This window comes from Nannobrachium achirus, assembly GCF_963921795.1.
Source record: "Nannobrachium achirus genome assembly, contig: SCAFFOLD_304, whole genome shotgun sequence".
In the NCBI taxonomy this organism is placed as follows: Eukaryota; Metazoa; Chordata; class Actinopteri; order Myctophiformes; family Myctophidae; genus Nannobrachium; species Nannobrachium achirus.
This window is the reverse complement of record NW_027665148.1, coordinates 10648-82736: the sequence shown is the minus strand read 5'-3', so window position 1 is coordinate 82736 and position 72089 is coordinate 10648. Positions and strand designations below refer to the sequence as shown.

General features: G+C 42.4%; 1 long non-coding RNA gene across 1 annotated transcript; it reads right to left on the bottom strand.

Moving 5' to 3' along the window:
* Positions 1 to 20766: 20766 nt before the first annotated feature.
* Positions 20767 to 37192, bottom strand: LOC308280605. The gene is made up of 3 exons (XR_013961761.1): positions 37055 to 37192; positions 35586 to 35644; positions 20767 to 20868 (listed from the first exon to the last, which is right to left on the bottom strand). It is a non-coding gene; the product is annotated as an uncharacterized lncRNA (long non-coding RNA).
* Between the last annotated feature and the right edge of the window lie 34897 nt (positions 37193 to 72089).

Here is a 72089-nt window from a genome sequence, read left to right as displayed (position 1 = left end):
ACCAAACTATCAGAAAATTACGGGGGTCACATTTCCAGACCCCTCCCTCATTTCCTGGGGGCGGGTCACTTCAGTTTTGGCCATATTCGGCTATGCATTCCCAATTTCCCATAGGATGTTTTTGCTAAAATTGTTTTGTTTGCTGTTTTGGCTTCCATAGGGAACAAACTATCAGAAAATAACAGGGTTGACATTTTCAGACCCCTCCCTCATTTCCTGGGGGCGGGTCACTTCAGTTTTGGCCCTCGGCTATGCATTCCAATTTCCCATAGGATTTTCTTTCTTCTTTTTGCTAAAATTATTTTGTTTGCTGTTTAGGCTTCTATCAGAAAATGACAGGGTTCAAATTTTCATACCCCTCCCCCATTTCCTGAGGCGGGGAGGGGGGGTTCAGTTTTGGCCCTATTCTCTATATACTCTATATTCACATAGATTTTTTTTTCTTCTTTTCTGTTTTGGCTTCTTTAGGGACCAAACTGTCAGAAAATGAGGGTGTTCAGATTTTGCATGCAATTGAAGATGCCAGGGCAGAGCCCCTGCAGGAAGATCTTCCATGTGTCCCATAGCATGACGGAGGACGATTATTCTGTCAAAGTTCTTATTGTTAATGCAGTGTGCTTCAGAACATGAAAAAGACAAAGCTGTCAGATCTTCAGGATGCATTCAACAAACGCATCATAACGATGATGGCTGGCTATGTTGAGGGTCAAGTTGTCTTTGATAAGTAATATTAGGTATATGGATCAGTCATTAAAAAAATCAAACCTCGGTTCGAAGTGGAGCGGTGAATCTGAGCAGCTATACCCTTTGTGTGTTGCTAAATGCCTAAACTGTAAACTGTAAACTGTGCCTGTGAGTGAGTGGTGAGTGTGCCTGGCCTGCACAAAACAGCGCCCCTCCTTTAACTAGTGTGTTGTGTGTGGCCACTCAAGGTATTGCCAGGCTACGGACACGGCCAGCCACCCAGCCACCCACACACCCAGGGACATACCCACGGACATACCTGTCTATTGGGAGCGCTTTCACCGCTCCAAAAATACAAAGTCTTCATCCAGAGATGAAGCTCACTATGTCCATCAAGGAACTCCTGACTGTGTGATCAACCAAGGAGAAGTTGACATGTGTTAGGCCAGGGACTGCTTGAGTATTTCTCAAAGGACAGTTCTTTCATGCTCTTTGTCATATATGATACCTTCATCAAGGGATTTTGAGGAGGTGCACACATTCTCCATTCAAGTGGATGGCAAGACACAGATAAAAAATATCTGTGACATATATTTTCTTTTATCTGTATCTTACCATCCACTTGAATGGAGAAAGATATGTTTTTATCTGTTTATCTGGCCCAGTGGGAATGAGCCTTATCGGGAGGATATAACAGTGATGATGAATAGATCCTGTATTTGACAAGAATAATAACAGGTCAGAAGTATAAATGCTACCCCATCTTCCTCACTTGAACTGTTCCCTAAACTATTGAATAGCCTCAGAATAATTTTAGCAAAATACTCCAATGGGAATACAGAGGTGAATAGGGCCAAAACTGAAGTGACCCACCCCCAGGAAATGAGGGAGGGGTCTGAAAATGTGAAACCCATAATTTTCTGATGTTTGGTCCCTATAGAAGCCAAAACAGCAAACAAATCAATTTTAGCAAAATACTCCAATGGGAATACATAGCCGAATAAGGCCAAAACTGAAGTGACCCGCTCCCAGGAAATGAGGGAGGGGTCTGAAAATTTGACCCCCATAATTTTCTAATAGTTTGGTCCCTATAGAAGCCAAAACAGCAAACAAATCATTTTTTGCAAAAAGAATCCTCTGGGAAATTGGGAAAACATATAGCTGAATAGGGCCAAAACTGAAGTGACCCGCCCCAAGGAAATGAGGGAGGGGTCTGAAAATTGAACCCCCATCATTTTCTGATAGTTTGGTCCCTATAGAAGCCAAAACAGCAAAAAAATCAATTTGGGCAAAAAAATCCTATGGGAAATTGGGAAAACATGGCCGAATAGGGCCAAAACTGAAGTGACCCGCCCCCAGGAAATGAGGGAGGGGTCTGAAAATTTGACCCCCGTCATTTTCTGATAGTTTGGTCCCTATAGAAGCCAAAACAGCAAAAAAATCAATTTTGTCAGAAAAATCCTACAGGAATACATAGCACACCGCACAATATGGTGCAGGTCCAACTTCACTCTGTCTTCCTGTGGTCCTGAATATAGTCCAGTAGCCAGCCCATAGAGCCCCATTGTGAACCCGGACATTTTGAGTACCCTAAAGTTTTATGTTAGAAATGTTGAGTATGGGTCCCCAGCATGTAGAAACTGCCGGATGCTAACTTGCATATGTTGAGCAATTTTCACAATTAGCATAATTCGCTTTAATTAGCATAATCACCTATAATAATGGATAATATCTCAAAAACTGATTGGCTGACATTTTCTATTCAAAATGGCTGTTTTAAACCGGAAATGGCCATATACCAACTTAAATTGGGATGATTTTGATACTTTTTTGTTGATTTTCCAAATGATGAAGTGACTATTTTTGCTAGGCTATTGTGGCAGTCATTGTTCTAATCATTTTCTGTGGATTGTCTATATTTGGCTTTTGAAATGCAGATAATGTATAAGCATATAAATAACCACATTTATAATTTAATTCATAATCAAAATCAACAAAAAACTATCAAAATCATCCCAATTTAAGTTGGTATATGGCCATTTCCGGTTTAAAACAGCCATTTTGAATTCAGAAAATGTCAAAAATGGATACAGCATCCTCAATAACCCCCAAAACCACTCCAATATTGTTCAAAACAGCCAATCAGTTTTTGACATATTATCCATTATTATACGATGATTATGCCAATTAAAGCGAATTATGCTAATTGTGAAAATTGCTCAACATAATATGCAAGTTAGCATCCGGCAGTTTCTACATGCTGGGGACCCATACTCAACATTTCTTTTTTCTTTTTTAATTTTTATCCCACGATTTTGCAACCCATTTTTTCACCCAGTGCCAATTGCCTATGTAATCCTGGGCTTTGCACTCCCTCTGCTGCGCCTGGGGAGACAACGGACTAACCTCATGCTTCCTTCATGCATGGGTAGTCCAAGTTGTTTCTTTTCACCTGACAGGAGGGATTTCCCCAGGATGGACTTAGCGCGTTATTCCAACCAGTTCCTTTCCCCTCCATCAGGCGCCCCGGCTGGCCAGGGGGAGGCATTATTGAGACCAGGATTACTGCATGTTTTTGTGAGGGTATCAACCCTAGGAGACACGGGGAGAACATGCAAACTCCACACAGAAAGGCCCTATCGCCAACCCCACCTAGGGTGTGGGCACTGATGACGCGGAGGGAGAAACACGCCCCCAGCACCCACAGCGTCCCCCGGCGGGAATCGAACCCAGGACCTTCTAGCTGTGAGGCGAAGCGCTAACCACTGCGCCACCGTGCCCCCTTATACTCAACATTTCTAACATAAAACTTTAGGGTACTCAAAATGTCCGGGTTCACATTTTGGCTACTAGACTAATATAGCAAATACAATACAAAAAAAAAAAAAATCAAATTACAATAAAAGAAAAAATGAATAACATTTAAAATGAATACAAAAAACGAATTAACGTTCTAAAATCATTGTTATGATATGTTGATATGTTGTTTTGTTTTTGTTTTTTTACGTTATTTTCTCTGGATTATAGATAGGATGTTTATCAGCAGAGCATTCCAAACCTATAGGCCGGGGGTCAGCAACCTTTTTGAAATGCTGTGCCATGTCTTTATTTTCTAGAGAGTCAGTGTGCCATGTTAACATACATTTGAATGGCAGAATTCTTACATATTTTAATTGTCAGGACATTGATATAACGACCATTAGAACAATAATCCACCTGTACAGTATCTCCCAGACTCCCTCCCCAGTCAAAGTTTTTTGAAAGAATGTAGAATTATGTGCAGGATGTAATTAGAATTAGTAATTAAACTATAGATCCACAACAAATATCTGCACCAGAGCCTATCACAATGTTGTTACGCCACTGAGTTCTGTTCAGAATTTGTCATCTCACATCTTTCTACAAAAAATACTGGAAAACACTAAATAGTTGGCTCGATAAAAGCCCGGCTCAATAAACAGGATCGATAAGGTGCTCATTATCAATAAAAGTTTACAAGCTCCATCCTGAAGAAGTACTTTATCAGTCGTGTTAAAATCTACTTCTACTTAAAGGAGTAGATTTGTTTTCTTCTTCTATTGATTACTCCTGCCATGGAGTAATTGTTTTTGTTGCATTACTAAGACAATAATTTGATTACATAAAATGTACCCCCATTGATTCCGGATGGCATGCATTTGGGTCCCCATCCGGAATCAATGGGCGTAAATCTACTATAATACATTATTACCTACCCTATATTTTCTAAATCTCCATAGTTAAAAGGCTGTATTGATGTCAGTCTTGCTCATTGTGTTGGAGATACTATTAAGTCAGTTTCATGTGTTAGAAAGATTTAAACCGTTTCCATTGAAGGAAGTCAAGATGAGCAAAAACAAACAAAAGCACATGAGAACAACTTGTCTTGATTCAACAGCAGCACCACTGATGATGTACTATTTAAGTCAAACATCCAGGATAGTTTATTAAACGAAAGCAGTATGTCAGGTGCATAAAGGTGAAACAGGTTCAGTGTCCCGGGCATAAATAATTTACAAACCTGAGTGAAATACATTTCCCTTTATCCACGTATATATACACATGTATATAGGATATAATATACATCACACAGGTGTCATCCACATTACATTATATGTATTTCAAACAAAATGTGAAAATAGCAGATCTACATGCTCACAACGCCTTGCGTTGCGAGGCGTTGTGAACATGTAGATCGGCTATTTTCACAATTTCTGCCTCTAATATTTGACAATTTGGCCAATATTTAACCTGTCATTTTAGAGGTATTAAAAAGTCCTTAAATTGTCACTTTAGAAATGTGCAGATACCCTCTACCCAGTGGTTCTCAAACCTGTGAAATGGAGGACCTCACATTAATATGTATTCAGCTGAGGACCACCATCAGAAAATAGTTTGTATCAGAGACCCCCATACAAGACGTGTTGTAAAACTAATCACACCCAGTGTGAAGTGAGCGGTGCCTTTGGTGGCCACTTGCTATATTATTGTGTTCAGTGTGAATGACCCTTACTTACTCATACAGTACTTACACCCAGCGGTAGCCGCAAATTGCAACACTAGATTTTTTTTATAATCGGATGAATCTAGGGTTGCAATACCTCCCATAGGGATCCAATGCATCAAAACAGTTTTTTGCTATCTGATTGTATTAAACGACTTCAAACACACCAATATTGTGGCTCTATGGAAAGCTTGGAATTTACTCTAGCTATCTGCAAAGTGTTTGTTTCAGAAAAATCCACAGTAGACATGTTAGGAGCTACTTTCTATCCAAGAAATTTGGTTCAGGTGATAATTTTTTCTAAGTCCTGGAGTTTGGAAGCGCTCGTGGAAAATCCCTCAACGGTCCTGTGACCACTTGGTTCTAAATGTCACATTATGCAGGAGGCAGCGGGACATGGCGTTATGGAAGACGAGCGCTTCCGAAGTTCAACACTTAGAAAATAAACCATGTCTGCTCGGATTTCTTGACAGAAAATAAATCATAACAATTCTACGGTGGATTTTTCAGAAACAAACACTTTGCAGATAGCTAGAATAAATTCCAAGCTTTCCATAGAGCCACAATATTGGTGTGTTTGAAGTCGTTTAATACAATCAGATAGCAAAAAACTGTTTTGATGCATTGGATCCCTATGGGAGGGAGGTATTGCAACCCTAGATTCATCCGATTATAAAAAAAAATCTAGTGTTGCAATTTGCGGCTAACCCAGCGGTAGGCTATAACAGCTGTTGAGGCCGTACTGCAAACATGAGAGGGACAGAGACATAGAGACATACCGTGCACACTCAGGTCCACACAATGCCTGAGACAAACCTTTGGGGCTTCAGCAACCCTTTTCCTGATCATATGAAACCAAGTATGCCCTTTAATGCACAACAACATTTTGACTAGAAAATACTGACATCAAAAGTCCAGTTTTTATGTCAATATGTTGAAAATAAAAGTAAATAGCCTGTTTTCTATTTCGTAACACTAGAATATCTTACTTAACTTCAGCTTTACAGAGCAGCAAATTCAGTTACATGTGTCAATGTTTTATCATTAAACATACTGTTTCTATTTTCCATTTTCTCTCAAGTACCCCCTGTAGTACCAGGGGTACACGTACCCCCATTTGAGAAGCAGCTCTAGTTTTACTAGTGCCCAGCTCTAGTTACTAGTGTGTTAAAACAGCCACATTAAAGCTGTGTTCAACACAGGCTATATTCACAGCCCAGTTCAAAACAAAAGGAGACACGATTCATCTCACTGACAACAAGAGTCTCTTCCCACTTTCATTCTGCTCTTTCAACTTGAGATGATCTTGTTCTGACGTCTTTTAACGTTTCTATAGTCTATGGTTTGAAGCGTCCAGTCCAGTAGAAAGTATTGTTTATGTCCATAGTTAGTAGCTGCTGTCTACAGCCAAGAGACAACAGTTCTGCCAACCGGGCTCAGGGGGAAAACTTAACTTCGCATAGCGCAGCTCATCTTGCAAAGCCAAGTGGAAGACTGAGGATGGCTGTCTCTCTGCCAAGTGGCAACAGGCTGAGCAGTGGAGCTCTGCTCCTGATGCAGTGTGGAAAAAGTAGCCTACTCAAATGTTTTACCTGGTAAAGTATTGTTTATGTCCATAGTTTATGATAGTTAGTAGCTGCTACAGCCGAGCTCAGTTAAGCCAAGACACAACAGACTTCTGCCAACCGGGCTCAGTACTCCAGTACCTGGCTTAAAGTCCTGCTCGCAATTTGGTGTTAGGGGAGTTTCTCACCTGAACTGAGTCAGTGGGTCCCTAGACATGAAAAATCACCGAGGTGCTCGTCCGCCATAGTGGCACGAATGGCGCAATGGCCATATCAAATATGGCTGCCATCGGCTATGATGAAAATCCAACTTTTCTGTTTCTGGGTGTATATGCACATGTAATACCTCTATTTGGACTAATTGTGGTGTGGGGAATTCATTTCTGATATTGTTTTGACCATTTTGGGTGATTTGGACCTCAAAAGGTCATGGTCAAGGTCATTTTGCTATTCCGAAGACCGTGGGCCATAACTTGGCCATTGTTAGGAGTAAAAACAGGTGCAGTAGGTCTAAATCAACTAATGCTGACATGTATAATTCATTTCTGACATTGTTTTGACCATTAAGGATCATCTTGTCTTTGAAATATCAATGTCAATGCCATTTTACAAAAACGATTTTGTTCATTACTTGCACTTTTATAGTATTTTTTGTAAGTTTGTTACTATTTTATAATACGTTTGTTTTGTTTATAACAAAAGACATACTAGTGAGAAATACAACAAGTAAACATCAACATTTAACTTTAAAGGGGGTTTTAAATGGGTGTTTAAATGAGCAAATAAGACTATTTACGAATAAAAGTAACAAATACAATTACACAACAAAATCACTCACAAAATTAAATAACAATTTCCCTCAAAGTGCACCATATTGTGATTGTGTGCATGCAAGTATAGTATGAGGTGTTTTTACAGGATGGATTTGTCATTGTTCCATGGCAAAATATGATGCACAGAACTCCATCAGTGTCGAGTGTCTTGCTTCAGACATGGCAGGAGTGACATTGACTTTTTGAGGCAGTTGTCCTTTGGACAAGTATATTTCCCATTCACTTGTCTGAGGACAAAAGTCACTTGTCCGGATAAAAATGTCATACATTGAAATAATATCAAAAGGACGGCTAATGACCCCCCTTGCTCCCTCCACTCCATAGTATGGGCACTTGTCCCAGACAACAGGACAAGCCTTTATGGCATGTCCCGTTCCATGTTCCATTGGTTCTAGTGTTTCCTCAGGTTCCTTGGCTGTTGCAAGCAGGTGGCAAGAAATGCGCTAGAAAGGTGCCTTGTTGGTCTCAGCAGTTGTTCTTCTCTGCTACCAATACTGTGTCTTGTTCTGTCAAGGTCTTTGCCTCTCCAAAGTTTGTTAGATATTGTACTCGGTCAGAAGCCATAACTACATGTTTAATCCTCACCTGGCCCATGCAGTCATCTCCTGTCTCCAAGGCATACAGTATGTACCTTGATCACTGTCTTGGCTAGTGGTGCTCCAAGATGAGACTGCTTGATGCAGTGGAAGTGAGTCTCACCAGTGCCATACTGCTGCCAGATCTCCTTCATCCCCAGTGCTTGGAAATATGGGGTGTAGTATAGCAGTAATGTGAAGGAGACTGGGGTCCGCTCATAGTTCCGACATCCCATTATTCTGACCATTAGGTTAGTGAAGGTTAGGGATAGGCTTAGTTATAATGGAGGCTGTACATGCACCAGGTGTCAGCCTCCTCAATCCTATTCAAGATGTCTGGGATCTCTTCTCCACTAGCGACATCATCAACAGAGACAACAGAGCTGATAATGGTAAATGGACTGCATTTACAGTATATAGCACTCTTCTCCAAAGCGCTGTACAATGTATTTCACATTCGCCCATTAACACACACATTCACACATACATTCACACCATGAAACCATGCAAGGTGCTCATCGGGAGCAGTTAGGGGTTCAGTGTCTTGCTTAAAGTTATACTATGTAACTTTTTTTATAAAATTGTCCTAACTATTAAATCGCTAAAGTTTTAGAACCCCCACTCCGTTCATTTCAGCCCCAAAAGCCTTTTCTTTATATGTTTTCTACTTAGCCTTGACAGGGGCGGGATTTCCCGGCAAAATGACGTCATCTGCATCATCCGCCAATCACATTGCAGATCATACACACATGATACACTACCGGCCAATCACAGCGCACTGCCGGGCTCTCTGGTGGGTTTAGGAAACACGCCTTCAGGAAGTACACTGCAGTGTTTACACTGGAGGAGTCTAGCATGTAACTCCCCAACCGCTGCTCGTAGAAGGACACGGGAGACCTCATTGAAAGCGTCTCGGCGAGGCGAGGCGGACGCGGTGGTCTAACGGCCCGGTCCGCGGCGAAAAACGGACGAAAAAAGCAGACGCGACCGGCCGACCGCGGTTTGCTATACTGCTACAGACCACCAGTTGAGCAACTTACACAGTATAGCTTTAAGGACACTTCGACAAATAAGCAGGAGGCAGCCGTTCTACCTACATCGCCACAAGCTTGAATGGACACCATATTCCGAACACACAGCTGGAGAGCTGTTTGTTCTCCTCAGACACCCAGAATTTGTAAAGTTGATGAGGGATGGGTCTGTCGACTCTGTTATCTCTGATGATGAGTGGCTCCCTGCAAAAGGGGCTGGAGGTGAAGAGATCCCAAAGATTGAACTAGATTGAGGAGGCTGTCACCAAGCTGCTGGTACATGTGGAGTCAACTATTATAACTAAACCTATACCCATAACCCTAACCTAATGAAGGGAATAATGGGTCGCCAGGATTATGAGTGGAGAGTTGTCGTAGTGATACTTCCAAGCACTGGGGATTAAGTAGATCTGGTAGCAGTATGGCACTAGGTGTGCAGCGGCACATGCTTCTACAGCATCAAGCAGTCTCTCATCTTGGAGCACCACTAGCCAAGACAGTGATCAGGGGACATATGCCTTGGAAACTGGAGATGACTGCATGGGCCAGGTGGGGACTAAGCATGCAGCTATGACTTCTGACCGAATACAATATCTAACAAACTTTGGAGAGGCAAAGACCTTGACAGAACAAGACACAGCATTGGTAGCAGAGAAGTACAACTGCTGAGACCAACAAGGCACCTTTCTAGTGCATGTCTTGCTACCTGCTTGCAACAGCCAAGGAACCTGAGGAAAGACTAGAACCAATGGAACATGGATGGATGCAAGGAACACTTCGACTCTCGAGGATATGGCTGCCTTGCTGATGGATAAATGGTAAATGGTAAATGGTGCATTTATATAGCGCTTTTATCCAAAGCGCTTTACAGAAATTGTGCATTACATTCACCCACACATTCATACACCGGTGGCGGAGGAAACCATGCAAGGCACCAACCAGCTCACCGGGAGCAATGTGGGGTTCAGAGTCTTGCCCAAGGACCCTTCGACATTAACTCAGGGGGAGCCCGGATGCGAACTGGGAACCCTTCGGGAACCATTCGTGCTCTAATAACGGTTTCTCTACCCCTGAGCTATGCCGCCCCAATATCGGTGCATCATATTTTGCCATGGAACAATGGCAAATACATCCTGTAAAAACACATCATACTAACTTGGATGCACACAATCACAATATGGTGCACTTTGAGGGAAATTGTTATTTAATTTTGTGTGTGCTTTTGTGTGTGATTTTTATTTGTCACTTTTATTCGTAAATAGTCTTATTTGCTCATTTAAACACCCATTTTAAACCCCCCTTTAAAGTTAAATGTGGATGTTCACTTGTTGTATTTCTCACTAGTATGTCTTTTGTTATAAACAAAACAAACTTACTATAAATTAGTAACAAACTTACAAAAAATACTATAAAAGTGCAAGTAATGAACAAAATCGTTTTTGAAAAATGGCATTGACATTGATATTTCAAAGACAAGATGATCCTTAATGGTCAAAACAATGTCAGAAATGAATTTTACATGTCAGCATTAGTTGATTTAGACCTACTGCACCTGTTTTTACTCCTAACAATGGCCAAGTTATGGCCCACGGTCTTCGGAATAGCAAAATGACCTTGACCATGACCTTTTGAGGTCCAAATCACCCAAAATGGTCGAAACAATATCAGAAATGAATTCCCCACACCACAATTAGTCCAAATAGAGGTGTTACATGTGCATATACACCCAGAAACAGAAAAGTTGGATTTTTATCATAGCCGATGGCAGCCATATTTGATATGGCCATTGCGCCATTCGTGCCACTATGGCGGATGAGCACCTCGTGATTTTTCATGTCTAGGGACCCACTGACTCAGTTCAGGTGAGAAACTCCCCTAACACCAAATTGCGAACAGGACTTTAAGCCAGATACTGTATTACAGGGGGAAAACTTAACTTCGCATAGCGCTATCTTGCAGAGAAAGGGGATGAGGATGGCTTTGCTCTGCCAAGTGGCACAACATGACGGCCATATGACCGTCATGTTTCCACCTCAACCTTGCTTCTAGCGAGGTAAACAAAGAGCCCCGGCAGGCTAAACAAACGTTCAGATTTTAAAAATAAAGTGCTTAACCAAGGCTAATTTGTGTCAGAATAGATGCCGCTCAACCAGAATTACATGCCGCTCCTGTATTGTTGAATAAAAAGCATATCTCTGTTTTCCCTTGTATTTCCTGTTTTTTCCCCAAGCGCACCAACCCCATCTATGGACACTGAGATGTGGGCGTAGCCTCGCAAAACCCGGTCCGAAAATACATGGGGGAAACAGACAACGATCTGATAAAAATGCTTTTTATTAAACAATACGGGAGCGGCATGTAATTCTGGTCAAGCGGCATATATTTTGACACAAATGAGCCTAGGGTAAGCACTTTATTTTTGAAATTTGAACGTTTGTTTAGGCTGCCGGGGCTCTTTTGCCTAGCTCGCTAGAAACACGGTTAAGGTGGAAACATGACGGTCATGTTAATGGCGGTCATGTTTCAGGGCTGCGCTTTCATTCTGCTCTCAAAGTTGAGATGGGATCTGTTCTGACTTCTGACTTCTTTTAACGTTTCTATAGTCTATGGTTTGAAGCGTGTGTAAATGAACAGACCAGTCCAGGAGAAAGTATTGTTTATTTCCATAGTTAGTAGCTGCTGTGTGACTGTGTCTACAGCCAAGAGCCAACAGTTCTGCCAACCGGGCTCAGTGGAAAAACCTAACCTCGCATAGCGCGGCTCATCTTCTAACAGCAAAGAGCTGCGTCTGAAAAGAGATGAGTCTGTCAGCATGTGCCTGTGCCTGTGTTGGTCTGGCGAGGGGAGCCTCGGGTTCAAGTCCATATTATAGTCAGTAGCTGCTGTCTACAGCCAAGAGCCAGCACACAACAGTCTGCCAACCTCAGGCTAACCTGGCATAGCCTCATCTTGCAGAGAAAGGGATGAGGATAGATTTCTGCTGCCTGCAGTGGTGGAAAAGGTACTCACGTTTTACCCAGTAAAGTATTGTGGAACTGGAAGTATTGTTTATGTCCATAGTTAGCCTAGGCTACTACAGCCAAGATGCAGAGCACAACAGTCTGGCAACCGGGCTCGGGGGGAAAACCTCGCGACAAAGAGATGAGGATGAGTCAGTCTGGCTGCGGCTCTGCCAAGTCAGTGGCACAACTGGCTGTGCGTTGGTCTGTCGAGGGGAGCCTCGGGTTAAAGTCCCGCTTCCAGCCTTCCACGCATCATTACATGCAGATGAACTGGATCAATTCAATTCTATTCAAAGGAGCTTTATTGGCATGAGAAAACATAACGTTTACATTGCCAAAGCACGTTTCAAATCATAGTAAAAACAGTTGAAAATGGGGAAAGTTGGGGAAGGGGATAGCCTATACACTCACAACGTGTCGCAGTCTGCTATTTTCGACATTTCCACCAAACCAAAAGGCTTTATTGAAGACTTTATTAGAAGTTTGCATAGGAAAAGGTACAGTTTCATGACGGTACAGTTCACTGGTACAAGGTGTACTAAAAGGAGATCCTAGAAAAGACTAAGCTTATTTCTATAGGAAACCATTGAAGTATCTCATATAACATTGAATGACAGACAAATAGAACACAGTACTATGCAGTAGATATAGTCAGGGAAAAAAAGGGGAAAACATTTAAAAAAGAAATACAGTAGGTAAATACAAAGAGGGGTCAGGGTAGGGTAGGGCTGGGCTATGTTTGTTTTTACCAGTTGCGAAAGGCTGCTGCCTGTAAGTGGTTTTTCAGGGCGATTTTAAAGGATGCTAGTTATTAATAAAGGATAAAATAAAATAAATCCATATATGGTCAATTGGTCATTCCCAGAAAAAAGGAAAAAAAAACTTTTATGCCCATATATGGAGATTTCTGATGTCATAAATCCCAGGCCGAAAATGAGAATGTTAGGATACCCCCTTATGCCCATATATGGAGATCCACAGGCATCAAACCAAGGCCCTAACTCACCAAAGCCCTGCTTGGCATACTTACGTACGTTTTGTGCCCTATATTGTCAATATTAAGGACATTATATCATTATTAAGGACATATATGGGCGGTGTGTTCCTCCATCCGCGTCATCAGCGCCCACACCCTAGGTGGGGTTGGCGATAGGGCCTTTCTGTGTGGAGTTTGCATGTTCTCCCCGTGTGTCTGAGGGTTGATACCCTAAAAAAACATGAACAAACTCCCCCCCCCCCCCCCCCAGAATGACAATAACTAGAATCATCAGAGAAACGCTGTGGTTGGCCAGATGGCCAAGAATTGGCGCCCTTTAGGGCGAGGTCGCATGTCACCCTGAGGTCGCAAGTCACCCTGAGGTGTCTAAAGCCCGGATCATAGTCGGGTCCGCGGTGGAAGGCTATCCACCGCGGTGTAGTCTTTTCGAGTCTTTTTGAGTCATGAAACTACAACGTTACATCATTCCTCGCGGTGGAGAGCTTTCCACTGCGAGTCCCTACACATCTCCTTTTTTTACTATCAGACAGACAGGCTCTACACCCCGTTCACTGATTGGTCGACCTGAACCGGTCTAGACGGGGTAAAGGACTTCACCGTGGGCCGTGACTATGATGGCCTGCACATATTTTCTGACCTCAAATTTGCGGTGGATAGCTCTCCACCGTAGACTCTGATACGGGCTTTACTAGTATTTCATACAACACTCACACAGCGCATTCCACACTGCATACATGTCTGATTATTGACATGTTCACACCTTTTACATTATTTTTCTTAAATCATTTTATTATTACTATTTCCTATCATTCTAAGTTAAATAAACATATCGATGTTTACTTATGTGTGGACTCCCTTTTTGCCATGTATTCGCCCAGTACATGACACTACACACACGACACTGGGCCCGATTCATCAATCTGGTCGTAAATATACTGTAAATATAGTGACTAAATCTGACTTATATTTCTGTCTTACCTTCAAAATCCCTTCAAACTCCCAGACAAAAGAATTGCTGAATTTGACCCCTAACTTGTCCTAAATGCCGGTAAGATCAAAATATGGCTGTAGTGTAATTTGGCCGTAAAGTGCTTGATGAATCGGGCCCACTATATCACAAATGTGTTACTTCTGGGGGGGGGAAGGGGGAACTAGAGTGTGACAATTAAGTTATCTTTTCAATCCCTATTTTTAAGATACTAGAGCGTCTAGTCGGCGACCTGGCCAACTCGGAACAACGTAAATAGGGAATGAATGCCCCGCCCTTTAATGCAAACCCCATTATACCTGTTGTCATAGGACCTGTTTTGACCATCTGTTTGCCTGTGTCCATTTATGCCCATATATGGAGATATCTGTTATCTGTCTGTCTGTCAGCGTCCATTTTATGTCCATATATGGAGATCACTGCAGATATAGTTCTGGGTCCATTTTATGCCCATATATGCCCATATATGGAGATATCTGTCTATTTGCGTCCATTTCACGCCCATATATGGAGATCTCTGAATCTGTCTGTCTGTGTCCCTTTATGCCCGTATATGGAGATCTTTGTGATTCTGCGTAAATTTTATGCCCATATATGCCATTTGCGTCCATTTTATGCCCATTTATGGAGATCTCTGTATCCGTCTGTCTGTGTGTCTGTCTGTGTCCCTTTATGCCGTATGAGATCTCTGAATCTGTCTGTCTGTGTCCCTTTATCCATTTTATGCCCATATATGGGGGCATTCATTTTATGCCCATATATGGAGAACGTGCGTGCCCGTGGGACGAACGGTTCTCATATGGGGGCATTCATTTTATGCCCATATATGGAGAACGCGCGTGCCCGTGGGACGAACGGTTCTCGAGATACGCGGATTACCTACATACATACACACTCACAGAGATTTTTTGTTGACTCATGTGGCGTACGTCTGCCCATATATGCCCATATATGGAGATATCTGTCTATTTGCGTCCATTTCACGCCCATATATGGAGATCTCTGAATCTGTCTGTCTGTGTCCCTTTATCCATTTTATGCCCATATATGGGGGCATTCATTTTATGCCCATATATGGAGAACGCGCGTGCCCGTGGGACGGAACGCGCGTGCCCGTGGGACGAACGGTTCTCGGAGATCTCTGAATCTGTCTGTCTGTGTCCCTTTATCCATTTTATGCCCATATATGGGGGCATTCATTTTATGCCCATATATGGAGAACGCGCGTGCCCGTGGGACGGAACGCGCGTGCCCGTGGGACGAACGGTTCTCATATGGGGGCATTCATTTTATGCCCATATGGAGAACGCGCGTGCCCGTGGGACGAACGGTTCTCGAGATACGTGGATTACCTACATACATACACACTCACAGAGATTTTTTGTTGACTCATGTGGCGTACGTGATGTCAGAGCCTTTTATGAAGTGATGTCACAATGAGTCAGAGCTTTCGCCGATTTCCTCAGAAACAGCCTGATGTCAACAATCAACCCCGCATAAGGAGATTCCGAACGTTTCGCGCCGGTTTGGGAAAACCGCGCGTCGGGTCGGGTCGAGACCCGGCACTGCACTCCGTGCCGTGGCCATATATGGGGGCATTCATTTTATGCCCATATATGGAGAACGCGCGTGCCCGTGGGACGGAACGCGCGTGCCCGTGGGACGAACGGTTCTCGGAGATCTCTGAATCTGTCTGTCTGTGTCCCTTTATCCATTTTATGCCCATATATGGGGGCATTCATTTTATGCCCATATATGGAGAACGCGCGTGCCCGTGGGACGGAACGCGCGTGCCCGTGGGACGAACGGTTCTCATATGGGGGCATTCATTTTATGCCCATATGGAGAACGTGCGTGCCCGTGGGACGAACGGTTCTCGAGATACGTGGATTACCTACATACATACACACTCACAGAGATTTTTTGTTGACTCATGTGGCGTACGTGATGTCAGAGCCTTTTATGAAGTGATGTCACAATGAGTCAGAGCTTTCGCCGATTTCCTCAGAATTTTATGCCCATATGGAGAACGCGCGTGCCCGTGGGACGAACGGTTCTCGAGATACGTGGATTACCTACATACATACACACTCACAGAGATTTTTTGTTGACTCATGTGGCGTACGTGATGTCAGAGCCTTTTATGAAGTGCAGAAACAGCCTGATGTCAACAATCAACCCCGCATAAGGAGATTCCGAACGTTTCGCGCCGGTTTGGGAAAACCGCGCGTCGGGTCGGGTCGAGACCCGGCACTGCACTCCGTGCCGCGGCGGGGAACGCGCCGAATCTGAAGCCGGTGGGACGAACGGTTCTCGAGATACGCGGATTACAAACACACACACACACACACGCAGAGACTTCTCGCATTTATAGATAGATTAAGTGACACAAAGTTGAAAGTGATTAATGAATGTATGGCTGCTAGACAAGAAAACACATGTCTATAACGTTAAGTCATGTGCAGATACTGTAGATGGCCGTGCATTGAGATGCCCTCAGCGTCAAATTAAAATCTGATATGGCTAATCTGCAAACAGAACAGAGGTTCAGAGGAGGAGAAAATATGCATAAAACAACAGAATTTGAACGCTCCCGTCTGAAAGTTGAACTGTGTCCAGCTAGAGAGCACCCAGGGTGCTTCGCCAAACAACGCTGGACTCTGAGAGTGTTAAAACCTGAGGCGTGGTGCTTGGAAGAAGACCTCTGGACTCTGAGAGTGTTAAAACCTGAGGCGTGGTGCTTGGAAGAAGAGCTCCATCGTGTCTTCACCACAGAGAAGCACTGCTGTCTTAAGAACAAGCTTTCTGTGGAAACATCCCTGCAATCATTCACTCACTCCATGTCTCCTGTGCAAGCTTGTCTGTTATGTTTCTTTGACACCTTTTTCCCTCGGACGGCCCACTCTGAGCCGAGCAAATATTCATCCTGTGCTCGACTGGGGTCCGGGTCGACCAGGACACGGATCCCTGAGTAGACCTCCCCCTCCCCCGTCTCCTGTCCCAGCCTGTGGAGCCTCTCCCAGGCCCCCAGGGGGTCCCTCCTGGCCCCCAGGGGGTCCCTGGCCGCCTCTGCGCTTCCGGACGCAGAGCAACGTCTGTGGCGCTGTGTGCTGGCGGTCAGCTGGGCCTGGGAGGAGGCCTCCTCCTCCACCGCCATGGAGCGAGGAGGATGGGCTCCGTGCCGTGAGAGGTTCTGGGTCTGGCCAGTAGGGGCGCTGTGGCGGTGCAGCCGCGGCCGCTTGGAGGACATGGTCCTGTGGGAAGGTCCATCTCCATAGCAGACCTTCTGCTCCCTGTGAGAAGGTCCATCTCCATAGCAGACCTTCTGCTCCCTGTGAGAAGGTCCATCTCCATAGCAGACCTTCTGCTCCCTGTGAGAAGGTCCATCTCCATAGCAGACCTTCTGCTCCCTGTTCTGCTCCCTGTGAGAAGGTCCATCTCCATAGCAGACCTTCTGCCTCTGCTCCTCCAAGCTCTCCTCCAGCACTGAGGGACGGAAACACTTGTAAATAGTAACAAAGAAATTGCCGGCTTATTGTGTTTAAAACGACATATTTATCCACTTTTATGCATGCCCCCCACCCACTGAAATTAACATAATGAAATTGCTAAAACAACTGAAAGCAGCAAATGAAAACATGTTAACACTCATCTCTACTCTACTCTAATTACAATCTAAAATATGAACCCTTGTTGTAAAAAAAACAAAGTTGTCCTTTGATTAATGTTTAATTAATGAGGAGCACAAAGGAAATACTGTGGGTCCTGGACATGTCCTTGAATTGTTTTTAACTTGTGTTAGGACTTTTCAACTCAACTAAACTAAACTAATGATGATCTCATACATTCATTTATCATGACCCCATCATTCATTCCTGGTCCTCACCATTGACCATGTGATGAAGTCACTATAAGAGTAATCATTATTTAAGGAGGTTATTCCTCAGTTCCACTTCTATGCCCAGGATGAGTGCTCATAGGCGGGTAGGAGAGGAGAGGAGGGTGGGTCTGTGGTGGTCTATGCCCAGGATGAGTGCTCATAGGCGGGGAGGAGAGGAGAGGAGGGTGGGTCTGTGGTGGTCTATGCCCAGGATGAGTGCTCATAGGCGGGTTGGAGAGAGGAGAGGAGGGTGGGTCTGTGGTGGTCTATGCCCAGGATGAGTGCTCATAGGCGGAGAGGAGAGGAGAGGAGGGTGGGTCTGTGGTGGTCTATGCCCAGGATGATTTGATAAGTTTAACAAATGATGAATTTCTCACAATCTCATACTGAACCTTATTGATTGTCTTGGAAGGTGTGTACAGTGAGAAACAATTTATGTGTGGCGTCACAGTGCCCTCTACTGGAATAATTGGCACACTGCTGCTACTGTGTTTTTACCCACACTTCAGTGGATGTGCCCATAGATATAAATAGCTTTAGCTTTAGAAACGGTCAGATACACTAACACTCCAGCAGAAAGCCGTTTCTGTACACAGTGGTTCTCAACCTGTGGGCCGGGACCCCCAGAGGGGTCCCCAAATTATTTTGGGGGGTCCCCAGATGTTTAGCTAAATTTTAACATTGTTTTCTCACTCAACAGACCAACATACAGTATACGTGTATACAGGGTATCTGCACATTTATAAAGTGACAATTTAAGGTCTTTAAAGACCATTTTAGTACCTCTGGTCAAACATTGGTCAAATTGTCAAATATCAGAGGCAGACATTTTCTAAATAGCAGATCTACATGCTCACAACGCCTCGCAACATCTACATGCTCACAACATGTAGATCTGCTATTTTCACAATGGAATAGATTGAGTCAAACCAAATGTAATGCCTCAACTCCTACAATTCCAAGTGCCTGTAGGGTGGGGGTTCCCCGGTTAAAATATGATTATTTTGGGGGTCGCGGCCTGAAAAGGTTGAGAACCACTGCACTATGCAACAGCGGTTCTATTGAATCTGAGGCCCATGTCATACAAACTGTGATCTTTACAAGGACATCCGCTCTGAACTATTCCTTTCAATATCACAACAGGTAGAACTTTTTAATGATCTTGATGACCATAATAAACTGAATGTAATTTTATCTGGTAAACAACACTGTACAATCGAATGTGCCAAAGCCTGCCATCTCATCTTAAAAAGAAGATTAGCTTTTCTAAGTACCGGTCCAAAAACTACTCTGTGTATTTGTATTTTTATTTTGATTACTTTTTAAATGTGTAACTGTGTTTAAATGCTACTACTTTAATGTACTTTCTTTTTGTCAACTAAAAGGTGTCTCACAACAAGTGAGTGCTGCTCAAACTGTGATAAATTAAATATGGTGTGTTTTTAAATGTATTGTCTGAGGAGTGACACTATAATAAGGTTTTAGACAGATACCTCATTCTGCAGTTCATTGGAGTGACCGGTAAGGCAAGGTGGAAGTGTTAGGCATGCTGCCACTCAAAGTGACTACTGGCCAATCACAGCATGTCTTTTCTGGGACTTATTCATTCAATTCAAAAGAGCTTTATTGGAATATTTGCATTGCCAAAGCAAGCGTCGCTGATCATGCGTGGCTCAGCTGTTCTATGAGAGCTGCGTTCGAGATGACCCGCCCCCACCTGCCTCTGATTGGCCTAGCAAACTTCAGTTTCTGTGACGCACATGGAAGCGTGCTTCTGGAAGCTCACCTTAAAAATTGCCTGGACTTTTTTACAGAAGCCATAGAGCGAAGGAGGCGTCTACTTTTCTATGTCTATGGATGCGTCCCATCGGCTCTGGGGCATTACTGTATGCATGTGTAACGGAGGTGATCCGAACCTCCCCACCCGGTTTCGAACCCGGGTCTCCCGTGTGAAAGTCCAATATCTTAACCATCACTCCAAAGGGACATCCCTATGGAACGAGAGCAGATACTAGACTTTTGAGGCTTCAGGCTGGGGCTGCGACTCTCTCCGCCACACTCACCCCCCTTTGACCTCCTCCTATGGGGAAGCCCGGATCCGGGTCACGGCACCATTGTAACGAAGGTGATCCGAACCTCCCCACCTAGTTTCGAACCCGGGTCTCCCACGTGAAAGTCCAATATCTTAACCATCACTCCAAAGGGACATCCCTATGGGATGAGGGCAGATACTAGAGGCTGGGGCTGCGACTCTCTCCGCCACACATGTAGGGAATCTGCATCGCTTCCGTTTGAATCGCTTCCACACGTGTCACAGAAACGGTAGTTGGTAGGCCAATCAGAGGCAGGAGGGGGCGGGTCTTTACGTACGCAGCCTAAGAACAGCTGAGCCATCAGGACAGAAACTGGATGGAAACATGCCAATAAAGTCCCGGAAAAGACGGGCTGTGATTGGCCAGTAGTCACTTTGACTGGCATGGTTCGTTCAGTTCTTCCGGGGGTCCGGCCTCCAGTTGTTACATGCAGTCGCTACAATCAACTGCAGCGGCGGATGAGGTATTTTATATCTATGGATGTGCCAGCCCTGTGTTCTTATATTGTAGTTCTACAGCAGTGTTCAGTGTGGGTAGTGTAGTTCTTACCACAGCAGTGTGCAGTGTGGGTAGTGTAGTTCTTACCACAGCAGTGTGGGTTGTTGTCTCTTCACAGTGAGTGTGTCTCCGCTCCAGAGCTCTCTTCACAGAGTCCAACAGTCCAAACGTCTCACATAGAGAGTTCAGAATGAACGCATCTGACAAGACAACACACACACACACACACACACACACACACACACACACACACACACACACACACAACAACAACACACACGCATGTGCGCACACGCGCGCACGCACACATGCACGCACGCAGAGAGACAGACAGAGAGAGGGAGTAGAGAGAGTTGAGTATGAACACATCTGACAAACCGAAATGGAGATGTGGACAGAACCAGCATCTTTTTCAAAGAGCATTCTTACTAATTGTCGTCGCAGAAAGCAGCCAAATAGACCGCGAATTACAATTTACAGTTCAGGCATAAAGCAGATGCTCTTATCCAGAGAGACTTACAATAAACCGCTCCAAACCGCACGGAGAGCAGTGTAGTGCCTCACCAAACTACAACACCAGGTCAACCACCAACCCAGCATCTGCCTGAACAACATGTTATCTAAATAACATTCTGTACATTGAAACTATAGGATACCAGGTTAGACTCCGGGTTAATTTCATCCAGTTGCTGTTTGCCTTCATGAATGAAGGCAAACAGCAACTCTCTGCTGCTGCCAGCAGTAACGCGAGGTCTCATCTGTATGGTGTAGACTGGACTGGTCAGTATCATGTCAGTGTGTGGTCTATTTAGACTGGTCAGTATCATGTCAGTGTGTGGTCTATTTAGACTGGTCAGTATCATGTCAGTGTGTGGTCTATTTATACTGGACTGGTCAGTATCATGTCAGTGTGTGGTCTAGGGTGGGTTGCAACGGTATGACATTTTTAACACCGAAAATATAGTCTGTGTCAACACCGCGGTTATCGGTAACACCGTTTCAACCACCATTGCGTGTCTTGTCGTCTTGTGATGTGAGCACTCAGTAGCAGCCAATGCTACCTCAAGCTACAAAAACAACAACCATCCGACCATATGAAGAATTCAGCTTTGTAAAAAAGCAACAACACTGTTAGTGTTACAACAGCCCCGCGTTTTCTTGTTTGGCTAATTGTTGTTTTTCCGCCTACTGCGTGCTGTGACATTATAAAGCCACAATTAGTCTCCTGGAACGTGCCCTGCGAGTGGGGACGAGACAACATGCAGTCTGATGGGCTGTGCCTCGCCCCGTGGATGATCCGTTGATTCTGAAATCAACGGATGAGAAAATAGCAGTGAGCATGTAGATCGGCTATTTTCACAATGTCTGAAAAAAAAACTAATTTTGGCCGTTTCTACGGTTTCTTGGTCTGGATATGGCAGCCTGGAACGGTTGTTCAAGTGTAGCTAAACTTGGCATGTTAGTAAATGTGCCACAATTAACAATAATGCATTGCACCTGTGCAGCTGACCTGCGGAACCTGGGAATATACCATTCTGTCAAGATGGGGAGAATATAATTATAATACCTTGTTAAAGTGACCATTTTGTTCAATTTTGCATTTGTAGTTGTTTTACTGTAATTTAACAACATAATAACCAGTGCAGATAGACAAAGAGACATTCATGGATTTATATTTAAAAGTAACTTTTATTTTCACCCCTGGTATGGCAGCTGCATACCCCTGCCATACCCAATTGACGCCCCTGATTGTCATCTAATGTTTATAATATGAGACAAGAAGAAAGTCACTGTCAGCTGCAATTAGAGCTCGACTGGTCAGTATCAGTCTGTTTATTGTGGGCTCGCCTATAGGCGAGCACACTTTAGTTATTGTGGGCTCGCCTGTAAACAGGCGAGCACACTTTAGATATTGTCATTGTGGGCTCGCCTAAAGGCGAGCACACTTTAGATATTGTCATTATTTATTTATTTATACACTATATCAAGTTTTCCTCAAAACTTTGGCACCTTTCAACTCCTACATACTTAATGAGAAAATGAAAATAAAAACATCAATGTGTTCAGCTTACTGTGGCGACGTGTGCTATTACTTTATACAGCAATCGGCCAAATGGTGGCGCTGTAGGAAGCCTTCGTAAGTGCGATCTTTGAACAGGTATAGCTCATGCTGTGTTATACGTACAGCCATGAAACCTGTATACACTTATGCGTCTCCTCATGGCGAACAACTTTTACCCTCTAACTTTTGACCTCTGACCTTTAGGTCTCCCACAATTCGGAAATATATGAAAAACAGTAAAAATCTATCTCCTCCTGGGATTTTCGCGTCAAGTGCACAAAACTTTTTTCACATGAACTTTGGACCAATACGGTCAGATTGATCAACCAGATTTTTTTTAAAGTGAAATATAATTTTTTAATAATTCAATTAATATTGCGGTTTTATGCAAATTATTCTTCGGCCTCTAAATCATACATGCAAAGTTACACGTTCATGGCATTTGGCAAAGATGTGGAGGGTTAGTCAAAGTATCACTGAAACCAATTTTATTCCAATCGGCCAAAGGGGGGCGCTATACGAAGCGTCTGAAAATTCAAACTTCAAACGGGCATAAGTCATGACTCGTTTCGTTTGAAGACATGCAACTTGTTACACGCGTGCTTTGACTCAAGTGGAAGACATCTGTGTCGTTGTTAAGTAAGCTCCGCCCTTTGATTTTCCGCCACTTTGAGCAGTTTGTAAAACGCGTAAACCCGCTTTTATTCTGGAATTTTCGCGTCACGTGCACAAAACTTTTTTTACGTGAACTTTGGACCGATATCTAAAGATCTGTCAGATCGGATTTCTTTAAAATTGAAACATGCTTTTTTAAATAAATTCAATGAATATTGCAGTTTTATGCAAATTATTCTTCTGCCTCTAAATCATACATGCAAAGTAACATGTTCATGGCATTTGGCAAAGATGTAGAGTGTTAGTCCAAATATCACTAAAACCAATCTTACTCCAATTGGCCAAAGGGGAGCGCTATATCATTTTGAGCAGTTTGTGAAACGCTTAAACCCGTTAGGATTTATTTTTGCAATTTGCATGAAACATTCTACACACAATCTAAGGACCTTTATCTAAAATGCCTATGAAGTGCACACACAAAAAATAATAATAATAATGAATATAGCTGCAAGCAGCGATAAAGTGGCCAAAGCCAAAAACACCTCAAATCATGAACACAGCCTGCAATGTGCGTGAAATCTTGCAAGCACATTCCCAATAGGTCAAGGAACAGATACCACCCTTCTTACATTGGCCTGTTATAGCGCCACCAGCGGGTCAACTTTTGCACAACACATTTTTGGAACAAAATGGACCAATCTTTGACGTCAGTAACGTCAAAGAGAGCACTGCCTGCGATCTTGACATTTTGTACTTTTATAGCCATTGTTTTCTGGCTTGAAGCGAGCCCACAATTGTTTCGAAGGAACAATATTTTTCTAGTTATTTCTATACTAGTCATACTAGTCAGTGCAAGTATCAAAAACTTCGGTTCCGTTCTACTCCTACATACTTAGTGATAAAATGAAAATAAAAACATCAATGTGTTCAGTTTACAGTGGCGAAGTGTGCTATTATTTTTTATAGCAATCGGCCAAATGGTGGCGCTGTAGGAAGCCTTCGAAAGTGCGATCTTTGAACAGGTATAGCTCATGCTGTGTTATACATACAGCCATGAAACCTGTATACACTTATGCGTCTCCTCATGCCGAACAACTTTTACCCTCTAACTTTTGACCTCTGACCTTTAGGTCTCCCACAATTCGGAATTATATGAAAAACAGTAAAAATCTATCTCCTCCTGGGATTTTCGCGTCAAGTGCACAAAACATTTTTCACATGAACTTTGGACCAATACGGTCAGATTGATCAACCAGATTTTTTTTAAAGTGAAACATCATTTTTTAATAATTCCATAAATATTGCGGTTTTATGCAAATAATTCTTCGGCCTCTAAATCATACATGCAAAGTTACACGTTCATGGCATTTGGCAAAGATGTGGAGGGTTAGTCAAAGTATCACTGAAACCAATTTTATTCCAATCGGCCAAAGGGGGGCGCTATACGAAGCGTCTGAAAATTCAAACTTCAAACGGGCATAAGTCATGACTCGTTTCGTTTGAAGACATGCAACTTGTTACACGCGTGCTTTGACTCAAGCGGAAGACATCTGTGTCGTTGTTAAGTAAGCTCCGCCCTTCGATTTTCCGCCATTTTGAGCAGTTTGTAAAACGCGTAAACCCGCTTTTATTCTGGAATTTTCGCGTCACGTGCACAAAACTTTTTTTTACGTGAACTTTGGACCGATATCTAAAGATCTGTCAGATCGGATTTCTTTAACATTGAAACATGCTTTTTTAAATAATTCAAACAATATTGCATTTTTATGCAAATTATTCTTCTGCCTCTAAAACATACATGCAAAGTCACATTTTCATGACAAAATAGTGTAGAGGGTTAGTTCAAATATCACTGAAACCAATCTTACCCCAAATGGCCAAAGGGGGGCGCTATATAATTTTGAGCAGTTTGTAAAACGCTTAAACCTGTTTTTATTCTAGGATTTTTTTTGCAATTTGCATGAAACATTCTACACGCAATCTAAGGACCTTTATCTAACATGCCTATGAAGTGCACACAAAAAAATTATAAAATAATAATAATAAATATAGCTGCAAGCAGCGATAAAGTGTCCAAAGCCAAAAACACCTCAAATCATGAACACAGCCTGGGATGTGCGTGAAATCTTGCAAGCACATTCCCGATAGGTCAAGGAACAGATACCAACCTTCTCACATTGGCCTGTTATAGCGCCACCAGCGGGTCAACTTTTGCATAACACATTTTTGGAACAAAATGGACCAATCTTTGACGTCAGTAACGTCAAAGAGAGCACTGCCTGCGATCTTGACATTTTGTGCTTTTATAGCCATTGTTTTCTGGCTTGAAGCGAGCCCACAATTGTTTCGAAGGAACAATATTTTTCTAGTTGTCATTATTGTGGGCTCGCCAGTACCTGGCGAGCACACTTTAGATATTGTCATTATTTATTTATTTATTTATTTGTTTATCTAGTAAGTAGACGGGATTTTCGGTTCCTTTCTACTCCTACATACTTAGTGAGAAAATGAAAATAAAAACATCAATGTGTTCAGTTTACAGTGGCGAAGTGTGCTATTACTTTTTACAGCAATAGGCCAAATGGTGGCGCTGTAGGAAGCCTTCGAAAGTGCGAACTTTGAACAGGTATAGCTCATGCTGTGTTTGAGGTACAGGCATGAAACCTGTATACACGTATGCGTCTCCTCATGCCGAACAACTTTTAGCCTCTGACTTTTGACCTCTGACCTTTAGATCTCCCACAATTCGGAATTATATGAAAAACAGTAAAAATCTATCTCCTCCTGGGTTTTTTTCGATACGCGCACAAAACTTTTTTCACATGAACTTTGGACCAATACGGTCAAACTAATCTCGGCGGATTTCTTTTAAAGTGAAATATAATTTTTTAATAATTCAATAAATATTGCAGTTTTATGCAAATTATTCTTCGGCCTCTAAATCATACATGCAAAGTTACACGTTCATGGCATTTGGCAAAGATGTGGAGGGTTAGTCAAAGTATCACTGAAACCAATTTTATTCCAATCGGCCAAAGGGGGGCGCTATACGAAGCGTCTGAAAATTCAAACTTCAAACGGGCATAAGTCATGACTCGTTTCGTTCGAAGACATGCAACTTGTTACACGCGTGCTTTGACTCAAGCGGAAGACATCTGTGTCGTTGTAAAGTAAGCTCCGCCCTCCGATTTTCCGCCATTTTGAGCAGTTTGTAAAACGCGTAAACCCGCTTTTATTCTGGAATTTTTGCGTCACGTGCACAAAACTTTTTCTACGTGAACTTTGGACCGATATCTAAAGATCTGTCAGATCGGATTTCTTTAACATTGAAACGTGCTTTTTTAAATAATTCAAACAATATTGCATTTTTATGCAAATTATTCTTCTGCCTCTAAAACATACATGCAAAGTCACATTTTCATGACAAAATAGTGTAGAGGGTTAGTTCAAATAGCACTGAAACCAATCTTACCCCAAATGGCCAAAGGGGGGCGCTATATAATTTTGAGCAGTTTGTAAAACGCTTAAACCCGTTTTTATTCTAGGATTTTTTTTGCAATTTGCATGAAACATTCTACACGCAATCTAAGGACCTTTATCTAACATGCCTATGAAGTGCACACAAAAAAATTATAAAATAATAATAATAAATATAGCTGCAAGCAGCGATAAAGTGGCCAAAGCCAAAAACACCTCAAATCATGAACACAGCCTGGGATGTGCGTGAAATCTTGCAAGCACATTCCCAATAGGTCAAGGAACAGATACCAACCTTCTCACATTGGCCTGTTATAGCGCCACCAGCGGGTCAACTTTTGCACAACACATTTTTGGAACAAAATGGACCGATCTTTGACGTCAGTAACGTCAAAGAGAGCACTGCCTGCGATCTTGACATTTTGTGCTTTTATAGCCATTGTTTTCTGGCTTGAAGCGAGCCCACAATTGTTTCGAAGGAACAATATTTTTCTAGTTGTGGGCTCGCCTATAAGGCGAGCACACTTTAGATATTGTCATTATTTCTATACTAGGCAGGCAGTCAGTGCAAGTATCAAAAAACTTTGGTTCCTTTCTACTCCTACATACTTAGTGAGAAAATGAAAATAAAAACATCAATGTGTTCAGCTTACTGTGGCGACGTGTGCTATTACTTTTTACAGCAATCGGCCAAATGGTGGCGCTGTAGGAAGCCTTCGAAAGTGCGAACTTTGAACAGGTATAGCTCATGCTGTGTTTGAGGTAAAGCCATGAAACCTGTATACACGTATGCGTCTCCTCATGCCGAACAACTTTTACGCTCTGACTTTTGACCTTTGACCTTTAGATCTCCCACAATTTGGAATTATATGAAAAACAGTAAAAATCTATCTCCTCCTGGGTTTTTTTCGTTACGCGCACGAAACTTTTTTCACATGAACTTTGGACCAATACGGTCAGATTGATCAACCAGATTTCTTTTAAAGTGAAATATAATTTTTTTATAATTCAATCAATATTGCGGTTTTATGCAAATTATTCTTCGGCCTCTAAATCATACATGCAAAGTTACACGTTCATGGCATTTGGCAAAGATGTAGAGGGTTAGTCAAAGTATTACTGAAACCAATTTTAGTCCAATCGGCCAAAGGGGGGCGCTATACGAAGCGTTTGAAAATTCAAACTTCAAACGGGCATAAGTCATGACTCGTTTCGTTTTAAGACATGCAACTTGCTTACACGCGTGCTTTGACTCGAGCGGAAGACATCTGTGTCTTTGTTAAGTAAGCTCCGCCCTTTGATTTTCCGCCATTTTGAGCAGTTTGTAAAACGCGTAAACCCGCTTTTATTCTGGAATTTTTGCTCCACGTGCACAAAACTTTTTTTACGTGAACTTTGGACCGATATCTAAAGATCTGTCAGATCGGATTTCTTTAAAATTGAAACATGCTTTTTTAAATAAATTCAATGAATATTGCAGTTTTATGCAAATTATTCTTCTGCCTCTAAATCATACATGCAAAGTAACATGTTCATGGCATTTGGCAAAGATGTAGAGTGTTAGTCCAAATATCACTAAAACCAATCTTACCCCAATTGGCCAAAGGGGGGCGCTATATCATTTTGAGCAGTTTGTGAAACGCTTAAACCCGTTAGGATTTTTTTTTGCAATTTGCATGAAACATTCTACACACAATCTAAGGACCTTTATCTAATATGCCTATGAAGTGCACACACACACAAAAAAATTATAATAATGAATATAGCTGCAAGCAGCGATAAAGTGGCCAAAGCCAAAAACACCTCAAATCATGAACACAGCCTGCAATGTGCGTGAAATCTTGCAAGCACATTCCCAATAGGTCAAGGAACAGATACCACCCTTCTTACATTGGCCTGTTATAGCGCCACCAGCGGGTCAACTTTTGCACAACACATTTTTGGAACAAAATGGACCAATCTTTGACGTCAGTAACGTCAAAGAGAGCACTGCCTGCGATCTTGACATTTTGTACTTTTATAGCCATTGTTTTCCGGCTTGAAGCGAGCCCACAATTGTTTCGAAGGAACAATATTTTTCTAGTTGTGGGCTCGCCTAAAGGCGAGCACACTTTAGATATTGTCATTATTTATTTATTTATTTATTTATATACTATATCAAGTTCTCCTCAATACTTTGGCACCTTTCTACTCCTACATACTTAATGAGAAAATGAAAATAAAAACATCAATGTGTTCAGCTTACAGTGGCGACGTGTGCTATTACTTTATACAGCAATCGGCCAAATGGTGGCGCTGTAGGAAGCCTTCGAAAGTGCGATCTTTGAACAGGTATAGCTCATGCTGTGTTATACATACAGCCATGAAACCTGTATACACGTATGCGTCTCCTCATGCCGAACAACTTTTAGCCTCTGACTTTTGACCTCTGACCTTTAGGTCTCCCACAATTCGGAATTATATGAAAAACAGTAAAAATCTATCTCCTCCTGGGTTTTTTTCGATACGCGCACGAAACTTTTTTCACATGAACTTTGGACCAATACGGTCAGATTTATCTCGGCGGATTTCTTTTAAAGTGAAATATCATTTTTTAATAATTCAATAAATATTGCGGTTTTATGCAAATTATTCTTCTGCCTCTAAATCATGCATGCAAAGTTACACGTTCATGGCATTTGGCAAAGATGTGGAGGGTTAGTCAAAGTATCACTGAAACCAATTTTATTCCAATCGGCCAAAGGGGGGCGCTATACGAAGCGTTTGAAAATTCAAACTTCAAACGGGCATAAGTCATGACTCGTTTCGTTTGAAGACATGCAACTTGTTACACGCGTGCTTTGACTCAAGCGGAAGACATCTGTGTCGTTGTTAAGTAAGCTCCGCCCTTCGATTTTCCGCCACTTTGAGCAGTTTGTAAAATGCGTAAACCCGCTTTTATTCTGGAATTTTCGCGTCACGTGCACAAAACATTTTTTTACATGAACTTTGGACCGATATCTAAAGATCTGTCAGATCGGATTTCTTTAACATTGAAACATGCTTTTTTAAATAATTCAAACAATATTGCATTTTTATGCAAATTATTCTTCTGCCTCTAAAACATACAAGCAAAGTCACATTTTCATGACAAAATAGTGTAGAGGGTTAGTTCAAATATCACTGAAACCAATCTTACCCCAAATGGCCAAAGGGGGGCGCTATATAATTTTGAGCAGTTTGTAAAACGCTTAAACCCGTTTTTATTCTAGGATTTTTTTTGCAATTTGCATGAAACATTCTACACGCAATCTAAGGACCTTTATCTAACATGCCTATGAAGTGCACACAAAAAATTATAAAATAATAATAATAAATATAGCTGCAAGCAGCGATAAAGTGTCCAAAGCCAAAAACACCTCAAATCATGAACACAGCCTGGGATGTGCGTGAAATCTTGCAAGCACATTCCCAATAGGTCAAGGAACAGATACCAACCTTCTCACATTGGCCTGTTATAGCGCCACCAGCGGGTCAACTTTTGCACAACACATTTTTGGAACAAAATGGACCAATCTTTGACGTCAGTAACGTCAAAGAGAGCACTGCCTGCGATCTTGACATTTTGTGCTTTTATAGCCATTGTTTTCCGGCTTGAAGCGAGCCCACAATTGTTTCGAAGGAACAATATTTTTCTAGTGACAATATCTAACCGTCATATCAAGTTCTCCTCAAAACTTCGGTTCCTTTCTACTCCTACATACTTAGTGAGAAAATGAAAATAAAAACATCAATGTGTTCAGCTTACTGTGGCGACGTGTGCTATTACTTTTTACAGCAATCGGCCAAATGGTGGCGCTGTAGGAAGCCTTCGAAAGTGCGAACTTTGAACAGGTATAGCTCATGCTCTGTTATACGTACAGCCATGAAACCTGTATACACGTATGCGTCTCCTCATGCCGAACAATTTTTACGCTCTGACTTTTGACCTCTGATCTTTAGATCCCTCAGAATTTGGAATTATATGAAAAACAGTAAAAATCTATCTCCTCCTGGGATCTTTGCGATACGCGCATGAAACTTTTTTCACATGAACTTTGGACCAATACGGTCAAACTAGTCTCGGCGGATTTCTTTTAAAGTGAAATATATTTTATTAATAATTCAATCAATGTTGCGGTTTTATGCAAATTATTCTTCGGCCTCTAAATCATACATGCAAAGTTACACGTTCATGGCATTTGGCAAAGATGTGGAGGGTTAGTCAAAGTATCACTGAAACCAATTTTATTCCAATCGGCCAAAGGGGGGCGCTATACGAAGCGTTTGAAAATTCAAACTTCAAACGGGCATAAGTCATGACTCGTTTCGTTTGAAGACATGCAACTTGTTACACGCGTGCTTTGACTCGAGCGGAAGACATCTGTGTCGTTGTTAAGTAAGCTCCGCCCCCCGATTTTCCGCCATATTGAGCAGTTTGTAAAACGCGTAAACCCGCTTTTATTCTGGAATTTTCACTCCACGTGCACAAAACTTTTTTTACGTGAACTTTGGACCGATATCTAAAGATCTGTCAGATCGGATTTCTTTAAAATTGAAACATGCTTTTTAAAATAAATTCAATGAATATTGCAGTTTTATGCAAATTATTCTTCTGCCTCTAAATCATACATGCAAAGTAACATGTTCATGGCATTTGGCAAAGATGTAGAGTGTTAGTCCAAATATCACTAAAACCAATCTTACCCCAATTGGCCAAAGGGGGGCACTATATCATTTTGAGCAGTTTGTGAAACGCTTAAACCCGTTAGGATTTATTTTTGCAATTTGCATGAAACATTCTACACACAATCTAAGGACCTTTATCTAATATGCCTATGAAGTGCACACACACAAAAAAAATAATAATAATGAATATAGCTGCAAGCAGCGATAAAGTGGCCAAAGCCAAAAACACCTCAAATCATGAACACAGCCTGCAATGTGCGTGAAATCTTGCAAGCACATTCCCAATAGGTCAAGGAACAGATACCAACCTTCTCACATTGGCCTGTTATAGCGCCACCAGCGGGTCAACTTTTGCACAACACATTTTTGGAACAAAATGGACCAATCTTTGACGTCAGTAACGTCAAAGAGAGCACTGCCTGCGATCTTGACATTTTGTGCTTTTATAGCCATTGTTTTCCGGCTTGAAGCGAGCCCACAATTGTTTCGAAGGAACAATATTTTTCTAGTGACAATATCTAACCGTCATATCAAGTTCTCCTCAAAACTTCGGTTCCTTTCTACTCCTACATACTTAGTGAGAAAATGAAAATAAAAACATCAATGTGTTCAGCTTACTGTGGCGACGTGTGCTATTACTTTTTACAGCAATCGGCCAAATGGTGGCACTGTAGGAAGCCTTCGAAAGTGCGAACTTTGAACAGGTATAGCTCATGCTCTGTTATACGTACAGCCATGAAACCTGTATACACGTATGCGTCTCCTCATGCCGAACAATTTTTACGCTCTGACTTTTGACCTCTGATCTTTAGATCCCTCAGAATTTGGAATTATATGAAAAACAGTAAAAATCTATCTCCTCCTGGGATCTTTGCGATACGCGCATGAAACTTTTTTCACATGAACTTTGGACCAATACGGTCAAACTAGTCTCGGCGGATTTCTTTTAAAGTGAAATATATTTTATTAATAATTCAATCAATGTTGCGGTTTTATGCAAATTATTCTTCGGCCTCTAAATCATACATGCAAAGTTACACGTTCATGGCATTTGGCAAAGATGTGGAGGGTTAGTCAAAGTATCACTGAAACCAATTTTATTCCAATCGGCCAAAGGGGGGCGCTATACGAAGCGTTTGAAAATTCAAACTTCAAACGGGCATAAGTCATGACTCGTTTCGTTTGAAGACATGCAACTTGTTACACGCGTGCTTTGACTCGAGCGGAAGACATCTGTGTCGTTGTTAAGTAAGCTCCGCCCCCCGATTTTCCGCCATATTGAGCAGTTTGTAAAACGCGTAAACCCGCTTTTATTCTGGAATTTTCACTCCACGTGCACAAAACTTTTTTTACGTGAACTTTGGACCGATATCTAAAGATCTGTCAGATCGGATTTCTTTAAAATTGAAACATGCTTTTTAAAATAAATTCAATGAATATTGCAGTTTTATGCAAATTATTCTTCTGCCTCTAAATCATACATGCAAAGTAACATGTTCATGGCATTTGGCAAAGATGTAGAGTGTTAGTCCAAATATCACTAAAACCAATCTTACCCCAATTGGCCAAAGGGGGGCACTATATCATTTTGAGCAGTTTGTGAAACGCTTAAACCCGTTAGGATTTATTTTTGCAATTTGCATGAAACATTCTACACACAATCTAAGGACCTTTATCTAATATGCCTATGAAGTGCACACACACAAAAAAAATAATAATAATGAATATAGCTGCAAGCAGCGATAAAGTGGCCAAAGCCAAAAACACCTCAAATCATGAACACAGCCTGCAATGTGCGTGAAATCTTGCAAGCACATTCCCAATAGGTCAAGGAGCAGATACCACCCTTCTTACATTGGCCTGTTATAGCGCCACCAGCGGGTCAACTTTTGCACAACACATTTTTGGAACAAAATGGACCAATCTTTGACGTCAGTAACGTCAAAGAGAGCACTGCCTGCGATCTTGACATTTTGTACTTTTATAGCCATTGTTTTCTGGCTTGAAGCGAGCCCACAATTGTTTCGAAGGAACAATATTTTTCTAGTTTATTTATCTATCAGGCAGGCAATCAGTAGACGGGAACTTCGGTTCCTTTCTACTCCTACATACTTAGTGAGAAAATGAAAATAAAAACATCAATGTGTTCAGTTTACAGTGGCGAAGTGTGCTATTATTTATTATAGCAATCGGCCAAATGGTGGCGCTGTAGGAAGCCTTCGAAAGTGCGAACTTTGAACAGGTATAGCTCATGCTGTGTTTGAGGTCCAGCCATGAAACCTGTATACACTTATGCGTCTCCTCATGCCGAACAACTTTTACCCTCTAACTTTTGACCTCTGACCTTTAGGTCTCCCACAATTCGGAATTATATGAAAAACAGTAAAAATCTATCTCCTCCTGGGATTTTCGCGATACGCGCATGAAACTTTTTTCACGTGAACTTTGGACCAATACGGTCAAACTAATCTCGGCGGATTTCTTTTAAAGTGAAATATAATTTTTTAATAATTCACTCAATATTGCGGTTTTATGCAAATTATTCTTCGGCCTCTAAATCATACATGCAAAGTTACACATTCATGGCATTTGGCAAAGATGTGGAGGGTTAGTCAAAGTATCACTGAAACCAATTTTATTCCAATCGGCCAAAGGGGGGCGCTATACGAAGCGTTTGAAAATTCAAACTTCAAACGGGCATAAGTCATGACTCGTTTCGTTTGAAGACATGCAACTTGTTACACGCGTGCTTTGACTCGAGCGGAAGACATCTGTGTCGTTGTTAAGTAAGCTCCGCCCTTCAATTTTCCGCCATTTTGAGCAGTTTGTAAAACGCGTAAACCCGCTTTTATTCTGGAATTTTCGCTCCACGTGCACAAAACTTTTTTTACGTGAACTTTGGACCGATATCTAAAGATCTGTCAGATCGGATTTCTTTAAAATTGAAACATGCTTTTTTAAATAAATTCAATGAATATTGCAGTTTTATGCAAATTATTCTTCTGCCTCTAAATCATACATGCAAAGTAACATGTTCATGGCATTTGGCAAAGATGTAGAGTGTTAGTCCAAATATCACTAAAACCAATCTTACTCCAATTGGCCAAAGGGGGGCGCTATATCATTTTGAGCAGTGTGTGAAACGCTTAAACCGTTAGGATTTTTTTTTGCAATTTGCATGAAACATTCTACACACAATCTAAGGACCTTTATCTAATAGGCCTATGAAGTGCACACACACAAAATAAATAATAATAATAATAAATATAGCTGCAAGCAGCGATAAAGTGGCCAAAGCCAAACACACCTCAAATCATGAACACAGCCTGCAATGTGCGTGAAATCTTGCAAGCACATTCCCAATAGGTCAAGGAACAGATACCACCCTTCTTACATTGGCCTGTTATAGCGCCACCAGCGGGTCAACTTTTGCACAACACATTTTTGGAACAAAATGGACCAATCTTTGACGTCAGTAACGTCAAAGAGAGCACTGCCTGCGATCTTCACATTTTGTCCTTTTATAGCCATTGTTTTCTGGCTTGAAGCGAGCCCACAATTGTTTCGAAGGAACAATATTTTTCTAGTTGACTCTAATGCTGTTGTTCTTTTGTTTCGTTTTCTTTTTTCTTTCTTTTTTACAAAATTGATATCGGCAATAATTATGCAGCCAATGTGTTCCAATTTTTTACCACTTTCAAATTGAACAGACCTGATTTAGCAAGTTTTGACAAAATATCTGCCATACATTAGTAAAAGGGTTATTCAGGACAGACCCTCCAAAAAGAGGGGATAATCTGGCATCAGCAACACCCTGCACCCTGAGCGATGATCACTAAACAAACATGTCCTCGTTCCTGTCAGACAGAAAACTTGAACACATCTCCATATTTCATGTTGTTTTGTAAATGAATGTCCTACTTATTCATACTACACTGTGACACTAAAGTATAGCAACAATAGCTGATCTACAAACTCACATGTATGCATCCTGTTGATTACACTGAATGCTAAAATACTTTAGTATTAAACAAAGAATGCAGCTGACTATCTTACCATGGTGTGTCTCTATGGCCAGCACAGTGGTGCCTGTGTCAGCGATGTCATCCTTTATCCTGCAGAGGGCGACAGAATCCACATCATTCTGATTTGTTGAACAGATTCTTCTCCATACAACAGCAGCCTCAATGGACTTAAGCTAAACCTTAACCTTCACAACTTAAATTGTGACTCTGTTTTATACTCTATAGCAGGGGTCTTCAAAGTTTTCAGGCCAAGGACCCCTTAGTTGAGAGAGAGATGAAGCAGGGACCCCCCACAACCTGTTCATAGATTCCTTATAGTTTCATAGTTTGACAGCACAATCATCAGTGTATTTTGGATTCATGTCAATTTGTGTTTTCAGATATTTAACCACTTGAACCGTCATTACTTAGGAGTAATAAACTTGACCTTTCACTCTGTACTTTGTCTGCTCTTTTTCCCCCACTACACCAAACCTCTTTGCTGGAAATAGCCGTAGATCTGCTATTTTTGGCTTAAGTTCTCAGAATATGGACGTTAGGGTTCAAGTGGTTAAAAAGTGGGATAAAAAGGTTTCTATCACACAAAGATTTGGAGGACCCCCTGTAGTAACTCTGAGGACCCCCTGTTGAAGACTCCTGCTCTATTATATAACTGAGTTGAATTGAATATGAAGGGTTTTTATCTAGGATCAGAATCAGAATCAAGGTTGAAGCATCATTTTCACGTGTGTTATTTTGAAACAGTATCATAATAATGCAGGTTGAAACAGTATCATAATAATGCAGGTTGAAACAGTATCATAATAATGCAGGTTGAAACAGTATCATAATAATGCAGGTTGAAACAGTATCATAATAATGCAGGTTGAAACAGTATCATAATAATGCAGGTTGAAACAGTAGCCAAAACACTTGAGTTGGCCTGGAACTTGGACCACTTTTTCCGTCGACACCAAATCTCTTAGCCAAAACCAGCAGATCTCACAAAGTTGTGCCGCAACGCGCCACATTGTGAGCTTGTAGATCTGCTGTTATGATTCCAGGGTTCAAGTGATTAACCCATTAAGACCTGGAATTATTTCATACTTTAGCTATTGGAAAAATAGCAGAGCTTGTAAATCTACTATTTAAAAAAAATGAAAATGAAAATGTTTGCAAATCGTTCAATATATATTTTTCAAAACGAACTTTTGTAACTCAAATCTCTGCTTCTGGGGGTCCCTGGAACAACATATATTGAGATGGGGGTCCGTGGCCAAATACATGTAATTTTGGGGGTCCTTGACATGAAAATGTTTGAGAAGGAAGGATTTAGGAGACATTTATAGAATCCGGTCAATATATTCAAAGACTTGCACACATTTGATAGATTATGATGTTACTGCAATTCTGCATTTACAGCGTAAACACATCCTACCTCTACCATCTAAATAATAATCATTCACAATTATTAATAAAACAAATTATTTAAAAAAAACAATAATTATGATATAATGTTACCCATGCAGGACAGGCTGCAGATGCAGGATGACTGGAGTCTTGTCATTAAGCTCCTCCTCCTTTGTCATTAAGCTCCGCCTCCTCGTCCTTCAGCATCCCTGCATCCCCAGGAGACGCCACGGTGACCTCAGCGCACGCCATCACCCCTCCCTGTGCACGCACGCACGCACGCACGCACGCACGCACACACGCACGCACGCACGCACACACGCACACACGCACACACACACACACACACACACACACACACACACACACACACACACACACACACACACACACACACACACACACACAATAATAATCAAATTCTACAAAGTAACTAGAAACTACATTCTCATTATAGTGGAATAAAAGTACAATGTTTTACTCTGAAATGTGTAGAAGTAAAGTTCTGGCATTTTTAAATACTGAAGGAAGTAAAAAAGACAAGATTTTACAGTACAGAACTTGAGTACTTGTACTTAGTTACTTTACACCAGTAGTACTCAACCTGTGGTTCGGGAGGTCCCCAAATTATGTTGGGGGGTCCCCAGATGATTACTGTGCTACATTGTTTTTTCTCACTCAAAAGTAAACAAACCAACATAAGGTTTAAGTGTATAGAGGGTATCTGCACATTTCTAAAGTGACAATTTAAGGACCTTTTAATGCCTCTAAAATTACAAATTAAACATTGGCCAAACTGTCAAATATTTGACAGTTTGAGGCTGAAATTGAAAAAAAAAATAGCTGATCTACATGCTCACAATGCCTCGCAACGCTGTGTTAAACAAAGTGTAATGCCTCAACTGTTAGTGCTCGTCAGGGTGGGGGTGGGGGGGGGGGGGGGGGGGGGGTCCACAGTTAAAATATGATTATTTGGGGGGTCACAGCCTGAAAAGGGAGATCTAGCAGATACATTCATTCCCAGATCATTATAGCCCATGTTGTCTCACACTCATTCCTTAAGAACTCTCATGCACTCAATGAGGACATCATCACATTCACAGTTAAAGCCAGACTCAACCTTTCCATGTGGTTCCCTAACACTCAGCTCCATCATTACCTGCATCACCACACCACAGAACAGATCACTGAAACACTGTCACACATCTCCAATGGGCTGGCTGCTATGCATACAGAGGGATGTACACATAGCATGCCACCATAGAATAGTGGAACTCATAGCAAAGGACATCATTATGAAAATAGCATTCATTCCCTGTTAGAATGTACAAACATTCCTGTGTCATTCCATCCTTTTTTCTCTTCATCTCTGTGAAACTAGAAGATAGTCTGCACACTAAAAGTACAGCAGAGCTTTGTCTTGAACTGGGACAGTGAGATGGATGCACTCTTTACTTGGTGGGGAGGGAACAGATGGTGGAAGTCAACAGAACCCTGTCCCCCCCTCCCAGTAAACTGTGGAGTACCTCAAGGGAGTATACTAGGAACACTGTTGTTCTTAATATAAATAAACGACATGTCATCTGCTTGTGACTGCAATCTATTTCTGTTCGCGGATTACTCGGCTCTCCTAGTCTCAGGCAGAGACGTATTGCAGGTTGAAAAGGCCCTTAACTGTGAACTAAACATGATCTGCACCATAATCTGCACCTAGCTCAATTCATCTAGGTAAAACTGAATGTATCCTCTTTGGATCTAGTCAGAAACTTAGCAAAGTTGAGAACTTCACAATTAAAGTAGGTGACACTGTGATAGCAAGAAAAAAAAACACATCTGCTACCTGAGTTGCATCCTGGGGGCTAACCTATTCAGTGAAAAAATGACTACCAAGGTAATAAATAAAGTCAACCAACAAATGTGTTTCTTGCAAAGGGTTGCCCCGCTGATCAATATTAATTCTCCCTCAGTCCATAGGGATATCCCTTTGGTCTGATGGTAAAGATGTTGGACTTTCATGTGGGAGACCTGGGTTCGAATCCCAGGCGTTGCGCGTGCATTATACCAGAGGGCCACTTCTAATAGTAATTAAATATCATCCCGCGGGCCGAAGACAATTCATTCGCAGGCCTGATTTGGCCCCCAGGCCTTGAGTTTGACATATGTGCCCTAGGAGGTGCTCTTATTGGGCCCCTCATTAATTACAGAGTCCTTGTCTGGTATCGCGATGCCCAAGCTGCCTTAAAGTTAAAGTTCCAAACAGCCCAGAACAAACTAATTAGGGTTGTGCTTGGTCTTCCTCCTCGGGCCCACCTTACTGATCATCACCACGAAAGCGTGGGGTGGCTCAAAGTAGCTGACAGAGTACAGCATCTTGCAATGGGCCTGGTGTACAAGATACACTACATCTCCAAGATACCCATTACCTGACAAACTACTTCCTAAAGGTCAAGGATGTTCACGATCACAACACCAGAGGCAGCTCCACTAATCATCATCAATGTAGATTTAACACTAAACAAGGCTCTAATTTGTTCTCCTGCTATACCATCAACATGTGGAACGCCATTCCGCAAGCCTTAAAAGAGAGCAAATCCCTAGCCTCCTTCAACATTGGTATGAAAAGTCATAGCCGGGGATCCAGTCCCTCAAAATGGGAGAGGACATGTGATGTTCTGCCGCACTTTTTATTTCTGTTTCATCTATTAGTTTGGTCATTAAGGTCCACAGAATGAGAGGCCTGCTCTGCTGGAAACATCGCGAAAAAAGGTTATGGCCACTTTTATATTCACTGTCCCATTGACTCCACTAGAAATATTAAAAAAAGAAGAAAAAATCTACTTTAAGTAGCATGTGAGGGGTCAAACTAGCGGTTCTTCATCATTCTGAATCCTTTGCAAGCATTTGTTTTGCATGAAAAACATTCCTTGGGCAAGATTTTGGCCACCCAAAACTGTGAAAAGTGGAAAAAAAGTGATGACTCATCACTTTTCACAGTATTTGGGGGCAAATATTTTGCCCAAAACAAATGCAAAACAAATGCTTGCAATGGATTCAGAATGATGAAGAACCCCTAGTTTGACCCCTCACATGCTACTTAAAGTAGATTTGTTTTCTTTTTTTAATATTTCTAGTGGAGTCAATTGGACAGTGAATATACAAATGGCCATAACTTTTTTTCGCGATGTTTCTGGCAGAGCAGGCCTCTCATTCTGTGGACCTTAATGACCAAACTAATAGATAAAACAGAAATAAAAAGTGCGGCAGAACATCACAGGTTCAACCCTATTCCTTGAGCTTTTGGCCATAATGTGGATCCCCGACTATCACCTTCAGGTGGCTGCTACCCGTGACTTGTAAATAGACTAAGGCCCCATGCTCCCCCCCCCCCCTTTTTCTGCCCTTGTATTTGATGTTATGCTTTTTCTGCTTTTGAAATTGATGTTATCCTAGTCAGATAAAGTACTATGTTCTATTCGTTCTTTCTTTCAATGTTATATGAGATACTTAAAGTGTGGTTCCTGTGGAAATAAGCTGTAGTTTCTAGGATCTCCTTTTAGTTGACCTTGTACCAGTGATTTGTACTGTCATGAAACTGTACTTTGTTTTCTATTGCAAACTTCTAATACATTCTTCAATCAATCAATCAAAAAACAGTTAGGACCACAATGGGAAGAAAGTCCCCAGGACCGTTTTTTATGTTATCCTTTTAGCCTAAACGTCTCACTGTACCACCTCTCTGTTTACATTTCTGTCTAATAAAGTATTCAATCAATCAATCAGAAATATTGTTGTGGTTGATGAAGAGTCCAGAGAAGTGTCTGTTCTAGAGATAGCCATCAACTTTGAACCTATAGCCTTGAGCAGGGGTTCTTAAAGTGGATTTCAGGGGTTCCTTTATGGAGGTTTAAATTCACCCTTAAGTCTGTAACTTTGACAGTGTACAAATGGAACCAAGTGGATCCTAAACAGTTCCATTAGTAAACTGTCAAAGTTGAGGGGATTTCAAAGTTTCAAAGTTTGAGAATCACTGGCCTAGAGGAAGCCTTTATAACCAAGGGTCATTAAATAATGATGATCATATAAACCTCTGGGATAAAACGGGACCCAACTTTGCTCTTTACTTTGACCACCTATACAGTTCAGTCTATTTTTGCCAATCTTTGAGTGCCAAAAATCTACAAGCTCACAATGTGACACGTTTAAGCCTGTATATTGTTTATGTTCACCATGGCTTAGAATATAGAAGCTGGGGTTCAAGTGATTCACTGTTTTATTATAATCAGAGTCAGATTATATATCTTCACCAAGTTACACAAGCGCTGAGATTGGAGATCTGTTATTCTGTTTCTCAAAGTTACACTGAGATCTGTTTTTCTCTCTCCATCTGCTCTACTACCTCTATGTTACAAAAACATGTTTGCATATGAGACACTATTACAAGATATGATCAATTAAACCAACAGCCATTGTCATCCATATAGTAGAGAATAGTAGTTTTAATACCGAGGACAGAAAGCCTATCGTTATTGATAATAATAGCAGTGGTGGAAAAAGTACTCACATACAGTGGCGAAATTAGACCTTATTCCCCATGGGTTTTCAGATCAAAGGGGCCCTGGGCTCGGTAGCCAGATAAGTCGACCTCTTTCAAAGTCGACCCAGACTTGTTTCCCAACGGGTCTGTGGCCTTAAACTAGATGCAGATTAGACTAAAATCAAATCTGTGCTTCTGGGGGTCCCTGGAACAAAAACGTTTGCAATAGGGGTCCATCCGTGGAACAAACTATTTTGAGATGGGGGTCCACGGCCAAAAATACATTTTGGGGGTCCTTAACCACTGATAGGCACATCCTACAAATGTCTTATAAATCATAACAATTTTCTGAAAAAAAAAAAAAACATATGTGGCCATCAGTGTTTCTCAAACTTTGTCATGTGAAGGACCCCCAGAATGATATGTATTTGGCTACGGACCCCCATCACAAAATATTTTGTTCCAGGGACCCCCAGAAGCAAATATTAGATTTTTGTCTATTCTGCATCTAGCTAAGGCCTCAGACCCGTTGGGAAACGAGTTTGGGGTCGACTTTGAAAGAGGTCGACTTTTCTGGCATTCCTGGGCTCAGGGGCCCATGCAGGGCCCAACGTGAGCGGGTCAGTCCGACAGCTACGACTAACAATAGTCGGGTCTTGTCTTTGCGTTCTTAAGCGCAGATTGACAGCCATAAACTACAATGATTAATCCACAGAGTGGAAATCATAGGCTAACAATAACTGCTGTGAATAGCCTAATGAACAACTACATGGCAGAGTTCTGTGCATTCGTCTATATTTAATTTTAGACAATAGACAGGGTGACCAGATGTCCCCCTTTGCGAGGGACAGTCCCACATTTCCATGACTTTTCAGGCGTCCCCCAAATTGAGACTGTCCCACATTGTGACTGGCAGGTGTTGATATACCGGTAGATGCGCTGATTGTTGCTGAAGAGCTCTTTAACATGAGCTCACAGGGGGGTAAATAACACATTATGGTCTATGGGCTATGGTCGAATATTAGGGCTATGGTCGAATATGACTTCAAAGCATAAGCATTTATTAGCAACTTAAGTAATAATTTGCTATTAACTCCCTGCCCGCCCGTCCCACATTGTCCCACACAAGTGGTACTTCTGTCCCTCTAATGAACAGTTTGGATCTGGTCACCCTAACAATAGAAGGCGCAAACAAGCCAAGAAGGTGAAGCAGAAGAATCAACCATGACAGTGATTGGCATGACAAGCATTCTTATATTGCCAAAGCATTGCATACAGTATTATACAAAATAAAATAATCTCTCCATCTCTCTCCCTTTCCATATCACTGCTTTAAAGTGACACACACACTCTCTCTCTTTCTCTCGCACACGCACGCACGCACGCACGCACGCACGCACGCACACACACACACACACACACACACACACACACACACACACACACACACACACACACACACACACACACACACATACACACACACACACACACACCCTGCCTCCCTCTCTTTCATGCGCAGTGCCACCGAGGCACAGACACCACGAATCAAACACACACGCGACAACCGAAGCACCGAAATGAAGCGCACACACACGAACACCAACACCACCACCAACACAATCAAAACAAACACACATGTTGTTACACAAAAAGACAGACAGCTTAATGCCCCACCGCACATCAGTGGATTACACTGATTAAAGCAGGATAGATTAAATTCAGATACCTTGAATTTAGGTCCAGTCAGTGTCTCCTACAAAAAGCAAAACAAACATAGGCCTATTCCACACCAACAAAATATAGACCTACGATTTTGTGGTGTTTCCATTTGTCATTTTATATCCTTTGGACGGTGCACCCAGTCTCTTGACGTCCACTTTTTCTCCCACGAACATGAGCGTTTGTTTCCCTTCCCCATATTTGCCTGTCAAGTGAGCAGCATTAACGGAGCAGCAATAAGACTACCGGTTGACAATCTCTTCAAAATAAGAGTACCCCTGAGGAAATTGAAAATTGTTGAAAAACGATTAATTTTCCCATGATATGCACATTCAAAATATAGATTAAGCATTAAAACGAACATACACAATACTAATTATGTTTCTGGGTAAAAAAAAAGGTTTAATAACACAACAAATAATTATAAATGGATAAATGCTGTTTAATGGAGTGCATAGCCTTTACAAATTGGACACTGGACAGGAGACAACTCTTCGTGTCGGCACTTTGGACCCACACATGCGTTTGGGGAGACCTCCTCTACCACACCACACTCTCCGCTAAGCGGGAGAGGCGGCATTGCAAGTGCTGCTGGCCGTCCAGTGCGGCCAGGCGCATTATTTACTGCACTTTTATTTTGAAGGCTGGAGCCTGGCTTATTGCTGCTTTCTCCCAGGCTGGAAACGTTAGTGCTGCTCACTTGACAGAGCTCCCAATGCCTCCCATCTTTCACTTGTTGATAAGTTCATAGATATATCCACAAGTTTCCGCGGGAGTTTACTGGAGACTATCAGGACCAAACTTCCGGGTTTAACAGCAGACATACAAGCTCACGTCGCGTCGCAGATACAACCCGTTGTGAGCTTGTAAATCGGCGGCGGAAGATCGATGCAGACGTTTGCGCAATGCACTATGGGGCGTGGATAGCCTTCTTATAGTGAGCGCTACAGTACATTGTAGCCGTGCGCTCCAAACCTGCACTCCGCGACCTCCTATTTTCTGCTATTGAAGAGGACTGCATCGCACATCATGTACAAATTAAAGCGAGACTCAATGGATAAAGATCTTTTTCACCTGCATGTTGGCTCTGCAAGAGAAAAGCTCTTTGAAGCGAAGGCAGAGAACTGCAGGCATGGGCTCTGGTCCAGAGCTCCCTTCCTCCTTCAGCCAATCGTTCCTTAATCGTAGGTATGAAATGATGAGGTGCTGTTAGCTGTTTGACCAGCTTTTTACCCCAACGTGAGACCCTGGTTATGTTAGGAGAATATCAAACTCTGGGCCGGGTCTGAATGAGTACAATGACGTAACAATAACAACCAAACAGAACACTAGTGAGACAAAAGCCATTCATTCCCCAAGAGGATGAGCTGCTGCCTGCTTGTTCGCCAGCGGTAGCTGCCGTCATGTATTAGAAATGTGTAGTTTAATAGATACTTTGGGTTAGGATTGGATTTCAATTATGATATTATTATAAAACTTGAACCTTATTTTGTACCTGTGAATTTGTATGAAATCAAGGTAGCTCCCGCAGTCCCGCTGTAGCCTTGCTTGCCAACAGCTCCAAGTGGCGAGGCTGGAATTGATCCTTGCAGCGCCTCTCCCACTGAGCTGTTGGGCTGACTGCTGGGCATAGGGATGGATGAGCCGCTGAGGTGTTGTGGTTCTGCTTCATGGCTGTACTGTACTAACTATGGGGCTACAGCTACACAGATATACATTATGATATTATAAAACATTAACCACTTTTAGCTGTATTTTGTACCTATTAAATCAAGGTTTTGAATATCGGTAGCTCCCGCAGACCGCAGTCCTGCTATAGCCTTGCTTGCCAACAGCTCCAAGTGGCGAGGCTGCATGGCTCGCAAAGGGACAGAGCAGAGCAGCCAGCCTTGCAGCGTCTCTCCCACTGGGAGCTGTTGTGCTGAGCATAGGGCTGAGATGTTGTGGTTCTGCTTCATGGCTGTACTGTACTAACTATGGGGCTACAGCTACACAGATATACATTATGATATTATAAAACATTAACCACTTTAGCTCTATTTTGTACCTATGAAATCAAGGGCTTAAATGTCGGTGTATCTCCCACTATAGCCTTAATTGCCAACAGCTCATGCAGGCAGCGCCTCTCGCCACTTGTAGCTGAGATACCGACATTCAAGCCCCTGATTTACAGGTACAGAATAGGACTAAAGACATGGTTAATGTTTTATAATATTATAATTTATACCTGCAAAGTAACTAGTAGTAACTACGGTTTTCAAATACATTTACATTTATTGTAATTTTATTTGCTGTACCAACAGCTGCTGCTGCATGGCTGCAGGCTGGCTCTGCTCCTGGGGGAAGAATGGCAGAGTCTGCTCGCCAGTTGCCAGGACAGTACAGGACATACAGGACAGTACAGGACATACAGGACATACAGGACAGTACAGGACAGTACAGGACATACAGGACAGTACAGGACAGTACAGGACATACAGGACATACAGGACAGTACAGGACAGGACAGGACATACAGGACAGTACAGGACAGTACAGGACATACAGGACAGTACAGGACAGTACAGGACAGGACAGTAGCTGTTGGTGCGGCTGCAGCCCTTTATTTCACACTACACCGTGTATCCCACAGATTACACACCTGAAGTGAGTTTGAAAACATGACCAATGATGAAAAACTCCCACCTACTGGGAGAAATACAACAATGTGCGAACTAACTGTTGATGGTTTCAAATGTTGTACTGTATGTATATTGTGTTATTGAGATGATAAGGAATGTTCCCAATGATGCTTTAAATGAAGGAATATAATGCTTTTAATGAAACACACACTTGTCATTTTCTAATAATCCCATTTGTATAGCTATGTAGCCATTAAAGCCAAATGTATTAATTGTTTTGAAAGTAACAGGTTAGGACTTAACGATTAAATGAACATTAAATATGAAAGGATATTTATAGTGATTAGGATTAAATTGATGATTTACAATGATATAGTGAAGTAATGAACACGCATATAGGCTGCACAGATAACTGACAGGGATATCATAGGTGGGCTGATGTCAAGCAAAAAGCAATGTATTCTGTCCCGTTCTGGAGTGGGTTGAGTTGTTGACATGTTTTAGGCCTATTTGTAAAAACATTATGCATATCACACAACACAAGCCAACGGTGTCTTCATGATGACATCCCAGAACAGTGGAGAATGGAGAAGATGACGTTTGACTTGATCAACGAGCGTCCTGTTATGGAATGGGAAGGGGAAAGGTTTGCTAGCAGTCATACAAAATTTGCTTCCATGAAATACTGATTTGGTTCAATACTTTATTTCAAATAGACCTACACCAATCTGTTTAGGCCTATATCAGTTCAATTCAAAGGAGCTTTATTGGCATGAGAAAACATACATTTACATTGCCAAAGCAAGTGTCAAATAAAATAAAAACAGTTGAAATTAAACAAAGGGTCAATTTGGTTTCAATTTACACTCTCAAGAGTTAAAGATCTAGGCCTATAAGGGTCCATTTGGTTACCAACTCTTCATCATTTAGCTGGGGACCACCTGGAACCCCCTCAAGGACCACTGGTGGTCCCCGGACCACTGGTAGAAAACCACTTGTTAGAGAGGTTTTATTTTATGTTATTATCGTTATTTTAGTAACCACAATGCAACATGTTTAGTCATTTCATTGTGGGAAGAGAAGACATTTATACTCTGTCAGGAGGGGACAACAGGGCTGTTGCACCAAACTCTGGGCCCTCACTGCAGACCCCCCATGAATGTTGTGCTTTAACTATTGAAAAATAGCTCAGCACCGAGTGCCACACTGTGAGCTGGCAGAACATTTGTGCAAGTCTGAATATTTCAAATCCTAAGGTTTTTTGAAAATTCTTTCTATGTCTCAGTTGTGCTCAAACCTTTTCATGTGAAGGACCCCCAAAATGATATTTATTTGGCCACGGACACCCATCTCAAAATATTTAGTTCCAGAGAGTCCCCCCCCAGAAGCATAATATTTGAGTTACAAATGTTCGCTTAAAAATACATATATTCAAAGATTTGCACACATTTTTTAAAATAGCAGATCTACAAGCTCGCAGCGCCCCCTCCACCTTGGGCCCTAACTCAGTCCCACTTTCCCCCCATTGTGACGCCCCTGCTCTGTCAGGAGGTGACAGCTTTACAGGCTCTAAATGGAGTCTCTGGCCTTTTTTTCTTCATTTCATTTTTCAAATGAAATGAAGAAAACTAAATCTCTTCAGCACAAACATGATGACATTTAGATACATTTACAAGAGAGACAAAGAAGTATTGACCTTTATTTCATATTTTATACCTGCAGGTATTAACATTAGGCCTATTTTTTTATATTTTTTTAAGGAGTGAACGGTAATAATCAGTGGCCAACAGCGACCTCTAGAGTCACACAGTTCTATAGGTAAATCATTTTTCGCTGTATCCACATCATGAATGTTGGCGTTTTCGGTTGCTTGCCAACGCAATGGCAGAAAAACAAGCGTTTTAATTAAAACAGAAAGTCTTTGGAGCAACACTTCTCCTTATTCTACACAATCTACAGGTAAAACATACACACATTACAGTTACATCATGTCCAATACGACATGAAAGCTCTTTTAAACTGTTATAATGACTGTAAGTTTACACACTATGAAATCACATCATTAACTTGATGGTGTGATCTCTTTATAATACTTTCTATCAGTATCAAGATCACAGTTAATAGCATACTATTAAGTAACTACTCATATATGAGGCTTAACTAGAGTAATACTGTTTTAGGTCTACTCATAATGTACAGTAAAGTAAACATGCAGTTACAGTAGGCTAAGTCAATCTTATGTTTAATTATTGTTATATAAAATAAAATAAAGCTGTATTTTCTAATGTGTGCTTGTAGATCTTCTATTTTCACAAGTTTGGGTCCAGGGCAAAATGTCTAATTTCTGTTTTGGGGTCTTGACCTGAAAAGTTTGGGAACCACTTTATTAAAGAGCTGAAGAGACCGGGAGACCCCATAGAGCATCGCAGTGCAGGGTGTGGTTTGGTGCTTCTAAACCAGGGGTCTTCAACAGGGGGTCCGTGACCCCTAGGGGGTCCTCGGGGATACTGCAGGGGGTCTCTGAAATTGTTGGGGGGGGAAAAATCATATTTTGTCTTTAAATATATATATATATAAAAAAAACATGATTCTGTCTTATAAATAGCTTGTAGGCCTATACATGATTATTGTGCAATTGACAGATTGTTAGTGACAGATTGATTGTATTGACATTGGTTCTCAGTTAATAAGGTATGTTTACAGTGGTACGGCCACTTGTACTGCATGTTTAAAATAAAAGCATTAATATATTAATCTATTATTATTTTAATAGCATATATTGAATGCACAATCACATGGTATGTTTACCGGTAGGCTATTCACATGAAACACAATTTTATACATAAATATACAATATGTGTTGTTATGTTGCGAGACCCGAAACCCTGATGAGTTCAGGCTACATCACTGATGATATGTACCAGCCAGGTTTATCCATGTAAGGGTGCCCTCACACCAAAATACCTATGAGAGTGGAATCCGCGTTCCGCCAATGCATTTCAATGAGAAGGGAGCGTTTTTTGCAGAAATCCTCTGCTGGCATGAAACCGCTTCACTCTCATTGAAATGCATTGGCGGAACGTGGATTCCACTCTCATAGGTATTTTGGTGTGAGGACACCCTTATTTCTTTTTTGAAAATGGCTAAACAAAAGGTATTCATTTAATGTAATATATCAAATAATGACGTATTAAAATATGTTTTTATATAGGATGAAAGGTTTTATGGTCATGACCAGTACTGCAATATAGAAATACTCTGTTACAAGCCAAAGTCCAGAATTCACAATGTACTTGAGTAAAAGTATGAGAGTTTTGGCATCAAAATGTACTTTAAGTACCAAAAGTAAAAGTACAAAATGTTTGAAAATAGCAGATCTACAAGCTTGCAGATCTATTCCGCTTGTAGATCTATTCCGCTGTGAGCTTGTAGATCGGCTATTTTCAGCAAAGACGTTTGGCGTAGAGGGGAAAAAGAGCAAACTGAGTACAGAGTGAAAGGTCAAGTTTATTAAGTATTGACGGTTCAAGTGATTAAATATCTGAAAACACACATTGTCATGAATCCAACATCTACTGATAATCGTGCTGTCAAACGATGAAACTATATGGAATCTATGAAAAGGTTGTGGGGGTCCCTGCTTCAACTATTTCTCAACTAAGGGGTCCTTGGCCTGAAAACGTTAGAAGACCCCTGATACACACTACTAGGAGCCAGTGTTGGGGAAGATAAAGTTACATGTAACTGAGTTACGTAACTAAGTTACATTTTCCTGTAACTTGCTGGTAACTGAGTTACATTCATATTTCTGTAACTCGTCAAGTAACTGAGATACTTTTTGGGTCATTTTTGGCTCAAGTTACAAGAAGTTACAAGCAAAGTTATAATTTTACATTTAAGTTTTGTTAAGATTGACGATCAAATGTCCTCAACAGATTTCTTTCTTATTTCTTATTTTTTTAACTTCATTTTAGGAACACAGATGTTTACTAAAGAAAATGTCAGCCTTTTTGAAATAAAACATAAAAAGTTGAGAGGCATATTTCTGCTGGCATGTGACCTTTTTTTTTTTGGATATTACATTTTGTTTCATGTACAACAAATGCACATTCTCAATTTAACACTGAAAAAACAAAAGTAACTCAAGTTACTCAAGTTACTTTTTCTATGTAACTTGAAACTTTATAAGTTACATTTCTCCAGGGGTATAACTTTAACTTGATCAAGTTACTGCCATGGTGAGTTACTTGTAACTGTACAAGTTACGCTTTCAAAGTAACTTCCCAACAGCGCTGGGCGCTCACCATGTTGACCAGGTTGGCATGGACCACGGTGAAGTGGGTGAGTTGGCGCGGTGCCATGCGCAGGTTGGCATGGACCACGGTGAAGTGGGTGAGTTGGCGCGGTGCCATGCGCAGGTTGGCATGGACCACGGTGAAGTGGGTGAGTTGGCACGGTGCCATGCGCAGGTTGGCATGGACCACGGTGAAGTGGGTGAGTTGGTACGGTGCCATGCGCAGGTTGGCATGGACCACGGTGAAGTGGGTGAGTTGGCATGGTGCCATGCGCAGGTTGGCATGGACCACGGTGAAGTGGGTGAGTTGGCACGGTGCCATGCGCAGGTTGGCATGGACCACGGTGAAGTGGGTGAGTTGGCGCGGTGCCATGCGCAGGTTGGCATGGACCACGGTGAAGTGGGTGAGTTGGCACGGTGCCATGCGCAGGTTGGCATGGACCACGGTGAAGTGGGTGAGTTGGCACGGTGCCATGCGCAGGTTGGCATGGACCACGGTGAAGTGGGTGAGTTGGCACGGTGCCATGCGCAGGTTGGCATGGACCACGGTGAAGTGGGTGAGTTGGCGCAGTGCCATGCGCAGGTTGGCATGGACCACGGTGAAGTAGTGGCTGAGTTGGCACGGTGCCATGCGCAGGTTGGCATGAACCACGGTGAAGTGGGTGAGTTGGCACGGTGCCATGCGCAGGTTGGCATGGACCACGGTGAAGTGGGTGAGTTGGCACGGTGCCATGCGCAGGTTGGCATGGACCACGGTGAAGTGGGTGAGTTGGCACGGTGCCATGCGCAGAACGCTCAGGTTGTTGTAGAGCGCTGAGGCGCTGCTCTTCATCTGAATGCTCTTCTCCTGGTGGTACATGATGATGAGGAGGACCATGATGAAGGTCTCTGCTTCAGCACGTGCACGGAGGCCTGTGTGTGTGTGTGTGTGTGTGTGTGTGTGTGTGTGTGTGTGTGTGTGTGTGTGTGTGTGTGTGTGTGTGTGTGTGTGCACATAATGATAGGTTGGTTATTTAGGCCTGAACGCACGTCTGTGTAACGTTAGATTTGAACCACTTTAACTATTATTTTATGCTTGAGCTATTGATGTATTTTGGCCCGCGGATCCCCGATCTCAAAATATGTTGTTCCAGGGACCCCAGAAGCAAATATTGCAGTTACAAATGTTCGCTTTCAAAAAGATATATTCAAAAAAAAAAAATCTGATTTTTCAAAAAAATAGCAGATATACAAGCTCGCAGCATGGCCGGCAATCGGTGCTACGCCGTGAGCTTGTATATCTGCTATTTTTCAATAGTTAAAGCATTAAATAATTCTAGGCCTAAACTGATTAAGCCAGCGCTATTCAAACTGTGGCCCGTGGGACACATGATGCGGCCTGTCATGGTCACAGGCCTACCAATAAAACTGTTTTTTCTACTTTCAGTGTGGACAAACCATTTCTGATGCCCCTACTATTTTTGTCTTGTTTTTACTTTTTTGGAGCTGTGTGAAGCACAGGCTCCCTATACGTGGCCGTGTGGGTCTGTCTGTGTGTCTGTCTGTCTGTCTGTGTGTGTGTCTGTATGTAGCCTGAACTTCCTAAACTTCGGCACGCCACTAGTCCCACAGTTTTGCCACCACACACTCGCGCCATATGTCAAATCGACCGGCTTACTCGGGAATCGTGGGCTATTACTTTTCTAAGAGAAAGGTTCTATAGTTTAATTGATATTAATTTATTAGTGAATTAATTTTCCCCATTGACTTATAATGGGAATCGAAAAAACTCACATTCAATTATTTGTCTCTCGCAAACCATAGGGGCTAGAGTTTCAAGACTTGGAGAGGAGGTTCATAATGATTTCAAGGATTAAATAAAAAATAATTGTGTCATTTGGCCGCATGGTGGCGCCATAACACCCCACTTTACGTTTTGGCCTGTAACTCTTGAACCGTAGGTCGGAAAATTAAAAATATTTTTTCCCTGGATTCCTTGGGTCATGACGCATCTCCCCATATAGGCCACGCCCATTTGCGCCATGATAGATTTTCCGCCATCTTGAATTTTCTCCAAAACACACTTTTTGCTCCTTTTCCTACATATTTTCTTCAAATGTCACAAAAATCGGTACACATGATCCACACACACACACACACACACACACACACACACACACACACACACACACACACACACACACACAGCTCCACTTCACACGGGTGTGATTTTTGCTATTTCATTTGTTCTAAGAAGAAACTTCATCAATCCTTCTGTTCAGTGAGGTTTGGCCTTATGGATGGAAATGTTGTCTGTGTGTTTCCTTGCTTTGTAGACTCGTCATGTAGTGTGTTACAAAATTATTGTCTAAACGTCCAAACTAATACCATCATCTTTAGCTTGCGGCCCTTGGACTGAGTGTCCCCTGAGCCATGTTAAGTTGAGTAGCCCTGCATTAAGCAATATCACACCAGAGGACGTGCATCACGGCGGTTAATGGCACCACAGCGTTGCTGCAGGAACGAGGCAGACAAAATATTATCCAACGATAACAAAATATTCTACGTTTTGGGTCTGAGAGGTCAAATGTCATCATACGGTGGTTCTGTGGATCAAATGCTGAATAAATAATGGACCTTGATGTGACAAGGGTTGAAAACCTCTGAATTAGAATGTTATGGCCTTGTACTTGGTCTGCTCTTTCACCCCTCTACACACCAACTCTCCAAAAGATCTACAAGCAAATAAGGCTTTATTTGGCATGAGAAAACATACGTTAACATTGCCAAAGCAAAAATGGAACGATACAATCAAAACAAGATAATGTATGTGCAATAATTAATGGGAATAGCAATGATGTGTTCTCACTGCTGTTACACTGCAAGTGATGCAAATCTAATTTACAAAACCATTAGGAATCGTTCATTTGCTGTCAGGAATATTTGGCCTCTATGTGTACACATAATTATAGGAAAGGAACGCTGTGCACAAATAGCAGTCGTTTAAATGTGAAACCCAATAACACCTGGAATGCATTGCATCATTAAAGTATTATTACTTTCACCATTATTTGATGCTTTAGCTCTTGAGAAATAGCAGATCTACAAGCTCACAGATCTGATATTTTTGAAAAAAGTCTTTGAATATTTTGACCCGATTCTATAAATTTCTTCTAGATCCTCCTTCTAAATCAGTGGTTCTCAGGCTTTTTCATGTCAAGGACCCCCAAAATTACATGTATATGGTCCATGGACCCCCCCCTCCATCTCAATTATTATGTATCAGTGAAGCAGAGATTTGAGTTACAAATGTTTGCTTTGAAAAAATATACATTCAAAATTCTGTGCAGTTCTACAAGCTTGTAGATCAGCTATTTTTGGCAAATAGGTTTGGTGTAGAGTATAAAAAGAGCAGACCAAGTACAGAGTGAAAGGTCAAATTTAAGTAGGCCTATCGACGATTTTAGTGGTTAAATGTCCGAAAAAACACATAAACACAAATCCAACAGACTGATAAACAAGTCTATGAATCTATCTATAAATGGTGCATTTATATAGCGCTTTTATCCAAGGCGCTTTACATAGATTGTGCATTACATTCACCCATTCACGCACACATTCATACACCGGTGGCGGAGGAAACCATGCAAGGCCGGGAGCTCACCGGGAGCAATTAGGGGTTCAGAGTCTTGCTCCAGGACTCTTCGACATTAACTTAGGGGGAGGCCGGATTCGAATTGGGAACCCATCGGGAACCCTTCGTGCTCTAATGACGGTTTCTCTACCCCTGAGCTATGCCACCCCATCTATGAAATCGATAAAAATCTGCATCACACATTTATACAATATGTAGATGGGGGTCCCTGCTTTATCTCCCTCTCAGCTAAAGGGTCCCTGGCCTGAAAACGTTGAAGACCCCTGGTTTAAAGGTCATTGCTCTATTTTAGATTCAAAAGCCCAGCCTACATATGTACAGTATTGGGTTGAAATAGCCGATCTACATGCTCACAACGCCTCTCAACGCGAGGTGTTGTGAGCATGTAGATCGTCTATTTTCACAATGTTCGCCTCTTGCTTACTTAATATTTGACAGTTTGGCCAGTCCTGTCGAACATTCGACTATTCGAATACTTTGAGGTCGGATAATTCGAATTCTAAAAATCACTATTCGTGAATGCCCTACCAGGCACAATAAAGATAACGATATGTCGGCGTTCACATCCATTATGTTGGTGTTATGGTTGTAGTGTGGACGCTGCCATCCACATGAGTAGAGAATGAGTATTAAAACCATATTGTTATCTTTATCGCGCCCGGTGGGAATGACTTCTAAAGGTTTTTGAAAAACTCACGTTTCTATGTCAGTGGTTCTCAAACGCTTTCATGTCAAGGACCCCCTAGAATGATATGTATTTGGCCACCAACCCCCATTTATAAATATTATCTAGAATGATATGTATTTGGCCACCAACCCCCATTTATAAATATTATCTATCAGGGACCCCCCTGAAGCAAATATTTGAGTTACAAATGTTCACTTAAAAAAAAACATATATATATTCAAAGATTTGCACAGATTTTCATGATTTTTCTAAAATAGCAGATATACAAGCTCACAGCGCTGCACTCGGTGCCGCGCTGTGAGCTTGTAGATCTGCTATTTTTCAAAAGCTAAACGATAACATAATTCCAGGTCTTAATGGGTTAAGCTGCTTGACACGTCACACACGTCACCAACATGCTGCACATGCGTGTGGAAACCTTTCAAGTGTGTCTCGCGAGCTACGCATCTTTGATTAAACTCTTGTGATGCCATTATTCTTTGTTTTTTTTACAACAAGGGTTCATATTATACATTGTAATTAGTGAAAAGAAAAGATTTTCATTTGCTGCTTTCTATTGTTTTAGCGATTTTAGTATTTTGATTTCAGTGGTTGGGGGCATGCGTACAAGTGGCTTTTTTAGACACAATAAGGTGGCAATTTTTACACCAGCCCCCATAAGTCACATCTACAGGACGGTACAGGACGGTACAGGAGGGTACAGTACAGGACATACAGGACAGTACAGGACAGGACAGGACATACAGGACAGTACAGGACATACAGGACAGTACAGGACAGGACATACAGGACAGTACAGGACAGGACATACAGGACAGTACAGGACATACAGGACAGTACAGGACAGTACAGGACATACAGGACAGTACAGGACAGTACAGGACAGTACAGGACATACAGGACAGTACAGGACATACAGGACAGTACAGGACAGTACAGGACAGGACAGGACATACAGGACAGTACAGGACAGTACAGGACATACAGGACAGTACAGGACATACAGGACAGTACAGGACAGTACAGGACAGTACAGGACGGTACAGGACGGTACAGGACATACAGGACAGTACAGGACAGTACAGGACATACAGGACAGTACAGGACAGTACAGGACATACAGGACAGTACAGGACAGTACAGGACAGGACAGTAGCTGTTGGTGCGGCTGCAGCCCTTTATTTCACACTACACCGTGTATCCCACAGATTACACACCTGAAGTGAGTTTGAAAACATGACCAATGATGAAAAACTCCCACCTACTGGGAGAAATACAACAATGTGTGAACACAGCAGCAAGATGTGTGAACTGTTGTGATGAAAGCAGGGGCGTAGCTGGGAATTACAGTTTAGTAGGCGAAATGCCAGCCATTTTGTTTAACTGTTGAGGGTTTCAAATGTTGTACTGTATGTATATTGTGTTATTGAGATGATAAGGAATGTTCCCAATGATGCTTTAAATGAAGGAATATAATGTTTTTAATTAAACACACACTTGTCATTTTTTAATAATCCCATTTGTATTTGTAGCTATTAGTAACAGGTTAGGACTTAACGATTAAATGAACATTAAATATGAAAGGATATTTATAGTGATTAGGATTAAATTGATGATTTACAATGATATAGTGAAGTAATGAACACGCATATAGGCTGCACAGATAACTGACAGGGATATCATAGGTGGGCTGATGTCAAGCAAAAAGCAATGTATTCTGTCCCGTTCTGGAGTGGGTTGAGTTGTTGACATGTTTTAGGCCTATTTGTAAAAACATTATGCATATCACACAACACAAGCCAACGGTGTCTTCATGATGACATCCCAGAACAGTGGAGAATGGAGAAGATGACGTTTGACTTGATCAACGAGCGTCCTGTTATGGAATGGGAAGGGGAAAGGTTTGCTAGCAGTCATACAAAATTTGCTTCCATGAAATACTGATTTGGTTCAATACTTTATTTCAAATAGACCTACACCAATCTGTTTAGGCCTATATCAGTTCAATTCAAAGGAGCTTTATTGGCATGAGAAAACATACGTTTACATTGCCAAAGCAAGTGTCAAATAAAATAAAAACAGTTGAAATTAAACAAAGGGTCAATTTGGTTTCAATTTACACTCTCAAGAGTTAAAGATCTAGGCCTATAAGGGTCCATTTGGTTACCAACTCTTCATCATTTAGCTGGGGACCACCTGGAACCCCCTCAAGGACCACTGGTGGTCCCCGGACCACTGGTAGAAAACCACTTGTTAGAGAGGTTTTATTTTATGTTATTATCGTTATTTTAGTAACCACAATGCAACATGTTTAGTCATTTCATTGTGGGAAGAGAAGACATTTATACTCTGTCAGGAGGGGACAACAGGGCTGTTGCACCAAACTCTGGGCCCTCACTGCAGACCCCCCATGAATGTTGTGCTTTAACTATTGAAAAATAGCTCAGCACCGAGTGCCACACTGTGAGCTGGCAGAACATTTGTGCAAGTCTGAATATTTCAAATCCTAAGGTTTTTTGAAAATTCTTTCTATGTCTCAGTTGTGCTCAAACCTTTTCATGTGAAGGACCCCCAAAATGATATTTATTTGGCCACGGACACCCATCTCAAAATATTTAGTTCCAGAGAGTCCCCCCCAGAAGCATAATATTTGAGTTACAAATGTTCGCTTAAAAATACATATATTCAAAGATTTGCACACATTTTTTAAAATAGCAGATCTACAAGCTCGCAGCGCCCCCTCCACCTTGGGCCCTAACTCAGTCCCACTTTCCCCCCATTGTGACGCCCCTGCTCTGTCAGGAGGTGACAGCTTTACAGGCTCTAAATGGAGTCTTTGGCCTTTTGAAATGAAATGAAGAAAACTAAATCTCTTCAGCACAAATATGATGACATTTAGATACATTTACAAGAGAGACAAAGAAGTATTGACCTTTATTTCATATTTTATACCTGCAGGTATTAACTCATTCTGAGCCCAGGACATTAACGGATTAGGGGGTCCAGAGTGCCCCCTCCCGGCCCCATTAACGGCCGCTGTCTTATTTTGAAGGCCAGAAGTCTAGACCGGAAGTACTTCCGGTCTGACGTCATCGGATCGTGCGCCGGAACCGATGCGTGTCCACGTGGAGTTGTGTAATGGCCGACCGGGAGCTTTTATAACTGTGTAAAATAAGCGAGCATCTGCCTCCATCCTAGCTTCTAAAGTGTAGTTTTGAGATAATGGACATTAAAGATGAGATCGGCCGTCCACCTCAATGTTATGGGATGACTATTGTGTGCTCGTGGAGCCGTGATGATGACAAATCAGCGCGGATTTCGTCTCCGGAGCGTCGGCCATTGTACTAGGTATTTTTACTCGCCGTTACAGTAATATATTACTTTTCCCGCGACATCGCGTGGATGGCACTATAGATACTCTATTACTTTTCCCGCGACATCGCGGGGTTGGCTTTTAATGAGTTAACTCATTCCCTGCCAGGCCCGATAGTCCCGAGATTATTCCAATGACTTTCCCCGCCAGGCCCGATAGTCCCGAGAATTTAAAAAAAAAAAAAAAAAAAAATCAAAAAAAATTTTTTTTCAAAAAAATTTTTTGACCCCAAAAAATGTGTCCCAATTTGGCTGGGAGCCAGTCATTGGATTTTTATTCATTTTCATGTTTTCATTTCATTTGAAAGCTGGGGATCATAGCTACAAAATGATATATTGGTTGTGGAGATTGACCCAACAGTTTTGAAGATATGGCTTATAGAATGATGCCATGCTAAAATACTACTTCTGAGATATTCAAGTTCTAAATAAATGTCTAACCTGCAAATGACCTGACGATCTCTCACATTAATTAAAAAAAGTCTTATTTACATGCAGAGTTAAGCTCTGGCGTTTAAGTGAAATGTAGCCTGAAATGTATGAAATGCTTTAGTGGCTTTATCACATTTTAGTGAAAAAAAAAAAAAAAAGGTATTTTCAGTCCCTGTCTAAAGCTGTACTTTCCGAGATGACTGGCTCTCAGTGAGATTGGGACACAAATGGAGTAGGCACGATAGCAATCGCGAAATTGCATGTTTAACCCCCATAGCAACCCCATCTTTCAAGCATGGCAGCCCTTTTGGCAGCCATCTTTGTTAAACATAGTGGCTGTTATCTCATGAATGCCTGAACGGATTTCCATTCGGATTTTTTTGTTTGAAAGCTGTGAGCAATGTGGACACACGTGGTGCATTATCTAGGCATGGGTGTGCATGATCCGTGCACACCCAATTACATGGAAGTCTATGGAGACGAATGGCAGGTGGGAGTACGGAGGTATGTTAAAATGGCGGTCAATGTGTTAAAGAGCTGAAGAGACCGGGAGACCCCATAGAGCATCGCAGTGCAGGGTGTGGTTTGGTGCTTCTAAACCAGGGGTCTTCAACAGGGGGTCCGTGATCCCTAGGGGGTCCTCGGGGATACTGCAGGGGGTCTCTGAAATTGTTGGGGGGGGGGGGGGGGGGGGGAATCATATTTTGTCTTTAAATATATATATATATATAAAAAAACATGATTCTGTCTTATAAATAGCTTGTAGGCCTATACATGATTATTGTGCAATTGACAGATTGTTAGTGACAGATTGATTGTATTGACATTGGTTCTCAGTTAATAAGGTATGTTTACAGTGGTACGGCCACTTGTACTGCATGTTTAAAATAAAAGCATTAATATATTAATCTATTATTATTTTAATAGCATATATTGAATGCACAATCACATGGTATGTTTACCGGTAGGCTATTCACATGAAACACAATTTTATACATAAATATACAATATGTGTTGTTATGTTGCGAGACCCGAAACCCTGATGAGTTCAGGCTACATCACTGATGATATGTACCAGCCAGGTTTATCCATGTAAGGGTGCCCTCACACCAAAATACCTATGAGAGTGGAATCCGCGTTCCGCCAATGCATTTCAATGAGAAGGGAGCGTTTTTTGCAGAAATCCTCTGCTGGCATGAAACCGCTTCACTCTCATTGAAATGCATTGGCGGAACGTGGATTCCACTCTCATAGGTATTTTGGTGTGAGGACACCCTTATTTCTTTTTTGAAAATGGCTAAACAAAAGGTATTCATTTAATGTAATATATCAAATAATGACGTATTAAAATATGTTTTTATATAGGATGAAAGGTTTTATGGTCATGACCAGTACTGCAATATAGAAATACTCTGTTACAAGCCAAAGTCCAGAATTCACAATGTACTTGAGTAAAAGTATGAGAGTTTTGGCATCAACATGTACTTTAAGTACCAAAAGTAAAAGTACAAAATGTTTGAAAATAGCAGATCTACAAGCTTGCAGATCTATTCCGCTTGTAGATCTATTCCGCTGTGAGCTTGTAGATCGGCTATTTTCAGCAAAGACGTAGAGGGGAAAAAGAGCAAACTGAGCACAGAGTGAAAGGTCAAGTTTATTAAGTATTGACGATTCAAGTGGTTAAATATCTGAAAACACAAATTGACATGAATCCAAAATATACAGATAATCGTGCTGTCAAACGATGAAACTATGGAATCTATGAAAAGGTTGTGGGGGTCCCTGCTTCAACTATTTCTCAACTAAGGGGTCCTTGGCCTGAAAACGTTGAAGACCCCTGATACACACTACTAGGAGCCAGTGTTGGGGAAGATAAAGTTACATGTAACTGAGTTACGTAACTAAGTTACATTTTGCTGTAACTTGCTGGTAACTGAGTTACATTCATATTTCTGTAACTCGTCAAGTAACTGAGATACTTTTTGGGTCATTTTTGGCTCAAGTTACAAGAAGTTACAAGCAAAGTTATAATTTTACATTTAAGTTTTGTTAAGATTGACGATCAAATGTCCTCAACAGATCAAACATTTCTTATTTTTTTAACTTCATTTTAGGAACACAGATGTTTACTAAAGAAAATGTCAGCCTTTTTGAAATAAAACATAAAAAGTTGAGAGGCATATTTCTGCTGGCATGTGACCTTTTTTTTAGGATATTACATTTTGTTTCATGTACAACAAATGCACATTCTCAATTTAACACTGAAAAAACAAAAGTAACTCAAGTTACTCAAGTTACTTTTTCTATGTAACTTGAAACTTTATTACATTTCTCCAGGGGTATAACTTTAACTTGATCAAGTTACTGCCATGGTGAGTTACTTGTAACTGTACAAGTTACGCTTTCAAAGTAACTTCCCAACAGCGCTGGGCGCTCACCATGTTGACCAGGTTGGCATGGACCACGGTGAAGTGGGTGAGTTGGCGCGGTGCCATGCGCAGGTTGGCATGGACCACGGTGAAGTAGTGGGTGAGTTGGCGCGGTGCCATGCGCAGGTTGGCATGGACCACGGTGAAGTAGTGGGTGAGTTGGCGCGGTGCCATGCGCAGGTTGGCATGGACCACGGTGAAGTAGTGGGTGAGTTGGCGCGGTGCCATGCGCAGGTTGGCATGGACCACGGTGAAGTGGGTGAGTTGGCGCGGTGCCATGCGCAGGTTGGCATGGACCACGGTGAAGTAGTGGGTGAGTTGGCGCGGTGCCATACGCAGGTTGGCATGGACCACGGTGAAGTGGGTGAGTTGGCACGGTGCCATGCGCAGGTTGGCATGGACCACGGTGAAGTAGTGGGTGAGTTGGCGCGGTGCCATGCGCAGGTTGGCATGGACCACGGTGAAGTGGGTGAGTTGGCGCGGTGCCATGCGCAGGTTGGCATGGACCACGGTGAAGTGGGTGAGTTGGCACGGTGCCATGCGCAGGTTGGCATGGACCACGGTGAAGTAGTGGGTGAGTTGGCACGGTGCCATGCGCAGGTTGGCATGGACCACGGTGAAGTGGGTGAGTTGGCACGGTGCCATGCGCAGGTTGGCATGGACCACGGTGAAGTGGGTGAGTTGGCACGGTGCCATGCGCAGGTTGGCATGGACCACGGTGAAGTGGGTGAGTTGGCACGGTGCCATGCGCAGGTTGGCATGGACCACGGTGAAGTGGGTGAGTTGGCACGGTGCCATGCGCAGAACGCTCAGGTTGTTGTAGAGCGCTGAGGCGCTGCTCTTCATCTGAATGCTCTTCTCCTGGTGGTACATGATGATGAGGAGGACCATGATGAAGGTCTCTGCTTCAGCACGTGCACGGAGGCCTGTGTGTGTGTGTGTGTGTGTGTGTGTGTGTGTGTGTGTGTGCATAATGATAGGTTGGTTATTTAGGCCTGAACGCACGTCTGTGTAACGTTAGATGTGAACCACTTTAACTATTATTTTATGCTTTAGCTATTGATGTATTTTGGCCCGCGGATCCCCGATCTCAAAATATGTTGTTCCAGGGACCCCAGAAGCAAATATTGCAGTTACAAATGTTCGCTTTCAAAAAGATATATTCAAAGAAAAAATAATCTGATTTTTCAAAAAAATAGCAGATATACAAGCTCGCAGCATGGCCGGCAATCGGTGCTACGCCGTGAGCTTGTATATCTGCTATTTTTCAATAGTTAAAGCATTAAATAATTCTAGGCCTAAACTGATTAAGCCAGCGCTATTCAAACTGTGGCCCGTGGGACACATGATGCGGCCTGTCATGGTCACAGGCCTACCAATAAAACTGTTTTTTCTACTTTCAGTGTGGACAAACCATTTCTGATGCCCCTACTATTTTTGTCTTGTTTTTACTTTTTTGCTATTTCATTTGTTCTAAGAAGAAACTTCATCAATCCTTCTGTTCAGTGAGGTTTGGCCTTATGGATGGAAATGTTGTCTGTGTGTTTCCTTGCTTTGTAGACTCGTCATGTAGTGTGTTACACAATTATTGTCTAAACGTCCAAACTAATACCATCATCTTTAGCTTGCGGCCCTTGGACTGAGTGTCCCCTGAGCCATGTTAAGTTGAGTAGCCCTGCCTTAAGCAATATCACACCAGAGGACGTGCATCACGGCGGTTAATGGCACCACAGCGTTGCTGCAGGAACGAGGCAGACAAAATATTATCCAACGATAACAAAATATTCTACGTTTTGGGTCTGAGAGGTCAAATGTCATCATACGGTGGTTCTGTGGATCAAATGCTGAATAAATAATGGACCTTGATGTGACAAGGGTTGAAAACCTCTGAATTAGAATGTTATGGCCTTGTACTTGGTCTGCTCTTTCACCCCTCTACACACCAACTCTCCAAAAGATCTACAAGCAAATAAGGCTTTATTTGGCATGAGAAAACATACGTTAACATTGCCAAAGCAAAAATGGAACGATACAATCAAAACAAGATAATGTATGTGCAATAATTAATGGGAATAGCAATGATGTGTTCTCACTGCTGTTACACTGCAAGTGATGCAAATCTATTTTACAAAACCATTAGGAATCGTTCATTTGCTGTCAGGAATATTTGGCCTCTATGTGTACACATAATTATAGGAAAGGAACGCTGTGCACAAATAGCAGTCGTTTAAATGTGAAACCCAATAACACCTGGAATGCATTGCATCATTAAAGTATTATTACTTTCACCATTATTTGATGCTTTAGCTCTTGAGAAATAGCAGATCTACAAGCTCACAGATCTGATATTTTTGAAAAAAGTCTTTGAATATTTTGACCCGATTCTATAAATTTCTTCTAGATCCTCCTTCTAAATCAGTGGTTCTCAGGCTTTTTCATGTCAAGGACCCCCAAAATTACATGTATATGGTCCATGGACCCCCCCCTCCATCTCAATTATTATGTATCAGTGAAGCAGAGATTTGAGTTACAAATGTTTGCTTTGAAAAAATATACATTCAAAATTCTGTGCAGTTCTACAAGCTTGTAGATCAGCTATTTTTGGCAAATAGGTTTGGTGTAGAGTATAAAAAGAGCAGACCAAGTACAGAGTGAAAGGTCAAATTTAAGTAGGCCTATCGACGATTTAAGTGGTTAAATGTCCGAAAAAAACACATAAACACAAATCCAACAGACTGATAAACAAGTCTATGAATCTATCTATAAATGGTGCATTTATATAGCGCTTTTATCCAAGGCGCTTTACATAGATTGTGCATTACATTCACCCATTCACACACACATTCATACACCGGTGGCGGAGGAAACCATGCAAGGCCGGGAGCTCACCGGGAGCAATTAGGGGTTCAGAGTCTTGCTCCAGGACTCTTCGACATTAACTTAGGGGGAGGCCGGATTCGAATTGGGAACCCATCGGGAACCCTTCGTGCTCTAATGACGGTTTCTCTACCCCTGAGCTATATGCCACCCCATCTATGAAATCGATAAAAATCTGCATCACACATTTATACAATATGTAGATGGGGGTCCCTGCTTTATCTCCCTCTCAGCTAAAGGGTCCCTGGCCTGAAAACGTTGAAGACCCCTGGTTTAAAGGTCATTGCTCTATTTTAGATTCAAAAGCCCAGCCTACATATGTACAGTATTGGGTTGAAATAGCCGATCTACATGCTCACAACGCCTCTCAACGCGAGGTGTTGTGAGCATGTAGATCGGCTATTTTCACAATGTTCGCCTCTTGCTTACTTAATATTTGACAGTTTGGCCAGTCCTGTCGAACATTCGACTATTCGAATACTTTGAGGTCGGATAATTCGAATTCTAAAAATCACTATTCGTGAATGCCCTACCAGGCACAATAAAGATAACGATATGTCGGCGTTCACATCCATTATGTTGGTGTTATGGTTGTAGTGTGGACGCTGCCATCCACATGAGTAGAGAATGAGTATTAAAACCATATTGTTATCTTTATCGCGCCCGGTGGGAACGACTTCTAAAGGTTTTTGAAAAACTCACGTTTCTATGTCAGTGGTTCTCAAACTCTTTCATGTCAAGGACCCCCTAGAATGATATGTATTTGGCCACCAACCCCCATTTATAAATATTATCTAGAATGATATGTATTTGGCCACCAACCCCCATTTATAAATATTATCTATCAGGGACCCCCGTGAAGCAAATATTTGAGTTACAAATGTTCACTTAAAAAAAAAACATATATATATTCAAAGATTTGCACAGATTTTCATGATTTTTCTAAAATAGCAGATATACAAGCTCACAGCGCTGCACTCGGTGCCGCGCTGTGAGCTTGTAGATCTGCTATTTTTCAAAAGCTAAACGATAACATAATTCCAGGTCTTAATGGGTTAAGCTGCTTGACACGTCACACACGTCACCAACATGCTGCACATGCGTGTGGAAACCTTTCAAGTGTGTCTCGCGAGCTACGCATCTTTGATTAAACTCTTGTGATGCCATTATTCTTTGTTTTTTTTACAACAAGGGTTCATATTATACATTGTAATTAGTGAAAAGAAAAGATTTTCATTTGCTGCTTTCTATTGTTTTAGCGATTTTAGTATTTTGATTTCAGTGGTTGGGGGCATGCGTACAAGTGGCTTTTTTAGACACAATAAGGTGGCAATTTTTACACCAGCCCCCATAAGTCACATCTATTAAAGATTGCGGTGCATCTTGGGAATGGGCTTATTGTGTCTACAAATACATATTTAGCCACTTGCATGCATTTCCCCAACCTGGGGGCAGGCATGCAAATCTAAATCGTTAAAATCACTAAAACAATAGAAAGCAGTAAATGAAAACATTTTAACACTCATCTTTTCTTTTCTCTAATGACTAAAATATGAACCCTTGTTGTAAAAAAACTAAGTTGTCCTTTAAAGTAAAATGAAAACACAAGGTATATACAAAACATATGTATCTATCTACTGTAGCTCTTTTGTGCCAAGAGAAGACAATAAAACAAACATTCTACTGGACAGGATGACAAATCACGTTGTATTTGCAGCACAGAGAAACATGACATTAATCTCTCTAGTCTAGACAGACCATCTCTGCAACAATCTACACAATGCCATCAGAGAGTCTACAACGCCTCCCTGTAAAAGGTGAGATTGGACAGCTGTTATTGTATCGAACCAATCATGATGCAGAGTTGGTGAAAATCTATTTCAATATATAATCAAACATGACCTTACTTACTTGCACGATTCATCTCGGAGACGAGCCGCGTAGAGGAGGGTCTGTGTGTCTGTCTGTCTGTCTGTCCGGTCGGTCGGTCTGTCTGTCGGTCGGCGTCACAAGGGGGGGAAAAGTGGGTTAGTAACCTAGTAACTGAGTTACTAGGGCCCAAGGTGGAGGGGCCGTCATTATTTTTTTTGTGCAAATACTTATAATTATGGGGGTCCTTCACATGAAAAAATGTTTGAGCACCACTGACATAGAAACAGGTTTTTCAAAAACCTTAGAAGGATTTGAAATATTCAAAGACTTTTCACAATTAAAAAAAAAGAAAATAGCAGATCTACAAGCTCGAAGTGAGCTTGATATTTTTGACAAGTCGTGAAAATGTGTGGAAATCTTTGAATACATGTACTGTATTTTTTAAGTGAACATTTGTAACTCAAATTCTTCAGGGGGGGACCCTGGAACTAAATATTTTGAGATGGGGGTCCGTGGCCAAATACATATCATTTTGGGGGTCCTTCACATGAAAAGGTTTGAGCACCACTGACATAGAAACATAGGTAAAGACTTTTCACGATTTTTCAAAAATAGCAGATCTACAAGCTCGCAGCGCGGCACCGGGTCGGGTCGGGTCGGATCCGTCCGTGCGAGGGGGAAGATTCAGTTTTCATCCAACTGATAAGATGGATAAGATGGTGAAGTGCTGGACCAGAGACCTCCCAGCTCTGTTCCATGACCATGTTGTACTCTCCAGAGAGATATGAGGGGCCGGGGCCCACAATGCATTAGCCCAAATCTGGGATCCTAAAGTATTGGGACTAAACAGTTAAACTCACAGAGATGCTGGGCATTATAATTATGTTTTTTTTTTATTATTTAGATTCCTCTCCCATTGCACATGCAGGGTCCCATCCATCCCTGGTGCCTTAATGTCCACCAAGCCCAGTTCCCCGGTGGACCCTGGGAACCTTCTCCATCCCCTCCTGGCCTTGATTTAGAACTGTAGGCTCACTCCCAACCTTCTGGAGCCAAGCTGTATGTTGTCCCTGTTACATTTAGAACTGTAGGCTCACTCCCAACCTTCTGGAGCCAAGCTGTATGTTGTCCCTGTTACATTTAGAACTGTAGGCTCACTCCCAACCTTCTGGAGCCAAGCTGTATGTTGTCCATGTTACATTTAGAACTGTAGGCTCACTCCCAACCTTCTGTAGCCAAGCTGTATGTTGTCTAGGGCTGTCTTCGACACAGGATTTATGAAGTCGACTCGAGTCGCGGGGGTTAATCCGACGCGTCGACGAATCGTTTTATAGTCTACTTTGTGTAAAAAAAAGAAAAAAAAAAGTGTTGCTTTAAACCACGTCAACATAATAGAATAATACATTAAGAGATGAATTGAATACACAGTGTTTTCGGTGATATCGGTGCGCGAGCACAAATGTTATCTGCATAGCAGTGTACAACCGTAGAGTTATAACACACCGTTAAAACAAATAAAACATCTCCGCTGTTTCAACTCTGCCCCGTCTCTCGGCAGCGTGCAGTATAGATGAGACATTCGCGAACGATTCCGCTCTCTTGAACGGCTCTTTTAAATGAACGATGGGATCCAGTCCGCAGTCGCGGGACACAGAGCACTGACAGAGTAATGAGTCAGTGTCGAGAACGGATTCATTTCAGAAAAGGATCATAAACAGGTGGAGGCACAGCTCCCGCTTGAGCCAGCAGTGTGGACATGTCATTGACGCAAACACAGCGAAACACAATCATTCATCATGGATTACAACACTGGAACAATTCAGAAGCACTTTAATTAGAAAATGTAACTTGTAGCCTACACTTGTGTATGTTAATTTGACTTTAGAAGATTGTTTACTACTTCGTGGACGCGCGTTTGTGCTGTGGCAGGTTATTTAATATGGGATTTTGACAGCGTGCTTCCTCCTCTTAACGGAACACCTTCCCGGCTCCGAATGTTTTAACGAAGCGGCGGTCTGAACCGTTCTGGCCGTTCCGTCTCACTTTCAACCCGACGCTGGTGCGAGACAATATAACTGTTCGCCAATTGCTACTTCTCATTGGAAGTACATGACACCAGTCCAGCAGTGCACCGCAGTACTGGCAGTAGTAGGCTAACTGGTGATATAAAAAATATATATATTTTCGCTTCGACTCAAACAATTGGCGTCGATTCCCGGGGCTTAAAACGACGCGTCGATTTTTAGAAGACACCCCTAATGTTGTCCCTGTTACATTTAGAACTGTAGGCTCACTACCAACCTTCTGGAGCCAAGCTGGGGGACATGTCTCCATTCCAACATTGACTTCTTATTGTCGGAGTGGCAACACTTCCATAGAGGTTAAGGTTAGGGTTAGGGTCGGAGTGGCAACACTTCCATAGAGGTTAAGGTTAGGGTTAGGGTAAGAGATAGGGTTAGTGTCGGAATGGAGACATGTAACTGCCAAGCTTGCTGTATGTTGTCCCCGTTGCAGTTACAACTGCAGACTCACTCCCAACCTTCAGCCTTAAGGCCCATTCCCACTGGGCCAGATAAACAGATACAAATATCTGTTTCTCCATTCAAGTGAATGGTAAGTTTCAGATACAAAAAAATATCCACTTGAATGGAGAAACAGATATTTGTATCTGTTTAACTGGCCCAGTGGGAATGGGCCTTAAGTCTGAACACTCACCTCTTAGACTCCATCTCGGCCCGTAGGGCTCTGCTGTAATGCACGTGTCCTACAGTATAGCCTGGACGACCTCACCTTACGTAGGGCTCTGCTGTAATGCACGTGTCCTACAGTATAGCCTGGACGACCTCACCTTACGTAGCGCTCTGCTGTAATGCACGTGTCCTACAGTATAGCCTGGACGACCTCACCTTACGTAGCGCTCTGCTGTAATGCACGTGTCCTACAGTATAGCCTGGACGACCTCACCTTACGTAGGGCTCTGCTGTAATGCACGTGTCCTACAGTATAGCCTGGACGACCTCACCTTACGTAGGGCTCTGCTGTAATGCACGTGTCCTACAGTATAGCCTGGACGACCTCACCTTACGTAGGGCTCTGCTGTAATGCACGTGTCCTACAGTATAGCCTGGACGACCTCACCTTACGTAGCGCTCTGCTGTAATGCACGTGTCCTACAGTATAGCCTGGACGACCTCACCTTACGTAGGGCTCTGCTGTAATGCACGTGTCCTACAGTATAGCCTGGACGACCTCACCTTACGTAGGGCTCTGCTGTAATGCACGTGTCCTACAGTATAGCCTGGACGACCTCACCTTACGTAGCGCTCTGCTGTAATGCACGTGTCCTACAGTATAGCCTGGACGACCTCACCTTACGTAGCGCTCTGCTGTAATGCACGTGTCCTACAGTATAGCCTGGACGACCTCACCTTACGTAGGGCTCTGCTGTAATGCACGTGTCCTACAGTATAGCCTGGACGACCTCACCTTACGTAGGGCTCTGCTGTAATGCACGTGTCCTACAGTATAGCCTGGACGACCTCACCTTACGTAGCGCTCTGCTGTAATGCACGTGTCCTACAGTATAGCCTGGACGACCTCACCTTACGTAGCGCTCTGCTGTAATGCACGTGTCCTACAGTATAGCCTGGACAACCTCACCTTACGTAGGGCTCTGCTGTAATGCACGTGTCCTACAGTATAGCCTGGACGACCTCACCTTACGTAGGGCTCTGCTGTAATGCACGTGTCCTACAGTATAGCCTGGACGACCTCACCTTACGTAGGGCTCTGCTGTAATGCACGTGTCCTACAGTATAGCCTGGACGACCTCACCTTACGTAGCGCTCTGCTGTAATGCACGTGTCCTACAGTATAGCCTGGACGACCTCACCTTACGTAGCGCTCTGCTGTAATGCACGTGTCCTACAGTATAGCCTGGACGACCTCACCTTACGTAGCGCTCTGCTGTAATGCACGTGTCCTACAGTATAGCCTGGACGACCTCACCTTACGTAGGGCTCTGCTGTAATGCACGTGTCCTACAGTATAGCCTGGACGACCTCACCTTACGTAGGGCTCTGCTGTAATGCACGTGTCCTACAGTATAGCCTGGACAACCTCACCTTACGTAGGGCTCTGCTGTAATGCACGTGTCCTACAGTATAGCCTGGACGACCTCACCTTACGTAGGGCTCTGCTGTAATGCACGTGTCCTACAGTATAGCCTGGACGACCTCACCTTACGTAGCGCTCTGCTGTAATGCACGTGTCCTACAGTATAGCCTGGACGACCTCACCTTACGTAGGGCTCTGCTGTAATGCACGTGTCCTACAGTATAGCCTGGACGACCTCACCTTACGTAGCGCTCTGCTGTAATGCACGTGTCCTACAGTATAGCCTGGACGACCTCACCTTACGTAGCGCTCTGCTGTAATGCACGTGTCCTACAGTATGGCCTGGACGACCTCACCTTACGTAGCGCTCTGCTGTAATGCACGTGTCCTACAGTATAGCCTGGACGACCTCACCTTACGTAGGGCTCTGCTGTAATGCACGTGTCCTACAGTATAGCCTGGACGACCTCACCTTACGTAGGGCTCTGCTGTAATGCACGTGTCCTACAGTATGGCCTGGACGACCTCACCTTACGTAGCGCTCTGCTGTAATGCACGTGTCCTACAGTATAGCCTGGACGACCTCACCTTACGTAGGGCTCTGCTGTAATGCACGTGTCCTACAGTATAGCCTGGACGACCTCACCTTACGTAGGGCTCTGCTGTAATGCACGTGTCCTACAGTATAGCCTGGACGACCTCACCTTACGTAGGGCTCTGCTGTAATGCACGTGTCCTACAGTATAGCCTGGACGACCTCACCTTACGTAGGGCTCTGCTGTAATGCACGTGTCCTACAGTATAGCCTGGACGACCTCACCTTACGTAGCGCTCTGCTGTAATGCACGTGTCCTACAGTATGGCCTGGACGACCTCACCTTACGTAGGGCTCTGCTGTAATGCACGTGTCCTACAGTATAGCCTGGACGACCTCACCTTACGTAGGGCTCTGCTGTAATGCACGTGTCCTACAGTATAGCCTGGACGACCTCACCTTACGTAGGGCTCTGCTGTAATGCACGTGTCCTACAGTATAGCCTGGACGACCTCACCTTACGTAGGGCTCTGCTGTAATCTACGTGTCCTACAGTATAGCCTGGACGACCTCACCTTACGTAGCGCTCTGCTGTAATGCACGTGTCCTACAGTATGGCCTGGACGACCTCACCTTACGTAGCGCTCTGCTGTAATGCACGTGTCCTACAGTATAGCCTGGACGACCTCACCTTACGTAGCGCTCTGCTGTAATGCACGTGTCCTACAGTATAGCCTGGACGACCTCACCTTACGTAGGGCTCTGCTGTAATGCACGTGTCCTACAGTATAGCCTGGACGACCTCACCTTACGTAGCGCTCTGCTGTAATGCACGTGTCCTACAGTATAGCCTGGACGACCTCACCTTACGTAGCGCTCTGCTGTAATGCACGTGTCCTACAGTATAGCCTGGACGACCTCACCTTACGTAGGGCTCTGCTGTAATGCACGTGTCCTACAGTATAGCCTGGACGACCTCACCTTACGTAGGGCTCTGCTGTAATGCACGTGTCCTACAGTATAGCCTGGACGACCTCACCTTACGTAGGGCTCTGCTGTAATGCACGTGTCCTACAGTATGGCCTGGACGACCTCACCTTACGTAGCGCTCTGCTGTAATGCACGTGTCCTACAGTATAGCCTGGACGACCTCACCTTACGTAGGGCTCTGCTGTAATGCACGTGTCCTACAGTATAGCCTGGACGACCTCACCTTACGTAGCGCTCTGCTGTAATGCACGTGTCCTACAGTATAGCCTGGACGACCTCACCTTACGTAGCGCTCTGCTGTAATGCACGTGTCCTACAGTATAGCCTGGACGACCTCACCTTACGTAGCGCTCTGCTGTAATGCACGTGTCCTACAGTATAGCCTGGACAACCTCACCTTACGTAGGGCTCTGCTGTAATGCACGTGTCCTACAGTATAGCCTGGACGACCTCACCTTACGTAGCGCTCTGCTGTAATGCACGTGTCCTACAGTATAGCCTGGACGACCTCACCTTACGTAAAAGCTAGAATGTCATTTAGATAGCATGTTATGTTAGACAGATGTCAGGTCGTTGTAGACCTGGCATCCTTTAGTAAGTATAGTTTAAATGCACAGATTATTAGTGGATATTCTACTGTTAGAGCCATGATAGGTTATTGGTTTACTTATGATCCTAGATTACTATTTCAATGCATTTGATGCATTACCTTGTGTTGACCTTTCTTACTGTAAATCTCTCTGGGTTAAGAGAGCGTCTGCTAACGGCTTACATTGTAAATTGTGGGTTCCTTCAGAATCCTGGGTCACCGTTTCTCAAGATTTTTTTAATTCCACGTACCCACAGTTTAATATGCAATAATTAGCCACCATTTTGATTAAATTAGAGGGCTATTAGGTGATCTAATCTAGTTACATATCCCATCCCTGTGTTGAGACAGTGGGCTGTTAGGTGAGGGGGGAAAGGGAGATCTTTGTTCATTCCAACTGGGAGGGAGATTTCTGGCTGCTCAGATGGTTATTATAATTAA